This window comes from Rhinoderma darwinii, chromosome 3 (assembly GCF_050947455.1).
Source record: "Rhinoderma darwinii isolate aRhiDar2 chromosome 3, aRhiDar2.hap1, whole genome shotgun sequence".
Taxonomy (NCBI): Eukaryota; Metazoa; Chordata; class Amphibia; order Anura; family Rhinodermatidae; genus Rhinoderma; species Rhinoderma darwinii.
Genome location: NC_134689.1, coordinates 338976954 through 339049042, shown reverse-complemented (window position 1 = coordinate 339049042; position 72089 = coordinate 338976954). Strand labels below are relative to the sequence as shown.

General features: G+C 41.3%; 1 protein-coding gene across 2 annotated transcripts; it reads left to right on the top strand.

Annotated features, from left to right (window-relative positions):
- Positions 1–26914: 26914 nt before the first annotated feature.
- Positions 26915–67177, top strand: BLM (BLM RecQ like helicase). Of its 2 annotated transcripts, none has more exons than XM_075858431.1 (22): positions 26915–27014; positions 31384–31482; positions 37606–38195; positions 40713–40872; positions 40983–41071; positions 41165–41291; positions 41373–41971; positions 42948–43136; positions 44753–44871; positions 46116–46229; positions 46842–46940; positions 53530–53678; positions 55057–55163; positions 56111–56271; positions 56634–56829; positions 60430–60620; positions 62670–62805; positions 62899–63098; positions 64174–64369; positions 65449–65571; positions 65676–65883; positions 65995–67177. In XM_075858431.1, the coding sequence occupies exons 2-22, from the start codon at positions 31385–31387 to the stop codon at positions 66164–66166; spliced, it is 4023 nt and encodes a 1340-aa protein (XP_075714546.1). In that variant the 5' UTR covers positions 26915–27014; position 31384; the 3' UTR covers positions 66167–67177. The 2 variants fall into 2 exon arrangements, with proteins under 2 accessions (XP_075714546.1, XP_075714547.1); XM_075858432.1 differs by lacking the exon at positions 26915–27014 and adding an exon at positions 27321–27535.
- Positions 67178–72089: the final 4912 nt, after the last annotated feature.

The window sequence follows — 72089 nt, the reverse complement described above, 5'->3', positions numbered from 1 at the left end:
GGAAGGCACTTCAGTAGCCAAGGACGTATCTGAAACATCCTTGCTACCAACAGAACTGCGAACCAGGTTTTGTCTGGACGCTAAGATTCTATCAAACAAGACCTGTATCGCAGCTCTAGCTGTGATCTAGACGGGGCTAAAGCAGGTTGAAGTGAGAGTTCAAAATATATTTGAACCTCTCCCTGCAGCCGTGTAGAGGAGAATAGGGTGGCGTTCTAGCAGCATGCAGGGAAAGGAGGAGATGTGACCCTCTTCCTGTCCCTGAAGGGCTGTAGATGACCCCCTATGACATTTCTATCCCCCTATAACATTTCCATCAGTCAAAAAAAACATTTTCTTCCACTGAAAATCACCATAAACGATAGATAAATAAATCAACTACATTCACTTAAAAACTAAGCATTACTTAACACATTAGGTTGTCCAGTTTTGGGGCTGTTTTGTATACTGATGACCTATCCACAGGACAGGTCATCAATATATAATTGTTGGGGTTCCAATACCCGGACCCTACACCGATCAGCTGCTCCGGCTGCCTCCGGGCACCGGAAGCGATGCAGGGGTCGGTGCCGGCAGCAGAAGGCTCCAACAACTGTATAGTGGCCATGCTGGAGAACTGCAGCTCTGCTCCTATTGAAGTGAATAGGAGCAGAGCTATACTGTGGTTGGAGCCTTCTGCTGCCGAACTGACCCCTGCATAGCTTCCGGCGCTCAGAGACAGTCGGTACACCTGATCGGTGCAGGGTCCCGGAGTAGGACGCCCACTGATCATATACTGATGACCTATCCTGTGGATAGGTCATCAGTATAAAAAACAGCCCCCAAACTGGGCAACCCCTCTAAGTTTAGGGAATTGCAATTACTAGGGTTACCCTGGGTTCACACGTTGCGCAGAATTGAAGCTAAATTTAGTGATTTCGCGTTAAATGTATTATTTTTTTATTTTTTAAATCGCAGCACAAAAAAAACACGATTTGAGCACGGCCTTAGAGTTTGTAAAGGAGGATTGGAAATCATATACCTATATAATCCTCAATTTAAATTACATAAAAAAATTGGTTGGTGCATTCGTGCGGTTTTGGCATTTCGGCTATGTAAACCTTTAAAAGCTATTTTTTTTTTAATTAAAAGGTCAATCAATGTGTTTTGTGCAACTTTATAATTAGTTTTTATTAAAAATAAGTTTTACTTTTTGAGATACAGCTGCTCTGTATTGTGGATACAGAGCAGCTGTATCTTACGCTAAATCCTGAACATGTCAGGTCCGCGGGACTGACTGGTTCAGTGTCAGCGGGTCATGCGTGTCTCCTAGCTTAGATGTGATCGGTAACAGCTTGATCCTGTGTGTCAGAGACACGCAGAACACGCTGACACTGAACCTGTCGGCATCACGGACCTGATAAAATACGATCTTAGTGCAAGATACAGCTGCTGTTTCTACAGAATACAGAGCAGCTGTATCTCAGAGTGAAAAGAATTTTGAAAAACTAACTATAAAGTTACTTTCAAAGGTGTACATAGCCTTTAAAGGGTAACTAAACTTTCAACAAACTTCTAATATGTCATAGTGACATGTCAGAAGTTTTGATTGGTGGGGGTTCAAGCACAGAGAACCCCACGGATCGCTACTACGAAGCGGCAGAAGCGTGAGCGCTGAGCCACTTGGTTTCTTATTGGCTTTTCTCAGAAAGCAGATTTAACGGTGTACGGACTTAATAGAAAGTCTATGGGCCCGTACATCATTATATCAGCTTTACAAGTAGAGCCAATAAGAAACCAAGTGGCTCAGCGCACATGCTTCTGCCGCTTCGTAGTAGCAATCGGTGGGGGTCTCAGTACTCGGGCCCCCACTGATCAAAACTTCTGACATGTCACTATAACATAGTCTCGATTACCGCAGCACTCACAAGAAAGCAAGTAAATATATTGCAAGTTCAATAGATTATTTTTTTTTTTTACAAAGCTGTATATAATATATAATTTCATATATAATCAGCGTTTTTATATGAATATATGAGTTGAAGCGACTTAATATTATTAATTATATTTATTAAGTGGCTTCAACTCATATATACATATGAAATAATATATGATATACAGCTTTGCGAAGAAATAAATCTATTCAACTTACAATATATTTACTTGCGTTCTTCTGAGTGGTGGGGTAATGGAGAGTATATACATTGGGACTTCATTCCAACCCCTTTACACCAAACCGTCAACATAGGTGTGCATCCCATATATATTCTTTCTAGAATGTCACTATAACATGTCAGAAGTTTGTTGAAAGTTTAGTTACAATTTAAGACACGCACGTGTGAACTTAGACGTGGGGTATGTATCAACGCCTCACATCTTAATGTTCTTTGCAGAGTACATAATTTGGGGTCTGCTTATGTATGCATTTTAGTCAAAAATTTAATTTTGATGAAAGCTTGCGTGAAGATGGTTATGTGCAGAAATTTGCTATAAAATTATATTTTGTATACATGGTATGCTGTGTGCTCTAGAAATGTAGACTTTTTTTTTTTGGTAGCATAGAAGCTGTTTGCCGTGTGCAGTATATATTTTCAACACATTTGCAGAAGATGGACAAATAATACATGACCCCCCGTTCCAGCGTTTTTGAGAGCTCAAGCTCCTTATGTAGACACTTGTGATATATATATATATATATATATATCACATTTGTTTTTTTGTACCACTTGAGCTATTATTTTTACATTGATATTGTGTGTTAACCTCCACTTGTATGTGAATTTTAGTCGCAAATGTATGTTACAATGCATTATTTTAAAATAATTCCTGTTTATCACAAAGTTTGGGGAAGGTGGACATGGCTGCTAATAGCACGTCAAGACAGCTGCAATAGTCAGGTTATTTGCTTTCAGGCAATCTATAAAGTTCAGGGGGTGCACTCACTTTTTAAAATGTGTAATCCATGTATTAGGTTGTTCATTTGTTTTTAATCTCCAGCTGGTATGCATAAACTCTGCTCATATTGAACTTTTATTTTTAGGATATGTGGTGCATCTTATTTTCTGCTTGGGTCACGCTTTTAGCCACAAATATTAATTTTTATGCATTTTTATGAAACATTGCACTTTGACACAAAATTGCTTGATGGTGTCTGTGTATAAAGTGCTAAGTGGCATTTTGACAATGTGCCAGGTGTCGACTTTCAGAAAATATATCGTTATGGGAGTTTAGTAGGATTTTTGTAAGTGTGAAAATTGTCCAGGGGTGCAGAATGCCCAAAAACCCCTTGCAGTGAAATAATTAACCTCTTCGCACGCTGCGATGCAACTGTACGTCCTGGCGATGGGTTACTTCCTGCACCAGGACGTATAGTTACTGCGCGGTTCCCAGTGCACCCTGTCCCAGCGGACAGTGTCTGGAAACCAGGAGGTCAGCTTTCACCGACAGCTGACACTCCACTCTTGCCGAACAGTGGGCCATCGCCGCTGATTTCGGCAATTAACCCCTTAAATGCAGCAATCGATTGCGATCGCCGAATTAATTGTGTTTGTAGCACATCGGCAACCCCCACAATGCGATTGCGGGGTCTGCTGACGGTTGGTCCTCAAAGGCTTCCTGTCAGAATAACAGGAAGTCACTGAGTGGTTCTCCGACAGCTGACACTCCACTGTTGCCGGCCAGCGGTCCCCATCGCCGCTGATTTTGGCAATTAACCCCTTAAATGTGGCGATCTATTGTGATCGCCGCATTTAGGGGGTTTGTAGCAGATCGGCAACCAATGGTTGTCATAGCAACCGGAGGCCAGACAATGACTGCAAGGCTGCCTTGTACGGAAGCCTATGAAGACCAGCCTCTAGCTGGTCCTGATAGGCTTACTGGCAGTGTGACTGTCAACGTCACACTGACAGAATACATTACACTACCTATCTAGCAGCAATCAGTGCTGCAGGTCTTCAAGTCCCCTAGTGGGACAAAATTAAAAATAATAATTTTAAAAAGTTAATAAAAATGTTTTATAAAAGTGTAAAAATAAAAGTTATTTTAACAAGAACTGCTTTTTTTCCTATAATAAGTCTTTTATTATAGGAAAAAAAATTAACCGTTAAAAAAAGTACACATATTTGGTATCACCGCGTTCGGAACGACCCAAACTATAATGTTATTTTTGCCGCACGGTGAATACCGCAAAAATAAAAAACAATGCCAGAATCGCTATTTTTTGGTCAGCACCACTCCCAAAATATAGAATAAAAAGCGATCAAAAAGTTGCATGTACCCCAAAATAGTACCAATAAAAACTACAACCCGTCCCACAAAAAAACAAGCCCTTACACAGCCTTGTGAACGCAAAAATGTAAACGTTATGGCTCTCAAAATATGGCAACACAAAAAAAAAATTTTTTTTTAAAAAAGTGATTTTATTGTGCAAACGCTGCAAAACATAAAAAAAACTATATACATTTGGTATCGCTGTAATCGTATCGACCCACAAAATAAATGAAAATGTCATTTATAGTGCACGGTAAACACTGTAAAAAAATTAAGTAAAAAACATTGTCAGAATTGCTTGTTTTTGCTCAACTTGCTTGCCAAGAAATTAAATAAAAAGTAATCAAAAAAATCACATGTACCCTAAAATTGTACCACTGAAAACTATAGATTGTAACGCAACAAATAAGCCCCCACACAGCTCCGGTGGAGAAAAAATAAAAAAGTTCTGGCTCTCAGAATATAGCGACGCAAAATGTGCAGAGTTCCAAAAGCGGATAAGATCGGGCGCCATTTATCAGTGCAACACTGGACACACATCTGCGGATTATTATTTATTTACCGCATTATTATACCCTCTTATTATACCCTGATGTACTCCGCACAGCTCACATATACACTGATGTACTCTGCACAGTTTACATATGACCCCACATTATAAACTGAAGCACCAGTAAAACCCCAAATAGAACTACTACCAAGCAAAATCTGCACTCCAAAAGCCAAATGGCGACCCTCCCTTCTGAACCCTACAGCGTGCCCAAGCAGCAGTTTATGTCCACATTTATGGCATCACCATACCCGCTTAACATTTTATGAGTTATTTGTCTTCAGTGGCACAAACTGTGCACAACATATTGTGCACTAAAATGGCATATCGGTGGAAAACGGCAATTTTCACTTTGCACCATTCGCTGCGAATTAACCCATTCTCGCACTATGACTTAATAGCATGTCGTGTTGTGGGGGTTGGTGTATGGAGCCAGCTCACGTGCTGAGCCCGCTCCATACGTTGTGGGTGTCTCAGCTGACGCTCGGGACTAACGGACAGGAACAGCGATCGCGCGGTTACAGAAGCCTGTAAAAAATGACAATATACTGCAATACATTAGTATTGCAGTGTATTGTACCAGCGACCCAATGTTCGCTGGTTCAAGTCCCCTAGGGGACTAATAAAATGTGTAATAAAAAGTTAGTTATTAGTTGTGAAAAAAATATTTAAAGTTCAAAAGAAGCAACTTGCCCCAATTTACTTCTACGGTAATGTAAAAAAAAAATAAACAAAATTGGTATAGCTACGTCCGTAAAAGTCCGAACTATTGCAATATACAATTATTTAACTCGCACGGTGAGCGCCGTAAAAAATGAAGAATTTAAACTGCCAAAATCTTTGTTTTTTGGTCACCTTAGCTCTCAAAACAAAAATGGAATAAAGAGTGATCAAAAAGTTGTATGTACCAAATAATGGTACCAATAAAAACGACAGCTCGTCCCGCAAAAAGTAAGCCCTCACATCGCTCAATCGACCAAAAAATAAAAACGTTCTGGCTCTATTTTTTAACAAATAGTTTTTCCTTTGTAAAATGTAGAAAAAAAATAAATAGAAATTTGGTATCACCTTAATCTAATTGAGCTGCAGAATAAAGTTGTCCTTTTTACCGCCCGGTGAAAGCCATAAAAACAAAACCCAGAAAACAATGGAGGAATCGCAGTTTTTTCCAATTTCAGCCCGCAAAGAAAAAAAAATTCAGTTCCCCCGGTACATTATATGGTACTTTTAAATGGTGTCATTAGAAACTACAACTCCTCCGCGCAAAAATTAAGCCCTCACACCATTCTATTGACGGAAAAATAAAAAAAATCTATGGCTCTTGGAAGGCGAGGAGTGAAAAACAAAAATGAAAAAGCAAAAAAATGGATCAGTCCTTAAAGGGTTCATTCATTTCTAATGAAAAAAACATTTATGACCACATATAGTGTATTACCGTACTCTGGAGAAATTGCTTTACAAATGTTGGGGTGCTTTTTCTTCTTTATCCCTTGTGAAAATGAAAAAAGTCAACATTTTGGTGGAAAAAATTTTGATATTTATTTTCACTGCCTAATTCTAATACAGTTTGCAAAAGACCTAAATTCTCAATATACCCCTAGATAGATTTCCTAAGTGGTGTAGTTTCCTAAATGGGGTCACTTTTCGGGTGTTGCCACTGTTTTGGTCCCTCAGTGGCTTTGCAAATGCGACATGACGCCCGAAAACCAATCCAGCAAAACATGAGCTCCAAAAGCCAAATAGCGCTCCTTCCCTTCTAAGGCTGGGTTCACACGACCTATTTTCAGACGTATACGAGGCGTTTTTTGCCTCGTTTTACGTCTGAAAATACGTCTCAAATACGTTGTCAAACATCTGCCCATTACTTTCTATGGGTATAACGCTGTATTGTTCCCACGACGCGTAATTTTACGCGTCGTACGTAAATTACGACGCGTAAAATTACGCCTCGTAAAAAGAAGTGCAGGACACTTCTTTGGACGTTTTTGGAGCTGTTTTCTCATAGACTCCAATGAAAACAGCTCCAAAAACGGACGTAAAAAACGCTGCGAAAACGCCGCGGAAAATGCAGCGAAAAACGCGAGTTGCTCAAAAAACGTCTGAAAAGCAGGGGCTGTTTTCCCTTGAAAACAGCTCTGTATTTTCAGACGTTTTTGGTCACTACGTGTGCACATACCCTAAGCCCTGCCGTGGGTCCAAACAGCAGTTTATTACCACATATGAAGTATTGCCGTATTCGGAAGAAATTGCTTTACACATGTTGTGTTGCATTTTCTCCTTTATTACTTGAAAAAAAAAAAAAATTTCCTAAGTTTTTTTCCCCAAAAAAAAGGCGATTTTCATTTTCACGGCCTAATTTCACTAAATTCTGCAAAAAACAACTGTGGGGTTAAAATGCTAACTATAACACTTTAAAAATTCCTTGAGGGGTGTAGTTTCCAAAATGGGGTCACTTTTGGGGAGTTTCCATTGTTTTGGCACCACAAGATCTCAAACCTGATGTGGTGCCTAAAATATATTCTAAAAAAAAGGACATCCCAAAATCCACTAGGTGCTCCTTTGCTACTGAGGCCTGTGTTTCAGTTCATTACCGCACTAGGGCTACATGTGGGATATTTCTAAAAACTTCAGAATCTGGGAAATAAATATTGAGTTGCATTTCTCAGGTAAAATTATCTGTGGTACAAAAAAATATATATTACAAATAAATTTCGGCAAAAAAAATGAAATTTGTAAATTTCACCTCTACTTTGCTTTAATTCCTGTGAAACACCTAAAGGGTTAAAAAACTTTCTGAATGCTGTTTTAAATACTTTGAGGGGAGCAGTTTTTAAAATGGGGTGATTTATGGTGGTTTTCTAATATATAAGGCCCTCAAAGCCACCTCAGACTGAACTGGTCCCTGAAAAAATAGCCTTTTGAAATTTTCTTGAAAATGTGAGAAATTGCTGCTAAAGTTCTAAGCCTTGTAACGTCCTAGAAAAATAAAAGGACGTTTAAAAAACAATGCAAATATAAAGTAGACATATGGGAAATGTTAACTAGTAACTATTTTGTGTGGTATTACTATCTGTCTGACAAGCATATACATTTAAAATTAGAAAAATCAAAATTTTCGCAAATTTTCTCAAAATGTTGGTGTTTTTTACAAATAAATACTGAGTTTATCGACCAAATTTTTTCACTAACATAAAGTACAATATGTCATGAGAAAACAATTTCAGAAACGCTTGGATATGTAAAAGCATTCCCAAGTTATTACCACATAAATTAACACTTGTCAGATTTGAAAAAATCGGCTGTGTCCGGAAGGCCAAAACAGGCTCAGTCCTGAAGGGATTAAAGGGTTATTCCTATATCAGACATTTATGGCATAGCCACAATATATACTATAAATGTCTCATAGGTTTGGTATTCCAGAGAGGTGGACTATAACTACAATGGAGATAACTGCATGCATGTGCGGCCACCTGGTCTTCTCTTTTCTGAAGTGCAGGATACCCCCTATTCTCCAATACATGGAAGTCACAGAAGTGGAGCCCCCACATACACTGTCAATATGTCATAAATGCATTATATGGGAATACCCATGTGTCGGTATCCACGGCAAACCCCAGGTATTGAGGAGCTTGGACATTTCCTTCTTGCATTGTGGGTCCCCCAGGCAGTAGCTGAATGTCAGGCTTCTGGGATGCTGTCATCGGCCAGGTATCCACAATGTGATAAATCGAAACAAATGCAGCATTGGTGTGAGAACACAGTCCTGTTTTTCATTTCAGTTACCCTTTAGGGAATGTATGAGATATTTTGTTTTTGGTGATGTTTTTTCAAATTTTCCAGGTCATGTTCTACATAAAAAAACAAAAAACTGAAATCTTGCAGTTTCACACTGGCCATACAATCCAATAGGCTGACAATTCCTGTTATCTTCTCAGCAGTCATTTCATTATCATCACAGGCAGGATTACAATGCTAGGAAACACATACTGTATATATAGATTATTTAGGATCCACTATATGGGCACAGCTCCCCTCCTCCCCCTCCCTGTGCAATGACATCTGCACAGGTCACATTGACTGCCTAGAACACTCTCCCTTATATCTCAATAAGGCCCCATGCACACGACCGTGCCCGTAATCACGGTCCGTGATTACGGGAATGGCCGGCTGCGGACAGCCGTCTGCATTTGCGGGCTGTGCTCCCATTATAAAGTATGGGAGCACGGTCCGTAAAATAAAAAAATAGGACATGTCCTATTTTTTATGGAAGCTTTCTATGGCACGGACACCTTCCCGTAAATATACAGGAAGGTGTCCGTCGGCCATAGAAATGAATGGGTCCGTAATTACGGACGAAATCTACGGTCGTGTGCATGGGGTCTTAGTCATCTGTTTGTTCTTTTTTTTTTCTGGAGAATTAATCAAAAAATCATGGACATCCAACATTTTTTTATGGACAAATAGGAAAACCGTAATAAATTATAAAGATTTTAAGTAACAGATGTCTATGGCTTAGAATAGCCATATGAACACATTAGCAGCATGTACTGAGACCTCTAAAGTGATGGTAATTACAATACAAAAATCTGTACAAGCTCCTTCAACTTCTCCTTCAATCACGGATCCACACATTCTTTTTTATGGACACTGTAAAAAAAATCTTTTATTTTAACGGACTATCAAGGAATTTACAGACGGTTGGCAGGCATGATGTCCAGGCTTCAGCTTCCAAGTTCCATGTGGTTGCCGTAAAGCAAATCTCTGAACTGCTATTTACAGAGTAGTGTAGAAGCTCATGCAAGATGGCCAAATCTAGAATCATGTACAGAAAATAGAATAAAAAATATTCATCTATCTTAAATTGAAAACAGATTACAAAAAAAATGTTTCAGTATCTGCTTTTTATTTGTAAAAAAATATATATATAGGCGATACATTTTCTTCAAGGGGTTGTACCAGAATCAACTATTATTGCCTATCAACTGGATAGGTGATAATTGTGTGAACGCTGGGGGTCCGATCGCGAGAACGGGGTCCCGAACCCAAGTTTCTCCTCACTGGTTGACCTCAGTAAGGAGGACATTGAATGGAGTGGCGGTTGAGAATGCGAGCTGCCACTCCACTCAAATTCTATGGGAATGACTGAAACAGCCAATTATAGCACTCAGCTTTTTCCATCAGTCCCATAGACATTGAATAGAGTGGCGGTCGCATGCTTGACCACCGCTGTATTCAAGCTCCTCCTCACTGCGGGGGGTGCAGTGAGAAGGAATGTGGGTTTGGAAACCCTTGTTCTCGCAGCAGTGCGGGATCCCATCGTTTAGACAATTATTACCTATTCTGTGGATAAAGAGCGCAAGTGGGAACAGTTCAGAAAACCCTGGCTACAAGTAAAAGATTAAAATTGTACCACTGATTTAACTCATCAACTCATTCGATTAATTTTTATTTAAAGGAAGACTAAACCTAGAAATTAATGATGAGTGAAATAGGAGATAAACTTGAGCACACTGCCGGTCTGCAAGATCTTCTTCATGTTCCTGAAACAAATGGTCCTGTAGAAACCCTGCAGAGAACACATGGGTTCATCCTTGTGTCCTACTGCAGACAGGGCAGATCGAGGCTCCTCCTGCAGCCAGTTGTCACGGACAGACAAGATTTGCGAGGAGGGAGAAAATGGCTGATCTGGACACAAACAGAAGATTTCTTTATATATTTCTGTAAAGGATCTGCCAGGCACAGCTTCGGGGTTAACGCCCATAGCTAATCAGTCTGCACCTGCTTCTATGTCTGTGAGACTGACTCCATCTTCCACCACTCAGGGTGGCAGGCTTAGGAGTGGGAGAACCTATCACAGCCTGGCCAGACGGAGCTAGCTCCCGCCCTCTGTCTATTTATACCTGCCTTTCCTGTTCCTCCTTGCTTGTGATTTCTTCTCGTTTGGTTTCCTGGCCCTGCTGCAGCTTCTTGTACTATTGTCCTTTCTTCATATTGACCCCGGCTTGCTGACTACTCTCCTGCTCTGCGTTTGGCACCTCGTACTCTCCTGGTTTGACTCGGCTTGTTCACTTCTCTTGTTGCTCACGGTGTTGCCGTGGGCAACTGCCCCTTTCTCCCCCTAGCTCTGTGTACCCTTGTCTGTTTGTCTGTCGTGCACTTATTGAGCGTAGGGACCGTCGCCCAGTTGTACCCCATCGCCTAGGGCGGGTCGTTGCAAGTAGGCAGGGACTGAGTGGCGGGTAGATTAGGGCTCACTTGTCTATCTCCCCACCCCCGCCATTACAATTTCTAGGTATTGATTGCAATGTGAGAGAAAATAGGAGATAAAGGGAAGAATTTCTGGGATTTATTTGTTGTGCATTTTGTATGTTTAGTGTTATTTTAAAGATTACAAGCAGGAATAAATTTATAATAGCCCTGCGAAAGTGAAAATACCCAAATAATACCTCTGCGGTGCCCAAATAACAGTGCCCAATAATTACCTCCATGAAATGCCCAAATAACAAAGCTAAGACCCTGGGTTCCCAAGATTGTTGATACCCATGTATCAGCAGTAAAAGTGTTTTTTTTATGTTTGTTTTTTTACTGTTTTGACTACCTTCTGTTTCCACACTTCCTTCTTCCCATGATGGTGATGTCAGGTACACACGTCATGTGTTGTTCTTTCTGCAAAGTAACTCCCCAATCAATCAATCAATCAATCAATCAATGGCCATACATTAGACTGTTACTGATCTTTGCTACCGAGCTAGCGATGCTGTAGCTGCAGCGCATGCTCATTGAGCATCATAGTTCATCATGGGATATGTAGTATCAGCGTACAGCTAAAACTATTATGTGCTCCGCTCCTGGAAGTCAAGCAGCAAGACAACGGCATTTCTGCAAAGATAATGCATATTAATTATCACTCTCAATATACAGTAGATGTATGACATTTTTTTTTTTTAGCTCGGATAACCCATTTAATCCCTGCTGAGAAGTGTGGTGGTAATAATCTACCTTAACCTGTGGACATGCAGATATAACTAGATAGATCATGGAATGTTTGGCTCAGAGACCATCTTTGATCTGGTTCTATAAATTACATTCTTTGGAGATATATATATATAAATGAAGGTACAGCCATTGATTACTTTGTAGTTGTCGCCGTTTTTGACACTATACAACTGCTAAAAAAAATACCTCCATTTATTCTGCTCCCAGAACATTTTGTCCTCCAGATAATCTGACTCCAGCATTGTTGTTCTTGTGGAAGGACTGATGTTGGTAGCTTTTTATTTTAATAGTGAGCACTGTCAGAAACGAAACATTAGAAAAATTATGAGTACCACCATCTCGTAGGGAACTCATCGGTTTGACTGCTCTAACTACACATAGAGTGGTCAGAACATTTCATCACAATGAACTCCTTGATATTTACTAGCCTTTTAGGCTGGGTTCACACGACCTATTTTCAGGCTTAAACGAGGCGTATTATGCCTCGTTTTACGTCTGAAAATAGGGCTACAATACGTCGGCAAGCATCTGCCCATTCATTTGAATGGGTTTGCCGACGTACTGTGCAGAAAACCTGTCATTTACGCATCGTCGTTTGACGGCTGTCAAACGACGACGCGTGAAAATACAGCCTCTGCAAAAGAAGTGCAGGGCACTTCTTTCAGACGTAATTTGAGCCGTTCTTCATTGAACTCAATGAAGCACAGCTCAAAATTTACGGCTGTCAGAGAAGCCTCGCAAAATGCGAGGAGCATTTACGTCTGAAACGAGGCAGCTGTTTTCTCCTGAAAACAGTCTGTCTTTTCAGACGTAAAAGGTAGCTACCGTGTGCACATACCCTAAGGCTGGGTTCACACGAGCACATTAACGTCCGTAATGGACGGACGTATTTCGTCCGGAAGTCCCGGACCGAACTCAGTGCAGGGAGCCGGGCTCCTAGCATCGTAGTTATGTATGACGCTAGGAGTCCCTGCCTCTCCGTGGAACTACTGTCCCGTACTGAAAACATGATTATAGTACGGGACAGTTGTCCTGCAGAGAGGCAGGGACTCCTAGCATCGTACATAACTATGATGCTAGGAGCCCGGCTCCCTGCACTGAGTTCGGTCCGGGACTTCCGGCCGAAATACGTCCGTCCATTACGGACGTTAATGTGCTCGTGTGAACCCAGCCTTAGAGATAACTGCAGTTTTTACATGTTGTATTTGCCTTTTTATTCATCCCACTTTTGATAATAAATTAGCTGCTTCTGTGCTAAAGAAGGAATATGAATGTCCAGCATTAGCCCAGGTTCACACATGATTGATGGTGGTATGGTTGTGAACTGCATTTGTCACACTCACATAATATTCATGTGTGAACACATGCTAAAGTGCTCTTGGGAAAAGGAAGTAGACATTGCCATATTTAATACAGTAAAACCTCTCCAAAAGACCACCTCTTTGAGAAGACCCTCCATAACCTAGACCAGATTTTTCTGTGATTTACTGTACTTTCAATTCCCTTATATCCTATATGTATATTGGCCCTCTTCTTTGAGAGGACTACCCCTCTAGAAGACCATTTTCACAGCAATTTTGAAAAATTTGAAAATCTCCTGAATGCCCCTTATCTCAATGTACACTACTGTTCAAAAGTTTAGGGTCACTTAGAAATTTCCTTATTTTTGAAAGCACAGTTTTTTTCAATGAAGATAACATTAAATTAAACAGAAATACACTCTATACATTGTTAATATGCTAAATGACTATTCTAGCTGCAAACGTCTGGTTTTTAATGCAATATCTACATAGGTGTATAGAGGCCCATTTCCAGCAACCATCACTACAGTGTTCTAATGGTACATTGTGTTTGCTAACTGTGTTAGAAGGCTAATGGATGATTAGAAAACACTTGAAAACCCTTGTGCAATTATGTTAGCACCGCTGTAAACAGTTTTGCTGTTTAGAGGAGCAATAAAACTGACCTTCCTTTGAGCTAGTTGAGAATCTGGAGCATTACATTTGTGGGTTCGATTAAACTCTCACAATGGCTAGAAAAAGAGAGCTTTCATGTGAAACTCGACAATCTATTCTTGTTCTTAGAAATTAAGGCTATTCCATGCCAAGAAACGGAAGCTTTCCTACAACGGTGTGTACTACTCCCTTCAGAGGACAGCACAAACAGGCTCTAACCAGAGTACAAAGAGAAGTGGGAGGCCCCGCTGCACAACTGAGCAACAAGTACATTAGAGTTTCTAGTTTGAGAAATAGACGCCTCACAGGTCCTCAACTGGCAGCTTCATTAAATAGTACCCGCAAAACGCCAGTGTCAACGTCTACAGTGAAGAGGCGACTCCGGGATGCTGGCCTTCAGGGCAGAATGGCAAAGAAAAAGCCATATCTGAGACTGGCTAATAAAAGGAAAAGATTAATATGGGCAAAAGCACACAAACATTGGACAGAGGAAGATTGGAAAAAAGTGTTATGGACAGACAAATCGAAGTTTGAGGTGTTTGGATCACACAGAAGAACATTTGTGAGACGCAGAACAACTGAAAAGATGCTGGAAGAGTGCCTGACGCCATCTGTCAAGCATGGTGGAGGTAATGTGATGGTCTGGGGTTGCTTTGGTGCTGGTAAAGTGGGAGATTTGTACAAGGTAAAAGGGATTTTGAATAAGGAAGGCTATCACTCCATTTTGCAACGCCATACCATACCCTGTGGACAGCGCTTGATTGGAGCCAATTTCATCCTACAACAGGACAATGACCCAAAGCACACCTCCAAATTATGCAAGAACTATTTAGGGAAGCAGCAGGCAGCTGGTATTCTATCTGTAATGGAGTGGCCAGCGCAGTCACCAGATCTCAACCCCATAGAGCTGTTGTGGGAGCAGCTTGACCGTATGGTACGCAAGAAGTGCCCATCAAGCCAATCCAACTTGTGGGAGGGGCTTCTGGAAGCATGGAGTGAAATTTCTCCCGATTACCTCAGCAAATTAACAGCTAGAATGCCAAAGGTCTGCAATGCTGTAATTGCTGCAAATGGAGCATTCTTTGACGAAAGCAAAGTTTGAAGGAGAAAATTATTATTTGAAATAAAAATCATTATTTCTAACTTTGTCAATGTCTTGACTATATTTTCTAGTCATTTTGCAGCTCATTTGATAAATATAAGTGTGAGTTTTCATGGAAAACACAAAATTGTCTGGGTGACCCCAAACTTTTGAACGGTAGTGTATGTGCTCATCTGTCACGCCTCTGTGGTATGTGGACACACTAGGCCGCTCCGCCCTAGAGGTGTAGCAGCTGGCCAAGACAACAGTCAGTAACACATACAAAATAAATAGGAATTTATTCACCCAAAATCCTATTTATTTTGGATGTGCTGCCTTGTCTTCTGAATTGTGCAGTTTCTACTTTTGGGACCTTGGATCAGGTTCCTGTAAGGCTTGCACCCATTATATTACACCTTATTCTGAATCTCCGGTGCTGTGATTACTCTTTTTTCTAACAGTCAGTAACAGTTTCTGGGGTTGAGTACCTGGGAAGATGATCTGGCAGATACTCGGAGAAGCAGGCACGTGGTGTAGTAGACACTTGGCACAGATGATGCTTGGCATGGTAGATGACACTGGACGTGGCAGATGACACTGGACGTGGCAGATGACAACACGACTCCAACACTACATACAGCTCAGGAACAAGCACAGTTACGGGATTCAGGAAGTAGGATACATGAACACTGGGAGCAGGATACAACTAAGGGACCATTTGCTAGACTAACATGGGAATACAGCAACAATGCTCAGGCAAGGAGTGGAGGGGCAGAGCCCTTTATATAATCCAGGATGAAAGGGGATAGGTTAGGGAACACACTAGAGGCAGAGAACACAACAAGCCCTCAAAGTCCCGCGGTCGCGGCTGCCGGTAAGTACAGCATGCCGGCGGTCAGCGACCGCGGAGACATCTCTCAGATTGGCATATCAAATAGTAGATAATCAGCAGCACAACCAGCCTGTGTGTAAATTTCCAGTTGTAGGGAGATTCACACTGCAAAACATTCCTTGGTCCAAAGGAAATCAAAGATCAGTAACAAAAGAGAAAAACTGTAGCACTCCAATGAAAAAAGTATTTCTTGTTTATTCACCAGGCATGACCGTGCAACGTTTCAACCCTGTCAGGGTGTTTCTCAAGAGTAAATACAAAGACCAAGTGCACAGCTTATTTAACAGACATCTCATGACATCATATCCTGTGAGTTAGTTAGTATACAAAATTTATAAAAACCCATTTACATATAAAATATACACATGTGACCATTTAGTATTAGTGACATATATAAAATAAATAGATACATATACATCTTCACAAATATATATTACAGCCATACATTTTATACACATGCTCCAGTGTGAGTAGTAACACACAGCGTATATCCAGATGGGAGCGGCAATCAAAGAGAAGCGTCCTTGGTTACCCTATGAGAGTCCTCTACGTCACTAGACCTATCAAACTAGTGCTCCTGGGCATCACGCCCAGTACTTCTATCGCGCATGTCCGGCGCGCTCATACGACACTTTGCACATGTCCGGTTGCTGTAGCAACATAGGAAGCTAGAGCGCAGTCTATCTAGAATGATTCAAACTGTGCATGCGTAGTTATGTCCGCTTATAGAAGAGGTAAGTAAGGGCGATTTCATACACTTGTATTACATTGGGTACGTGGACCCACTGGTCCGTACCGCCTTGACGGTATGGCAGCTGGCCAACAGGACACAGGTCACAGTCTATAGTTCGTATAGGTGTACCTGTGGTAGCTCAGACAGTAGCAAGACAGGCTCGGTTGGGACTAGGCAGCAGGTGGACACCAGGCGTGGTGAATCAGGACAGGCGTGGTACTCAGCGCAGCACGACTACAACTCAACGGCACTTGTCCAGGATAGCACGGGATACAGGTTATAGATAGCAGGAACGGGAAACACTGGGAACTGGAAAACACTTAGGAGACCATTTGCATAGACAGACTAGGGTAATGACAACAAAGCTCAGGCAAGGCAGGAAGGGGCTGGGCCCCTCTTATAGTCCAGGGTGCTATGGGCTAATTTGGCACTTTAACTCAGGTGCGCACGCTGGCCCTTTAAGAGCGGGCACGAGCGTGCGTGCGCACCCTACGGGACCCAGCCGGGAGAAGCGGAAGTGAGCGCTGGCGTCTCCTGAGGAGATGGGGACCAGCGCTCACAGAACCATGGCTGCGGCCATCAGGAGGTGAGTGAGCCTGATGGCCCACGGCCATGACAACTTGTAGTAGAGGGAAGCAGGGGCAATTCCATCCACTTGTAGAGGGAAGCAGTGGCAATTACATCCACTTGTAGAGGGAAGCAGAGGCAATTACATCCACTTGTAGAGGGAAGCAGGTGCAATTACATCCACTTGTAGAGGGAAGCAGAGTCAATTACATCCACTTGTAGAGGGAAGCAGGTGCAATTACATCCACTTGTAGAGGGAAGCAGGTGCAATTACATCCACTTGTAGAGGGAAGCAGTGGCAATTACATCCACTTGTAGAGGGAAGCAGTGCCAATTACATCCACTTGTAGAGGGAAGCAGTGGCAATAACATCCACTTGTAGAGGGAAGCAGAGGCAATTACATCCACTTGTAGAGGGAAGCAGTGGCAATTACATCCACTTGTAGAGGGAAGCAGTGGCAATTACATCCACTTGTAGAGGGAAGCAGTGGCAATTACATCCACTTGTAGAGGGAAGCAGTGGCAATTACATGCACTTGTAGAGGGAAGCAGGTGCAATTACATCCACTTGTAGAGGGAAGCAGAGTCAATTACATCCACTTGTAGAGGGAAGCAGAGGCAATTACATCCACTTGTAGAGGGAAGCAGTGGCAATTACATCCACTTGTAGAGGGAAGCAGGTGCAATTACATCCACTTGTAGAGGGAAGCAGGTGCAATTACATCCACTTGTAGAGGGAAGCAGAGTCAATTACATCCACTTGTAGAGGGAAGCAGAGGCAATTACATCCACTTGTAGAGGGAAGCAGTGGCAATTCCATCCACTTGTAGAGGGAAGCAGTGGCAATTACATCCACTTGTAGATACTGATATACAGATAAAAAATGAGTCTCCAAGGCGCTGCTGCACGGGGAAGCAATGAGCATAAACGAAGTGTCAGGTATAGGTGATTTATTAGAAACAGGGCTACGCGTTTCAATGCCGCACCGGCATCTTCATCAGGCCATAAAAGAAACATAACATCTGCACAGTTTAAATACACACTGAACAATTAAAAAACCCGCCAATGTGACTGGGGTCAAAGTTCTCAGATGACGTCACGAATGAAAAGAAATGTTACAATTCACACGAGGCAATAGATGGTAAAACAGCGGTCAGGACCATGGACAGCAGCAATGTCAAACATACGCAACTGTATAGAAGGAAAACACATAGCCGACAAGACAATAATGGTACATAGGGTATAAAAATGCGAAATTGCAAAAGGGATAATTTATGATAAAATACACATAATGTTGGATTAAAAAATATATATGACATAATAAAAGAAAAACGAAGAAAGATCCAAATCTACAGTAAAACTTATATAAATATATGTGCCGCAATAAGATTACTTAGAAGAGAAAGCATCCAAATGGATGTTTAAATGATAGCATCCAAATGGATGTTGAAAAGCTTATGAATAATTTAGAAAGAGAGAAGGATGTTAACAGAATGATGTAGAAAAAGCTGAAAATATTACCATCCAAAAGAATGTTAAAAAAGACAGCGCATTTGTAGATAGAAAGACGGGCATAGAAAACTGTAATGGGAAAATGATAAACATAGTGATACAATAAGATACCATTAGAAACTGATGTTATGATGAGATACTATACAATTATGAGATACAATTATGTAATGATATACAGTTATGGAATCCAATAATGTAGATGCAATACAATAAATAAATCAACGGATAATAGACATTAAAAAACGGGATAAAAGGGAAAAGGATGTATAAACACAAATGTATAGATATATCATCAGGGGGCTGGGTACGGAGAAAATAGAACCTAAATATAAGGGAGTAATAGGAAAAATAGGGTATCACGAAAATGAAGAGCAGGAAGGGAATAACCCTAATAATCTTTATTTACTTGCAAAAAAATGCCGCTGCATAGAAATGACCTAAAATTATGAGGCAAACGAATTTGAAGGAGTACATGGAGCTAGGAAGTGCAAAACACTCGCAAATGTGAGGAAAAAACGGACCCAAATGAACGGGCAGAGAAATTAATGTTGAATGGATGGACAAACTGTTAATAAACTGTTAAACTGTTATCCCGTTTTTTTATGTCTATTATCCGTTGATTTATTTATTGTATTGCATCTACATTATTGGATTCCATAACTGTATATCATTACATAATTGTATCTCATAATTGTATAGTATCTCATCATAACATCAGTTTCTAATGGTATCTTATTGTATCACTATGTTTATCATTTTCCCATTACAGTTTTCTATGCCCGTCTTTCTATCTACAAATGCGCTGTCTTTTTTAACATTCTTTTGGATGGTATTATTTTCAGCTTTTTCTACATCATTCTGTTAACATCCTTCTCTCTTTCTAAATTATTCATAAGCTTTTCAACATCCATTTGGATGCTATCATTTAAACATCCATTTGGATGCTTTCTCTTCTAAGTAATCTTATTGCGGCACATATATTTATATAAGTTTTACTGTAGATTTGGATCTTTCTTCGTTTTTCTTTTATTATGTCATATATATTTTTTAATCCAACATTATGTGTATTTTATCATAAATTATCCCTTTTGCAATTTCGCATTTTTATACCCTATGTACCATTATTGTCTTGTCGGCTATGTGTTTTCCTTCTATACAGTTGCGTATGTTTGACATTGCTGCTGTCCATGGTCCTGACCGCTGTTTTACCATCTATTGCCTCGTGTGAATTGTAACATTTCTTTTCATTCGTGACGTCATCTGAGAACTTTGACCCCAGTCACATTGGCGGGTTTTTTAATTGTTCAGTGTGTATTTAAACTGTGCAGATGTTATGTTTCTTTTATGGCCTGATGAAGATGCCGGTGCGGCATTGAAACGCGTAGCCCTGTTTCTAATAAATCACCTATACCTGACACTTCGTTTATGCTCATTGCTTCCCCGTGCAGCAGCGCCTTGGAGACTCATTTTTTATCTGTATATCAGTATATCCTTTGCGGTTTTCCGTGGAACACCGGCACCGAGTCCTGGCAGCAGCAGCAACCATTCTCTCCACTGTTCGTTGTCCTTTGATTCTAGGTGAGCACCTAATTGGACTTCTGGATTTTGCATCTTCTTACCTTTGGTAATCTACACTATGTGGCGCTGTGTTTTGTGTCTCTTATCATCCACTTGTAGAGGGAAGCAGTGGCAATAACATCCACTTGTAGAGGGAAGCAGAGGCAATTACATCCACTTGTAGAGGGAAGCAGTGGCAATTACATCCACTTGTAGAGGGAAGCAGTGGCAATTACATCCACTTGTAGAGGGAAGCAGGTGCAATTACATCCACTTGTAGAGGGAAGCAGAGGCAATTACATCCACTTGTAGAGGGAAGCAGAGGTAATTACATCCACTTGTAGAGGGAAGCAGTGGCAATTCCATCCACTTGTAGAGGGAAGCAGTGGCAATTACATCCACTTGTAGAGGGAAGCAGTGGCAATTCCATCCACTTGTAGAGGGAAGCAGTGGCAATTCCATCCACTTGTAGAGGGAAGCAGTGGCAATTCCATCCACTTGTAGAGGGAAGCAGTGGCAATTCCATCCACTTGTAGAGGGAAGCAGTGGCAATTACATCCACTTGTAGAGGGAAGCAGTGGCAATTCCATCCACTTGTAGAGGGAAGCAGTGGCAATTACATCCACTTGTAGAGGGAAGCAGTGGCAATTACATCCACTTGTAGAGGGAAGCAGAGGCAATTACATCCACTTGTAGAGGGAAGCAGAGGCAATTACATCCACTTGTAGAGGGAAGCAGATGCAATTAACCTTACGAAGAAGGGAATGTTCCAAGTAATTTAACCACGCCAAGAACTATATCTTTCAATACTCTCTATATTATAATAATTGCTCTTTATATTATATTGTACATATCTCCATTATGAAACATAGGGCATATATTGTGGAAAACCACATTTTATCATAACAGACATAGTTACATAGTTACATAGTTAGTACGGCTGAAAAAAGACACATGTCCATCAAGTTCAACCAAGGGAAGGGAAAAGGGAAGGAAAAATGTCTACACATAGGAGCTAATATTTTTTTGTTCTAGGAAATTATCTAACCCTTTTTTAAAGCCATCTACTGTCCCTGCTGTGACAGCTCCTGCGGTGACTATTCCATAGATTCACAGTTCTCACTGTAAAGAAGCCTTGTCGCCTCTGCAGCTTGAACCTTTTTTTCTCCAGACGGAGGGAGTGCCCCCTTTTTTTTTTTGAGGGGGTTTTACAAGGAACAGGATTTCACCATATTTTTTGTATGTGCCATTAATATATTTATATAAGTTAATCATGTCCCCCCTTAGTCGTCTTTTTTCAAGGCTAAATAGGTTTAATTCTTTCAATCTTTCCTCATAACTTAAATTCTCCATGCCCCTAATTAGCTTCGTTGTTCTTCTTTGTATTTTTTCCAACTCCAGGGCATCCTTTCTATGAACTGGAGCCCAGAACTGAACTGCATATTCTAGATGAGGCCTCACTAATGCTTTGTAAAGTGGTAATATTACATCCCTGTCCCGCGAGTCCATGCCTCTTTTAATACACGACAATATCCTGCTGGCCTTTGAAGCAGCTGATTGACACTGCATGCTGTTATTGAGTTTATGATTTACAAGTACACCCAGATCCTTCTCAACAAGTTAATCCGCCAGTGTAGCGCCCCCTAGGACATATGATACATGCAGGTTGTTGGTACCCAGATGCATAACTTTACATTTATCTACATTAAACCTCATTTGCCAAGTGGACGCCCAAACACTTAGTTTGTTTAAATCTGCTTGCAATTCATGAACATCTTCCATAGTCTGAACTATATTACATAGCTTGGTGTCATCTGCAAAAATAGAAATAGTGCTATTAATCCCATCCTCTATATCATTAATAAATAAGTTGAATAATAGTGGTCCCAGCACTGAACCCTGGGGTACACCACTTATTACCGGGGACCATTCAGAGAAGGAATCATTGACCACAACCCTCTGGATACGGTCCTTGAGCCAATTCTCAATCCAATTACAAACTATATTTTCTAAACCTATAGTCCTTAATTTACCCATTAGGCGTCTATGGGGGACAGTGTCAAATGCCTTTGCAAAGTCCAAAAACACTAAATCCACAGCGGCCCCTCTGTCTAGACTTCTGCTCACCTCTTCATAAAAACAGATCAGGTTAGTTTGACATAGAACTACATAATATCCCCATCTTCCCTGACAGGGTTGAAACTTTGAAAGGCCATGCTTGGTGAATAAACAAGAAACACTTTTTTCATTGGAGTGCTGAAATTTTTCTCTTCTGTTTCAGATTGGCATACCTTCATGACATCACAATACTAAGACTGTTGACATGACAGTAATTTTTTACAGCTTCTCTGATGCATTTTACAATGAGTTGTGTGAACGGTGACAAGATGTCTCAGGCTTGCCATGTTTCGTCAATGAATATCGTAACCATTGTAACCATCATAACCACCTCTGGCAGTGGCTTATCTCCCCATTGTATACACATGAACGCTCTGCCGAGTGCGCATGCTGGAGTAAGGAGGAATAGATGTCAGTGAAACGAGCATTCGCCCAACATTTAATTTAAGTGGACGGGCAGCTTTAGACTGAGCCTCAACTTTAAACATCTTGAGGGTGACATAAAGGACTTATTATATGAAGAAGAGACTTTAGCCCACATGATGACCCAGCTTTATTAGAAACTAGCAAGTGTCCTCCAAAGAATCCATAGCTTAAATCAAAAACTCATGAGAGATGTTGGTGAAAACTCCTTTCGAAAATGTCTGCAGGATCCATGCAGCCATATGTACTATAGAGCAGGGCCACCATCAGAAATTTCTAGATTCCATACAGTCAATGCGTCTGGGCCCTCTCTCCATTAATGGGGGGTGGCAACAGAAAGTGGTGGGAGGGGGGTAGGGGTGAGACGCAAACTGGCTACTTCTTTTTACGAGGCGTTTTTTAAAATCAGCAGCGTAAAAAATAAGCCTCATGTGAACAGCACAGTGTACTTCTCATTAAAATCATTAAAATCAATGGGAAGCTGTTTGTAGGTATTTTGCTAGGCGTATTTTAAGGTATTTACGCTCAGAAATCCGCCTAAAAAAACTATGTGTTAACATACCCTAAAGCATACCTCCCAACTTTTGAATTCGGAAAAGAGGGACATTTTAAGCCACACCCCCTAACCACGCCCAATATCCGGCATAAACACATCAAATCACAGCCAGATCCTTCTGCAAAAAACGCGCGCACATTCTCACTGCGAATCTCTGGACTGTCTGGTTATCACAGATATTATATTTCAGGTTATGTCGTCTTTGTGTTACTTTTCCTATCTTGGGTATAACATTTGCTCATCACGGCAGCAGCAGCTGCAGGACAAACCAAAAGGCTGAGAACAATGAAAGTCAAGAGGGAGACCCTGTGGTGGATGACTTTTCAATTGACAGGTAGCAGAGTTACATGATGGGGATTTTTTTTTTCCAGTTGTGTAACTCTGCTACCGGTCAATGGAAAAATCATCCACCAGAGCCCCCCTGTAGATTGCTCCACACACAGCCCCCCTGTACATAGAGACAGACACAGCCCCCCTGTACATAGCGCCAGACACAGCCCCCCTGTAGATAGCTACAGATACAGCCCCCTGTAGATAGTGCCACACACAGCCCCCTGTAGATAGCTCCACACACAGCCCCCCTGTAGATAGCGCCAGACATAGCCCCCCTGTAGATAGCACCAGACACAGCCCCACTGTAGAGAGCTCCACACACAGCCCCCTGTAGATAGCTCCACACACAGCCCCCTGTAGATAGCATCAGATACAGCCCCCCTTTAGATAGATCCAGATACAGCCCCCTGTAGATAGTGCCACACTCAGCCCCCCTGTAGATAGCTCCACACACAGCCCCCCTGTAGATAGCGCCAGACATAGCCCCCCTGTAGATAGCACCAGACACAGCCCCACTGTAGAGAGCTCCACACACAGCCCCCTGTAGATAGCTCCACACACAGCCCCCTGTAGATAGCATCAGATACAGCCCCCCTGTAGATAGATCCAGATACAGCCCCCCCTGTAGATAGCGCCACACACAGCCCCCCTGTAGATAGCTCCAGATACAGCCCCCCTGTAGATATTGCCACACACAGCCCCCCCTGTAGATAGCTCCACACACAGCCCCCCTGTAGATAGCTTTACACACAGCACCCCTGTAGATAGCGCCACACAGCCCCCTGTACATAGCTCCACACACAGCCCCCTGTAGATAGCTCTACACACAGCCCCCCTGTAGATAGCTCCACACACAGCCCCCTGTAGATAGCTCCAGATACAGCCCCCCTGTAGATAGCGCCAGATACAGCCCCCCTGTAGATAGCGCCAGATACAGCCCCCTGTAGATAGCGCCAGATACAGCCCCCTGTAGATAGCGCCAGATACAGCCCCCTGTAGATAGCGCCAGATACAGCCCCCCTGTAGATAGCTCGTCACACCCCCCCTGTAGATAGTGCAACACACAGCCCCCCTGTAGATAGCTCCACACACAGTCCCCCAGTACATAGTGCCACACACAGCCCCCTGTAGATAGCTCGTTACAGCCCCCCTGTAGATAGCTCCAGTTACAGCCCCCCTGTACATAGCACCAGATACAGCCCCCTGTAGATAGCTCCAGACACAGCCCCCTGTAGATAGCTCCAGACACAGCCCCCTGTACATAGCGCCAGATACAGCCCCCTGTAGATAGCTCCAGATACAGTCCCCCTGTAGATAGCGCCAGATACAGCCCCCCTGTAGATAGCGCCAGAAACAGCCCCCCTGTAGATAGCGCCAGACACAGCACCCCTGTAGATAGCTCGACACAGCCCCCCTATACATAGCGCCAGATACAGCCCCCCTGTAGGTAGCGCAACACACAGCCCTTTGTGTGGAGAGCGCTAGAGGTAGCCGGTCCTACTGCTGCCACTCTCCGCTCTGCTTTCACTCACCTTCAGAAGAAGGCAGGAGTCTTGCGGCGGCGTTCTCACTGGTGTCGATGCCGGCCCGGGAGTGAACCAGTACAGTCACCTGACTGGTGAGGTCAGGTGACAGGTCAGGTTACTGGACAGGTCCACTCCCAGGCCGGCATCGACCCCAGTGAGAACACCGCCGCAAGACTCCTGCCTTCTTCTGATCGCTGCTGCAGTCAGCAGCGATCAGCTGTTTTGATGCAGCGCCCAGCGGGACATTCTGAAGACCGGCCGGGACGGCCGGACAGCGTTGAGAAATCGGGACTGTCCCGCCGGAATCGGGACGGCTGGGAGGTATGCCTTAAGCAGTGATCCCCAACCACCGGGTCGCGGATCATTTGGTATAGGCGAAAAATCTGCACCAAACTATGGTGCTGTTTTTCCACCCCCAATGTCCGCTGCGGAAAACTGCTGAGCATTTAGCCGGACTCGTCCCAGGATGACGTTTCATCCCAGGAGACCGCTGCAGCGGCGGTCACATGGGATGAAGCGTCATCCCAGAAGGACGGCCCTCTAACGTCACCCAGGCCGGCCTCTTGGGATGATATTTCATCCCATGTGACCGCCGCTGCAGCGGTCTCCTGGGATGAAACGTCATCCCAAGGGGGTGCCTGGAGGATGTACAGACTTCTGGGTAAGTATACTCTTTGATGGCGGAATAACTGCTATTTGTTGTGGGTGTTACCTCCCAATTGAATTCAATGGGGAAAATGCAAAACAAATAAGCAGCCTTTATGCAAATATAATTGCTGCTGAATAAAACTCTGCACCGCATGTCAATTTCTGAGCGGTTTCTTTCGCTCACTATTTACGCAGCTTGTGGATAAGATTTTTTCTATCTCATCTACTTTGCTGCTACTGTATTAGGGCTTTTCCACACGTAACGGAATTGCTGCAGTGTGAACAAGCCCTTATGCTGCGGATTTTCCGCAACGAATTCCGTTGTCGAAAATCCGCAGTATTTACGTAATGTGCAAAATGATCCTAACCCCCCAACGGAAATGCCAGAAATTTGACAATAGAAACTGCTTTAGGTGGCCACACAAGGATTAGCGCCAATGAATAGGGCTAATCAGAGTGTGGATCCGTGGCACAGAAATCCGCTTTCCCCGTATAGAGATCTAAACACGGAGTTTTTTGACGAGTTTTTTGGGGCAGAAACCGCGCCAAAAAACTCCTCAAAAACCGCCCGAAAATGCCTCCCATTGATTTCAATGGGAGGCAGACGAGTTTTTTTACCACGAGTAAAAAAAACTCGTCGTGGTAAAAAGAAGCAACATGACCCATCTTGAGGCGGTTTCCGCCTCCAAAACCTAGCAAAAAAAAACTGCTACGTCCTCAGCATGTTTCTAGCAAATCAGTAGTTTGTTGTCTTATTCTAAGGAGCAACGGAAGGACTCACTACTTTATAATTACAACGGGCTACAAACATGTCCACGGGTATCGGGCTCTGTGCGCAACTTTTTTTGATTGCGTTTTCCATGGAAATAATGGTGTATACTGCGTGCTGGTGATTTATATTTGCAGCAAAACAAAATCCTATTTGCCATAGTTATTTTAAACATAGTTATAAAACGCAACCTTTAAAAAAGTCGCAAAAAAAAAAAAGTCACATATGGCCAGGTCCTAAAAAAAACATATGAGAAAGGGAGCGGGGTTGTGCCATAAGAAAGATTTACCCTTCTAACTAACACCGGTAATGGCAGCCGGCCGTACCGTCTAATGTCAACAGCCAGGTTTATTGAGGTTATATGGCATAGGATAAAGACATCTATACGGCAGTCAGTGACGCAGTTGTTCAGCGACGTTTTCATGCGGCGTTAGTATGGACAGAGTCGCAGTTTGATGACGTCAGAGCAAATGGAATCAGCGCGAAAACAGAGGGAGCCTGGAAATCGGTGACTGGATCTGGGATGTGATAGGACCGGGTTCTTGCAGAGGTACCGATATGGGGGGCTGTCAATAAGAAGCGCTACTTCTAGCATCCCCTGCAGTGTGTTTATGTACCCTGCTTGCCTTCCTGGATATGTATTTAGCGTTATTGTACTTCCTTACAATGTTCTACTCCCAGGCTTTAAATTCGATGTTTTTTTTTTAGTTGTCTGTCATTTAAAGGGGGTTGTCTTATTATATTTTGGGTTTACGTTTGCCATGTATCAAGAGGTGCGTTGTTACCCTGGAGACCACGTGACACAGCGCTGCTTGTTGATTGGCTAGATTGTCATGCAGGCACTCTGAGGTAAAAATCTCAAGGAACCAGTCATCGTTTCAATCACAGGTCATATGTGAATAAATACATTATATATATAATAATCTCTCTCATAAACACTCATGGAACTATTTACAAAGCTTGTCCTTTCTCCCCTATAACTTCTATTGCAGCACATCTGCCTGTTCTCTTCTGTTTTGTGCATTTACAAAGCCTCAGTGAGTTTGCATCTATCGTTTTTATCCAATGCAGGTAAACAATGAAGGTTCTTATTGAATGACAGCAAGTAGAAATCTTGAAAAATTCGAAGAATTGATACACAAAATATATTAGAGTTGCACAACTTTTAGTTGTAGAAAACGTAAGCGACGACTTAGGCCTCATGCACACGACCGTGCTTTTGTGGCTCAACCTGCAGAGGCGACAAGTCTTCTTTACTGTGAATCTATGGAATAGTCACCGCAGCAGCCGTCACAGCAGGGACAGTAGATGGCTTTACAAAAGGCTTAGATAATTTGCTAGAAGAAAAAATAGGAGGGGTTTGAATCTTCAAACCTCCTACACTGTGTGCCGCCATTTTCTGAGCGACTGCACCGTGTAGGAGGATTAGATACGGGGCTCAGCAGACAGTATCACACGAACATAATACACACATCACATACATGAACATAAATTACCTGCTCCTGCCGCCGCCTCCGCTACTATGCCTTGCGCCTTCGCTTCGTTGAACATATGGCCGGAAGCCGCAGCCGGAAGTCGTCATCTTACTGTTCAGCAGCGGCTTCCGGACCACAAGAAAATGGCGCTGGATTTCGCTCTGCAAACGAGCTTAGTTTTGGTCTGTGTGGGAGCGGCGCATGCGCCTTTCCCACACAGACGGCGTACAGCATAGTGAATAGAACGGCTCCCGTTCGCATTCTCTATGGGGTTCTATGTGCCGTATTCCATCTCTGTATGTGTCATTAATCGACACATACAGAGATGAAAAAAAAAATGGCAGCCTCCATAGAGAAGTAAAAGAAAGTAGAACACAAATAAATAACATTTATTTTAATATCATACTAAAAGCAATATTATAAAAAAAAAATGTCATGACGCCTTCCCTTTAAAGACCAGGCCAATTTGAGTTTTTTAATTTTCCTTTATTCCACCCCGCCTTCCAAAAGCCATAACTTTTTCTACTTCTTCGTTGATATAGCCATATGAGGGCTTGTGTTTTGCGGGACAAGTTGTAGTTTTTATGGCACCATTTATTGTACCACATAATTTACTGGGAATCTGAAAAAAATCTGGGTTTTGTTTTTCTGGCGTCCATCAGGCGGTAAAAACAACATATTCACCTTATTCTGCAGGTTGATACGATTACGGCGATACCAAATTTATATGTTTTGTTTTATGTTTTACCACTTTTAAAAAAATTAAAACTATTTGCTAAAAAAAAAATATGTTTTGTGTTGCCATATTCTGGGAGCTAGAACTTTTTAATTTTTCCATCAATTTAGAGGTGTGAGCGCTTACATTTTGTGGGGCGAGCTGTAGTTTTCACAGATACCATTTTGGGGTACATGCGACTTTGAGCTAAAATTACACAAAAAAAGCAATTTGCATGTTTTATATATTATTATTTTATTTTTTTACGTCGTTCACTGAGAGGGTTAAATAACGCTATATTGTGATAGTTCGGACTTTTACGGACATGGCGATAGCAGTTATGTTAACTTTTTTTTTGTAACATTGCTTTAGGGGAAAAATGGGAAAAGGGTTTTTCGAACTCTTAATATTTTATTTGTTATAAAAATCTTTATTTAAATGTTTTTCAATTTTTTTTATTAGTTCCACCCCCCCCCCCCCCCCTTCACCGTTAGATCGCTTGCATGATATACTGTAATACTAATGTATTGCAGCATATCGTGATTCTGACAGTCACAAAGGAGTACAAAGATGGCGGACCTGGGGGCCTTTTTTAAACCCTCACGTTAATAGTAATTAACCCCATCATGTACCTCACACGTTAACCCAATGTTGTCCATTATGACTTTGAGAAACATCTTGGGGTTAATTACCATTTTTTGGACTATTAGATGCAGTTTTTAGCAAGAATAAATCTTGCTAAAAAGTCCCTGCGTCTTATAGTCGGCAGTCAATGGGCCGGGCCCCCTGACCGCTTCTTACTTAAACACTTCCCGCCCCATGAAGGGGAGGGGATGATGTGCGGAGCGGCCTGTGTTTTACAGCTGACACGCAGCTCTAACGGCCAGGAACAGCGATCACACTGTTCCTGGCCGTTTAACTAGTTAAATTCCGCGGTCAATAGCGACTGCAGCATTTATGAGGGTCTTCCCATGAAGTACATTTATGACATATCCACAGGATAGGTCATAAATGTTAGACAGATGCGGGTCCCACCTCTGGGACCCGCACCTCTCTCTAGAACGGGGCCCCCTAAACCCCGTTCTAGCTTACTCGGCTCTGCTGTCTCCAGGCCATCTGCTGGTTAGGTGGTCGGGAGTTACGTAAACAGCCGAGTGCTCGCAAAGCTACGCTGTTTCCGTAACTATCGTAGAATTACGAAACCGCGTAGCTCAGCGAGTTACGCTGTTTCTGTAAGGGGCGGATTTACACGAACGTGATATACGTCCATGCAACGAGCGCGATTTGCACGCGCCTCGCACGGACCTATGTTAGTCTATGGGGCCGTGCAGACAGTCCGTGATTTTCACGCAGCGTATGTCCACTGCGTGAAACGCACGACATGTCCTATATTTGTGCGTTTCTTGTGCATCACGCACCCATTGAAGTCAATGGGTGCGTGAAAATCACGCGCAGCACACGGAAGCACTTCTGTGTGACGCGCATGATTCGCGCAACAGCAGTAAAAAGTATGAATGAAAACAGAAAAGCACCACGTGCTTTTCTGTTTACAAACATACATACAGAGTGTCATAATGATGGCGGCTGCACGAAAATCACGCATCATATGGTGATGACACACGGAGCTGTTAAGTGCCTTTTGCGCGTGCAAAACGCCACGTTTTTTTGCGCACGCAAAACGCACACGCTCGTGTAAATCCTCCCTAACTCATCCATGTATTGCAGTGTATTGTATCGCTGGTTCAAGTCCCCTAGTGGAACTAATAAAATGTGTAAAAAAAAAAAAAAAAAAAGTTAGATACATTTTCAGGAGTGTAAAAAAAAAAACCCTTTTCACATATTTCCCCAAGTACAATGTAAAAAAATAAATTAAAAAATATTGGTATCTCTGCGTCCGTAAAATTCCAAACTATTAAAATATAGCATTATTTGACTCACACGGTGAACGGTGTAAAAACACCAGAATCGTTGTTTTTAGCGATTGTAAAGAACAAAATAAAAAGTGATAAAAAAAATTGTATGTGCCAATAAAAACTACAGCTCGTCCTACAAAAAATAAGCCCTCACAAAAATCTAAAAGTTACGGCTCTCTTAATGTGGTGACCACAGAAAAAACATTTTTTTTAACAAATAGTTTTTTTTCTTTGTAAATATGACATTTTTTCCTATTTTCTGTTGTCTAGAATATGCACCCACGTTTTAGTCAGGTGCGTCTTATAGTCCAAAAAATACGTTACTCATAATGTGAGGCACATGGAGGTTCAAAATTCATCACACCACGTGCCTCACATCAGAAAATGGAAGAACTTTAAAAAAAAAAAAATAATAATTTTATTCTTGGCAAAGTATCGTTTTGGTATCGAGAATTGCAATACTACACAAAGTATCCGTATCAAAGTCTAAATTCTGGTATCGTGACAACCCTAATGTGATTTAGTTACTTGTAGTTCTAATCATTCAATCCTTTCTGTAATAGACATCAGTACTTTGTGAGCTGATGGTTAGACACTGCAATCAATCAGAACAGGCAGAGCTGCAGTGTAAAGCATGGGGTCACTGCAGAACAGTCGCCTGAACCTCAGATGAGACAAGAGGTGGATATCAGACTACTGCAAAGCCTCACTAGACATTGCAGCTAAGCTGCCGTCACTGATTCTAGTTATGTGGAGCGTTATTGATTATTGCGTGTTTTATTCATCTTCGCTCACGTGGTTTCATCCTCATTACAGCATGGCTGATTTACCACAAAACAACCTTCAGAAGCAGTTGGAAAAATTCTATTCCAAGGTTCCTGGAAATAAGCTTTCTCTGCAGAAAACTAAACCTGGGTGAGTATATAAATATATGTGTATATATATATATATATGATTCATGTCCCAAACCGAGCAGGTGATTCTTTTTTTTATCTGTGTAATTACCCTCAGAAATGCAGATAGGAATACGTGAAATAAAAGGAAGGGGGTGGTTAACCCGACAGTCACAGGGGAGAATTTATTATCTTAAAGGCTATGTAAAGCTCGGACGTACATTTTTTTTAAATAAAACTATATATTATGTGATTTTATGCAACTTTTAAATAGGTTTTTATTTTTAAAAAAAACAACACTTTTTGAGATACAGCATCTATATATCCTGTATACATAGAAGCTGTATCTTGCCATCAAAGCCGAATCCATCAGGTTAGCCGGACTGACCGCTTCGGTGGATGCCGGCCCAGCATACCTCAGAGGCACAGAATCCAGCTGTTATCAATCACATATCAGTTCATGAACTTAGATGTGATCAATAACAGCTGGATGTGAACAAAGTCTAAGGGTATGTTCACACGCCGAGTCAAAAACGTCTCAAAATACAGAGCTGTTTTCAAGGGAAAACAGCCCCTGATTTTCAGCCGTTTTTTGAGCAACTCGCGTTTTTCGCAGCGTTTTTTTAGCTGTTTTCAATAGAGTCTGAGAAAACAACTCCAAAAACGTCCCAAGAAGTGTCCTGCACTTCTTTTGACGAGCCGTCATTTTACGCGCCGTATTTTGACAGCGACGCGTAAAATTACAGCTCGTCTGCACAGAACATCGTAAGACCCATTGCAAGCAATGGGCAGATGTTTGCTGACGTATTGGAGCCGTCTTATCAGGCGTAAAACGCCTCCATTACACCTGAAAAGTGGTTGTGTGAACATACCCTCACACTGCTCATTACATAATGTCCTCCATGCTCCTGCTGTGCTTCTATGTGCCTGTGAGGGGAGAGAGATTTATTTTCCCTGTGCTGCGCATGGGAGACATCATAGCAGCTAGTCTCTGCCCCCTCTGGAGCGGAGTTCTGTGAAAAATGACAATTAGGCTACGTCCACACATACCGGATTTGCTGCTAGAAATTTCCACAGCAAATCCGAAGAAAGCAGCAGGGAAATCTGAAGCAGCAAATCAGCATCAAATCGTGCAGATTTGAAAAATAAAAAATGTATATACTCATCTTCCCGATTTTCTGCCACTCCGCTGGTAATGCTACCCTGGTCTCTGCATCCTGGCATCCAGCAATCATGTGTTGACACATGACCGCTGCAGTCTTTGATTGGCTTCAGCAGTCACATATGCCGACACATCACTAAAGGCCAGGATACAGAGACCATTGGGAGAACGACAGAGGATTGAGGTTTGTTTGGTTTTTTTTTTTTGGTTCTTTTTTTCTCGTTTCAAACTTTTTTTTTTACAATTGTTCATACCTGCAGATTCAGGTGCAAATCCGCGAAAAATCCGTCCCCAATTCGCATCAGAAATAGACATGCTGCAGTTTTAAAAGTCTGTACTGCAGGTTAGTTTTTGCATGGAAAATGTTCTTAGCGGGTGTATGAGATTTGTTATAATCTCATCCACTTTGCTGGTACTGTAATGCAGTGCAAAAGTCTCCTGAAACGGCAGGTATGCTATAAGGACTTCATATGCCGTGCTGTATAAATAATATTCTACAGGTCATATGTATGTCTTTTTATGGTGAACTATTTTTAAAAAATAAAACATTTTATGAAAGAAAGGGTTTATTTTTTGGAGGAGTTGGGGAGACTTGAAGCTGCGATCATTTGATTGCTTACATAATGCTTTGAAATACAGACATGACCTATTAGGCAGATGCTTATAGCAGACCTGGGGGAGTTCTCTCCAATCCAGGCAGGACTGTTTACATCTGTCACAGAGCGGTAAGCAGCACTCTCTCTGTTACTGATTTAACACATTAACTACTCCGTGCAAGCTGGCCCCCTTAACGGATCATCACATGGCATGTGACGCTTCCTCCTCTGTCTGAACTCGCCCTGAAAGAAACGTCACAGGTCATGTGCCACTTTTTAAGTATGTATTTATGCAATATGTGGCTTATTTTTACATTTCATGAAGGTGGATAACCCCTATAAAGCGGAATCAATTCTACACCTAAGCCGATATTCAGTCACCGCGCTAAATCAAATTATATGAAATCAGGGCTTCTATGTATTCTGCTGTGCTGAACATTATACTCACATTTTATCCTTTAACTTTTTCACTGCCGACAATTTTCACACTTTTGACATACACAAATAAAACCAGCGTTATAATATTTTAAAAAATCATATTCAGTACCAATACCTATATATTTTAGGAAAGTAGACACCTGGCACATTGTAAATGCCTCCCAGAACTTTACACTCATGGACGCCTTTATACAATTTTGTGTAAAAAATGCATAAAATGTTTGTGGCATATGTTACCGGGTGCCGAGTACCACATGTTACCGTCTGGAATATAATAATACAATGGTATGTTTATTGTCTTTATTGATATACGTATTGTATTATATTGTGCGTTACAAAAAGAAATACGTTTTGTGTCTAAAAGTTTGACCGGAGCAAAGCCTGAGATGCTCAATACCTCCTAAAAATATAAGTTGAAGATGTACAGAGTGCATACCTTCCACCTTTTCCTCTGTCTACATGCATATCTCTTTACATATTCACCAGAAATAAAAAGATCAAAGATATTCGCAATCCAGATGCCGGTAAACATGCAAGTCACAGAGCTGACAAATGGTCTGATTATGCTCAGGGGATGTTTAGATATGTACCTGCTCATCTTCTCATCCCTGTAGTAGAAAAATAAAAAGACCCCTTCCCCTAAATATGACAGACCGCATATTATCTCTCATTAGTAAGGGGTATAACAGGAAGTAAAGGTGTTATCCGCGGATGAAAAATTGCATTGCAGTAATATTTTTATGTAAAAAGAGGTCACTTACTAATGTACTTGAACCCCTTGATGCATTATCACATACATTTACGTGATAAGCGTCATACGGAAGTATGGAACGCGCTCACCGGCTCCGCACGCTCCATACGCTGCGGGTGTCAGCCGTGTTTTACAGCTGACACTGGGGACTTACGGCCGGGAACAGCGATTGCGCTCTTCCTGGCCATTAAACCCCTGAAATGCTGCGGTGAATTGTGACTGCAGCGTCTGAATAGTTGGAAAGAGGGTGGCGGCCCCTTCCGACAGCTCATTGGCACCCCCACACCGCGATCGGGGCACGCCGGTGATTGTCATGGCAACCCAAGGCCTAATGAAGGCCCCCATGTCTGCCTTTTGTCTGCCTCAGTTAAACCGTGTCTCTGGCACGGCTTAACAGAAGCCTGTGAAAATGACGATATACTGCAATACATTATTATTGCAGTATATTGTACTAGGGATCTAATGATCGCTGGTTCAAGTTCCGTAGGGGGACCAGTAAAAGGTGCAAAGAAAAAGTTAAATAAAGCTATTAGTAGTGAAAAAGTAATGTAAAAAATAAACATAATTGGTATTGCTGTGTCCTTAAAAGTTTGAACTATTACAATATACCGTTATTTAACTCGCACGGTGAACGCTGTAAAAAACAAAAATGTAAAACGACAAAATCGTTGTGTTTTTTTTGGTCACCTTCGCTCTAAAAAAAAAAAGTGATCAAAAAGTTTTACGTACCATATGGTACCAATAAAAACTGCAGCTCGTCCCACAAAAAATAAGCCCTCGCACCGCTAAATCCACGGAAAAATAAAAAAGTTATGTCTCTCAGAATGTGATGAAACAAAACAGTTTTATTTTTAACAAAATGTTTTTTTTAGTTTTAAAGTAATAAAACGTGAAAAAACCTATACGTAATCGTATTGAGCCGCACAATAAAGTTAAGTTGTTGTTTTTACCACACAGTGAAAGTCGTAAAAACGAAAACCAAAAAACAATGTAGGAATCACAGGTTTTTTTTTCCAATTTCAGCCTGCAAAGAATTTAGTTTGTTTCCCAGTACATTATATGGTACTTTAAATGGTGCCATTAGAAACTACAACTCGTCCCGCAAACAATAAGCCCTCACACAACTCTATTGACGGAAAAATAAAAAAGTTATGGCTCTTGGATTGCGGGGAGTGAAAAATGGCTCGGTCCTTAAGGGGTTAATTTGAAATTCGGTACTAAATCGTGCAGTTCAAACCCGGTGAATTGTTCCCGGAAGTCCTGTAGCTTTTCTAATATTGATGACGCGTGTTATCAATCACATGACCACAAGGGGCTCTCAAATTGCCTGTTGCTGGAGTCCCTGAGCAAAGCATCAGCTAGCGCTTTGCTCAGGACTCCAGCACTGCTCCCGACATTTGTTCAGTGACTTCAGGGGTTTCTTATCGCTGGTGTTCCCGAGCAGAGCATCAGCTAATGAAGGGACCTGTCCGGTCCTGAAATGCGTAGTCCTGAATTACAATAAATAATACCAAATGAAAAAGACATCGTTTTGAATACTTACCTGCAAGGCGCCTTGATCAGAATGCTGCACAATTTTTCTGCCTTCTCCTGAATGACTGTCCATATATGGACTGTGATGTTGGCAGCAGTGCTGAAGTCCCCGGGCAGAGTATCAGCTGATGCTCTGCTCGGGAACTCCAGCGATAGGAAACCCCTGAAGTCACTGACCAAATGTTGGGAGCAGTGCAGGAATCCCTATCAAAGCACTAGCTGATGCTCTGCTCGGGGGACTCCAGCAATAGGCAATGTGACTTGCCCTTGCGGTCATGCGATTGATAACACGCCGACACGAACAGCACAGGAAGCAAGTCCTCAGTCACGTGGAGCCGTGTCGGCGCGTCATCAATATTAGAAAAACTACAGGACTTCCAGGAACAATTCACCGGGTTTGAACTGCACAATTTAGTACCGAATTTTAAATTAAAATATATTAGTAAGTTACTTATTTTTACATAAAAATATTAATGCAATGCAATTCTTGATCCCCGGATAACCCTGTATCACCCCTCTGGTCTCTCTGGAGGCTGTACAGGGGGAGATATGACCGTAACAGGCTGTGATCTTTCTCCCTTCTCTCATTTGCAGCTTCCCCTCATTCGTCCTTAGGGATAGTCCACGCGTTGCGTAAATACTTCAGATTTTCCGCAACGGAATTATTTGCGGAAAATCCACAGCATGATACAGTAGCAGCAAAGTAGATGAGCGATAACAAATCTCATCCACAAGCTGCGTAAATACTGAGCGGAAAAACCGCTCAGAAATTGACATGAGGTGCGAAATTTTATTCCGCAGCATGTCAATTCTATTTGTGTAAACGCTGCTTATTTGTTGCAGGTTTTCCCCATTGAATTCAATGGGGAGGTAGATTTAAAACCCGCACCAAATAGCAGTTGTTGTGTTTTTTGTGGCAGAATCGCAGTGATTGCGCAACAAAAAACGCAACTAAGGAAAAAAAAAATCTCATACTACCCAGAAGTGTGTGCTTCTTCCTCCTGGGATGACGTGCCATCCCTTGTGACGGTTGCTGCAGCTAATCACAGGCTGCAAGCAGTCTCTTGGAATGAAACGTTAATGCTGCAGGTTTCACAGTGGACATTCCGGGCAAAAAAACGCATCACAGTTTGGTGCGGTTTTTCGCCCGAAATTCCCTGTGGCACACAGGGAGTATACGCTGTGTTCTTTTACGCAGCGTATCCGCCCCGTTTGAACTCCGCCTTACACGGACACAAAACCAGGAAGTAAAAACGTTTCTATTCTGCTCCCCGATTTCAAACAAAAATTGCTGTGATCTAAAACTTGCTCTCATTTGAAAGCTAAAATTCTGGGATTTAATATGATACCAAGCTTCTTCGAGCAAGTTATTTAAGTTGTGTCGTATCGCATAACTTTTTGGCAGTGAGAGGTTTAATGGTAATATTGTTTGGGGGGTCAGGGGGTGCTGCGTAACATGTATTCAAAGAACACCAAAAGAGAGAATCCCTGTCATTCGGAGCCCCCTGAGGTTCATTACTATGCATAACAGTGTTTACGGTTTTTTTCTAGCAGTGTTTAACATTTTTCAGATCTCATAGCCGCTATATGTAAATCTAATCTAACTTGTATTGTCCACTACTTTACACATGATGTTTAACTGGTTTTTCTTTCTCTCTTCTACAGTGGTTTTACCTTTAAAAAAAAAAATTCTCCTGAAGGATCCACATCAGCTGGTGTCATTCAGGCAAAGCAGGAAGTGCCACTAAGGGATAAAAAAGTGTATGTTACAGTAGATGACCAATCAAAAAAACACTTGCCGGTTTCACACTCCAATGGAAGTGGTAAAATCAATGGATACTTCATTCCCAGTTGCCCAAAACTTTCTGAGTCTTCTCCACAGCCGACCTCTTCTGAATGTGTCCAGCAAAATACAGACAAAAAGAATGACAATGTTCCTCAAGAAAACGCTTGTGCAAAGACTAAAACAGAGTGCAATACTTCTCTCAGCTCTGTTCCCAGTCTAGATGATTGGGAAGATATAAATGATTTTGACACATCTATATCTCCCCCAATACGTCATACAAGGAAATTAGGAAAGACACCACAGAAATGCAGTAAAACGCAGTCTGTTACATCTTCCAAACTGCTGTCTATTGAAGTGGAACCCTCTACAAGTAAAGAAATGAAGAAATCTGGTCCTTATCAGTTTGTGGTTGCTAAGAAGGCTGACAGCGTATCTGCTCCAGTTTGCATAGAAGCCGTGATCTGTGCAGGTTAGTTCATGGACAGTATAGAGTAAAGCTGGCCAGACATATTACAATGTGTCCCTGATCTTACCCGTGCCCCAGCACTTTTCACTTTTTGGACGCTGTTTGTTACAGGGGCATACATTGCAAGATATCTGTAACAATAGGGATGTTGGCTCAACATGGAAAATATTTCCTGCTCTTGAAAATATAGTTTATGTGCGCGCAATTCAAGGGTTATTAAACTTTTAACCCCAGCTCCGTGTGAAACGCCAGGTTCTGGGAAATGTGTCTGATGGGCTTCTCCCCACTGCTCTCCCCTGCCCTGCTCCATGTGATGCCTGGGGCATACGGCTAGCGGCACTTTTTAAATGTGCTCGCCAATTCGAATGGCTGAACATGTTACTAAGCTAGCCTGAGAAGACCTAAAGCTTCTGTGTTCTGGTGACATCATGACAACACGTCCTGTTCTGAATTGAGATGTGGTGGTTATTTTCACAGGAACATTATTTGCATGCAGATAAAAATTTACATCATTCTTAACCCCTTACTGTTCAACCCATGTAAATTATCGGATTAATGACACGATCCCTGTTCCCGAAACCTGTTAATTTATGTGCTTTCTTTGATGGCACTGAGTCCTCCTGCACGCAGTGACATTGGCAGTATTGGGCTATCGCACAGACTGCCCGATTCTATACTCAGAAAGGGAACTGAAATAACCAGTTTCCGGTCACTAAAATCCTCTGAACAGGGCTTATGTTGAGCGCTGTGTTCCCAAATGCAGAAGCCGCCACTTATGCATTAGGGCTTTTGCTAGGATACCCATAAAATCATTAATGATGTCACAGTGATTCCCTTGCAGAGGGGGCTCGGAGGCATGCGGACGTCTTCTCTATTTGTTTGTGTATACAGATCACTAGTAACCGTAATATAATGGGCTGTTACCATTAGACCATTGTTATATGTGACCTGTATATAAGTACAGCAGGAAACTAGATTGTGTTCCCTGCTAACCTGTGCCCCATAGTAACAAAATTAAATATAGGAAAAATAAATAAAATGAGGTAAAAAAAATATATAATAACACTATTAAAAAAAGGAAAACATTTTTGGGGTAAATATTATTAATTGAAAAGTTACATGAAAAGATTTAGAACAAATTTTTTTCCTGTTTCTGACCACTTTTTCCTGAATAAGACCTACAAAGTTAACGGACATCCGCTTCAATTTGAAATAATAAGAAATCCATATGTGTCCCACACAAAAGAAAGTTTTTGAATGTAAGGGTATGTTCACACGCTAGACTAAAAGCGTCTGAAAATACGGAGCTGTTTTCAGGTGAAAACAACTCCTGATTTTCAGACGTTTTTGTAGCAACTCGCGTTTTTCACGACCATTTTTGGAGCTGTTTTTCAATGGAGTCAATGAAAAACGCCTCCAAAAAGGTCCCAAGAAGTGTCCTGCACTTCTTTTGACGAGCCGTTATTTTACGCGCCGTATTTTGACAGCGACGCGTAAAATAAAGGCTCGTGGGAACAGAACATCGTAAATTCCATTGCAAGCAGTGGGCAGATGTTTGTAGGCGTATTAGGGCCGTTATTTCAGGCGTAATTAGAGGCGTAAAACGCCCAAATTACATCGGAAAACACTGCGTGTGAACATACCCTAAGGCCTTATTCAGACGAACAATGTAAAACTCGCCAGTGTTTCATCAGGAAAAACTGAGGATTTTACATGCGTTACATGAGAGTTCAATGAGGATTGTATCCGAGTGCGTTCAGAGTGTCTGTTTTTTCCTGTCCGTGTAGCATCGGTGAGAGTCCGTGAAAAAATGATGCCGCTCTGGCAGTTCTTTCTGCCTTTTTTCAGCATCTGCTAGCAACCATCAGCGAAATACTGACTGCGCTTGGATGGCATCAAATATATGTGGACTTGTAATGTAGATAGTGGGATAGGGCATATGGAGGTCATAGAGGGACCGTCTCCCGCTGGGGTCCCCTTCTCTATATGAGACAGACCTGACTCTTTCATGCTTTACATGGACGGCCATTCATTTGAATGGATGCTGCAATTCCCCTGCTGCTGCTGGTGATAACCGCTGATCGACAAAGGCTAGAGAAGCCAGCTTTATTTTACATAAGGGTTGTTTTGGGTAGACAACACCTTTTACACTTCTCTGGGCAGAAATCATAAAAGGAACTATTGTCATGAAGATCTAGAAGTGCAATTGTATTCTTTAGACCTGTAACTTTAGCCACTTGACAACATTGCTAAGAAGGAAGCATAGAATTGTTTTGTCTTAAATATTACATCTAATTTCTATCTGAATAATTTTTGCAGTTCTTTCCATTGTCGTGTGTTGCTGGTGTCCCATTATCCAATAGAATTGTTAGCACAGGAGAAATGTGGACCGTTTTCATTCCGCTTTTATATTTGGTATAATGTTGCTCATGGCAGAAGGTGAATCTTACAATATTATCATTATTACATCATATGTTTTGATAATAATTCTAGTTTTTTTGTGCTATTTTTTTTAATCAGATGAAGGGATAAAAGACACCGTGGATGTCATTTGTCATGACAAGATTTATCCGGAAGCCCTGGCTGAGGTGAAACCTGAGGATGAGTGTGATGAGGATTTTATTCCTCCATCCCCAACATATAGTAGTGTGTCCTCTCCACCAGTGCTCAGGGGTATCTGGTACGTATCACAGGGTAACGTGTGGATGCCGTGATCATAGTTGTGATGTCAAAATTGCATTTTACGTGTCCCTGACCTACAAGACTTTTCAACTTCTATTATCTTTTTAGTTCCCTGCGGAAGTCAACAGTCACGTCTGGAACTGTGGAGGAGGATACTACAGAACGTTTTCCAAAGGACTGTGTTTCCTCAACACATGGTAGGTAGCGCGCTTTTCTGGTGCCATCACAGAATGTTTTCATTTGACAGATCTAACTTGATAGTTCTTTGTGTTTTTGTTTTTTAACGCTAGGACATACAGTATCACCTCAACTCTGCGCTGTAATGCTTGATATTTGCAAGATAGTAGATAGGATTCCCACAAATGAGCTGCAGCTCCTATCTTGTGGAACAGAACTACAAAAGCAGAGGGACATTTGGTATGTAAATAAGACGTGCTTTATGATTTATCCAAATGTTTTTGTTTGTATCTATTTTATATATATATATATATTTGGCAGGAAAAGGCTCTTGTCAGATGACTCTGTACGGAAATTATCACCTGCTGAAGCTCCTGCGTTATCCAGTGGTCCAAAACCATTGTCTTCCAAAACAGATGACTTAATACAAGACTCGCCACGACCATTAGGGAATGTTTTTAGATTTAACTCACTTGCTGCTGACAAGCCAAAAGCAAAGCACTTTTCTGTGGATTGTGACCCGAAGAGTCAACCTTCGATAGAAAGCAAAACATCTTTTTCCTTTAAGGCAGCTAATTCTACAATGAAAGACTCTTCTAGTCTCCAGGACTCTGTTTTTATTGTCAGTCGTTTCAATACTCCATATAGTGAAAAACCACTCATTTCTAGTACGTGTGCCAAGCCATCTATAAATCAACCAACCACCTCAGACATTGATGACATGTACTTTGATATTGACAATTTTGACATTGATGACTTTGCTGATGAAATGCAATGCATAGACAGCCCAGCAGCACCTCCTGCTTACAAACCTTTGCCATCACCGTACCCCACAATATGGGAAGCACCAGCCATTAAAAAGAACAACAGAGTTTCTTTGCCATCTTCTATTAACACCTCTAATTCCTCTGTGACATCAGGTAAATACTAAATAATATGCAAAAAAACATTAATGAGCATCTTATCCTAGAAACCTCTTTTTTGAAATTAAGCTGATCATTGGAGTCCATTACTCCTGGGGGAAGTTGCAGCCAATTCTTTACTAAGCTGATTCATGTTTTTTTTAAGGGGGTGACTCCCCCCCCCCCCCCCTCTCCCACTCTATGACATCCTAATAGGAAATATGGAAAGGGATAGTTTTAGGGAGCCAACCTCTTTAAGTATTTGCGCCAGATTGCATTGTCTAAAAAGCCCCTAAAGCTGCATATGAAGGGGCATCATTGCCTTGAGACAAGAAACAATGCTAATTCAGCAATATAAAATGACAACCGTTGATTTTCCATTGCACTTCTTTGTGTATAATTAACTTCCTGATCTGTGTAAAGTGAATCAAAAGTTGTCCTTTCTCCACTCAGTGCTGCTGAATTCTCTTAAGATCTTGCACTGCCATGACTCCAGGCACTGCAGCCCCACAATTCACACCTTGGGTTTGAGCATTTTTTGGGAACCACATAAATAAATAAATTTGGGGCATCTACTTTTAGAAGGGTGCTGCAAGTGATTGTGTTGTCTTCAACACTCCTGGTGAGAATGCACTGGGACATTTTAGTTAGCAGGGGATTTTTTACTACTTGCTGTAATAAGATCTGTGGTAGATATGGTCAGCCATTTAGTGTGTGATTTTTTTTTTGTAGAGTAAGGGGCACAGGAATGAGCAGGCATTATCCAAATGGTTACAATAACCCACCATCCACTTGAAGCCAGGCCAGAAATAAAATCTACCAAATAATTTTACCAATCTTTAATGAAATATTTTTCCAGCGTTTTGGTTTTTTAGGGGTTTTTTTTTCATTTAGATATTTTTCTTGATTTTAGATCTGTTTGACACATTTGCTGATCTTCATTTTTAGATTTATTTCACATCTGGAAATTGATCTGATCTCATTTCTTATATAGATTCTTTTATAAAACCACCAATAGAGAACCCGGCGCATGAGCGATTCCGGGGCTTCAACTTTTCTCACTCAAAAGAAATGATGAAGATCTTCCACAAGAAATTTGGGTTGCACCGCTTTCGTACTAACCAGCTTGAAGCCATCAATGCCTCCTTATGTGGAGAGGATTGCTTCATTCTAATGCCAACAGGTAAAGCCTACCTTTCCTCTACTTTTTGTGGGAGCTGTCTTCATATATTTTCAGCTGGTTGTATCTACCTACTAATTGTATCCTCAAGCCTATCCTTGAGCAATTCTAGCTGTTGAATAAAAAGAAAAGCTAAGAAAGCTAAAACGAGTTACAAGACTTTTAATAGGTTCCAAAAGATAATGCCGAAATAGATGATTTAAAAAAACAGGAATTTGAAGGTGTATTTTGGAGCGTAAAATGTATTGGGCTCCAAAATACACTTGAAATACACCTGCAAACTGATTCCCATTGCTTTCAATCGGCAATACACTGTGTAGTTCATATGAGGCGTATTTCCATGTTGCTGAATTAAAAAAACGCCTCTTAAAAAGAAGTGACATGTCATTTCTTAAGATGTTTTTGTAGCGGATATTCAATGAACACTACAAAATACGCTTTGAATATCCGCTACAAAAACGCCTAGATTCAGAGGCTGTTTTCTCTTGACATCAGCCTTGTATTTTTCAATACGTGTGAACATATCCTGACATTGTAAAGCAACACTAGTTTAAAGAGGCTCTGTCACAGATTATAAGTGCCCTATCTCCTACATAATCTGATCGGCGGTGTAATGTAGAGAACAGCAGTGGTTTTTATTTTGAAAAACGATCATTTTTGAGCAAGTTATGAGCAATTTTAGATTTATGCTAATTCGTTTCTTAATAGACAACTGGGCGTGTTTTACTTTTGACCAAGTGGGTGTTGTAAAGAAGAGTGTATGACGCTGACCAATCAGTGACCAATCAGCGTCATACACTTCTCATTGTTTCAGCCCAGCTTCTTTCACTGCACAATCACACTGTAACAATGAGAAGTGTATGATGCCGATTGGTCAGCCTCATACACTTCTCTTCACAACGCCCAGTTGGTCAAAAGTAAAAACACGCCCAGTTGTCTATTAAGAAACTAATTAGCATAAATCTAAACTAGCTCATAACTTGCTCAAAAATGATAGTTTTTCAAAATAAAAACCACTGTTGTTATCTACATTGCAGCGCAGATCAGATTATGTAGGAGATAGGGCACTTATAATCTGGTGACAGAGCCTCTTTAAGCCCCAAAATAATTTGAAATGAAGTTTGTCAAGTTATTAAGCAGCATATACTGTATTTATTGCAGTTTTTCTATATTTTGTGAGATTACTCACTGGGGAGAATATCAGGTAGTTTCTATATAAATTTCCACTCCATTATCTGTTTTGTATATTGAAGCCTTCAAAAGCATCCATATACAGATCTATACCAGGCAGTCATTTGATGAGATTTCCGTTATCTGTACTGCCCACATTCCATAGATATGATTTAAGAAGACCTGTTTAAAGTGTAGACCAATTAGAAGAAGCAGCGTCTGGTATGTATAAAATTATTCCAAAATATTTTTTTCTATGCCTAGATTACTTCCAAAATAAGATGAAGGACATTTAGTTTCCTTTTATACGCTTATAACACATAGAATCTGTGCTTTTTAATCTTTTGTTAAGCATATACAAATATAGCTGAAGAACACAATAGAAAGTTATTGACAATGTTTCATGAATAATTGTTTCAAATTGATGACCTAATCTAAATAATTTTCAGGTGGTGGGAAGAGTTTGTGTTACCAGCTGCCAGGCTGCGTGTCCCCTGGTGTTACTATTGTGATCTCTCCCCTGCGTTCGTTGATAGTTGACCAGGTTCAGAAGCTTACCACTCTAGATGTAAGAATTTCGTATTTTTAGTATCATCTTTATCATTGTCTAATTAAAATATTATATGAGGCCTAATATAGTAAGGAGTTAAGTGTGATGCGTTAATACATGTATACTAGTGGGTACAATTATATTGACTAAACAGGAAGGGGTTTAAAAAAAATTGGCTATTTTCGCATTGCACTGATGTTCTAAGAAAATCTGAAAGTTTAATTGTGCAAATTCCAAGTTTGCAGATGTAAACATCTATTTTAGCCATGAGTTGCAGTATAGTGGAAGTATATGTGTCCTGGTTTTAGTGTCCTTTTTAAGGCTCAAACTCCACAACGATTTTACATACTGCAATTACCTCACTTTCTGATTACGGTGGATGACAATGAATGTTAACCTCCGGAGGTGCCTAAATACATGCCTGCACGTGTTTCATGCGCCCACGATTTCACAGTTACATATAATTCAACAATGTCACGTGCACTTTCATAGTTAATATTAAAGTAATAATTTGCAATATAGCTCTGAAATCTACCATAATTGCAAAGTATGATAATCACGCCACGTAAAATCACAGTGTGCCGAAATCATGCCCTAGGCAGCAGAATATTCTAAAGCTGGCTACAGGCATTCATATTTAAACAGAAGGATCTGCTTATGTTTGTGGGGCATGTGGACAGCCTAACATCTGGCATTGCAGGAAAGAAGTGTCTAACTTTTGGATCTGAAAACCCTTTTACACTGGCCAATTATTGGCAAATAATTGCCCTGTGTAAACTGTGCAGCGATCAGCGTTTGCTCGTTCATCTGCTGATCGAATCGTTTTAAAAGTGCAAAATATTCTCATTGTCGGCAGCACATCTCCCTGTGAAAGCAGGATACCAACGTATGGGACGAAGAATTGGAGGTAACGACCGCTTGTCCCCATACTAGATCCTTGTGAAAGGAGCAAATGAGGCCAATCAACGGTCTCGTTGATCGGCGCTCGTTGCACCGGCCAAAACGTGCCGCTGTAAAAGTACCTTTAGTCTGTCGGCTTCTTTTTCACAGATAAGTTGTGCCAAGCTGTCAGCCGCAAATCACTCTATATTGTAATCAATTACATCTCTGGTCATTTAGCCAACAGCTATCTAATGTCTATAAATTACTTTACACAGGACAATTCAACGTCTCTGGATTTGAAACTGCACAATCACAAATGCACATGACATGGATATGGTATTTATTCATGTCAAATGAACTCTTTTGTTTGTCCTATCTAGATTCCAGCCACGGATCTCACTGGAAATAAGTCAGATGCTGATGCTTCCATTATTTACTTGCAACTCTCTAAAAAAGATCCAATTATAAAGCTGCTATATGTCACTCCTGAGAAGGTAAATATGTGTCAGTAAAAGAACTGCAGATCAGTAAGTTGTTCTGAAAGGATTTTTTTTAGGATTTCTGAATGTTACAGGTAAACCGAATTATGCCCCCTTCAAATCACATTTTCTTGTGTCAGAGGTATATCGGGAAGACTTCCAACATATACCTCCAACAAAAACTGCAACGTATCCCACTGTGTAGGCATATAGTGGGATACGTCACCCGAACCCTCTTAATTACCTGATGCTCTGTGCCCAGGAAAGCTCCTGACGTCACTTTCAATATATGGATAGTGATGTCAGAAGCTTTACAATGCTGCAGTCCCATTATTTAAAGTTTAATGGTGCTCATAGAGTGTACGTTCTCATGAAGATAACCCATTTAGGGCATATGGACATCATAGAGGGAGTCCCCAGCATTAGACCCCTGTTAGAGCCAGAACGAAAAAAAACAAAGAGAAGCACTAGGTCTTGCAAACCTGGCCCATCCATGAATTAGGGGCTGTTCACACCTGTATTGAAGGCTCTGTTACGGGCCTCTGTCACAGATACACCATCAAAAAAGCCTGAATCCTGTATTATTGCTTTACACAAATCAAACCACTTTTTTTGTCTTTTTAAAAGGTCTGTGCAAGCCCCAGACTTATCACCACAATGGAAAATTTGTATGAACGTCAACTGCTGGCACGGTTTGTCATTGATGAGGCTCACTGTGTAAGCCAGGTAAGATGTCCTGCGCTTTATCATGACTAAGTCCATTCTGTTTGGAGAAAAACAAAAAGGGAGACGGCGCTCCTCTAAGGTGATAACGTATGCACTGTTGGTATTGATGTACAGAGGAGTATAGATGGACTCACCTGATTTTGTTGTGCAGGATCGTCCACACAACTTGACTTTGTTTCTCGTCAGCTGTGGTTTCTGGTACACTGTGCTAGCCTCTGGAGCAGACCCACGATAGATGGCTCCAATGCTGGAGGTTCTTCAGCGTGGTCATTCGAAATCAGGACACTGGGGAAAAAATGCTCCTGGTGTCGGGCGCTCTTGTGTAGCTGGTAGGATGGTTATGATGAACCCATCGAATCGATTTTTAAAACAATTTATTGGAGAACATAAAACAATACGTTTCGACCTCGTACTGAGGTCTTCTGACGTGTTTTGTTGCTGGATCTTGTCACTTCACTATTGATTTGGCTTGGCGTTCTGCAGCCGCCGGCCATCATTAGCACTGTGTACCATATACTACATAGGCATTGTCCTATGGTACTTCTCCTCCAGCAGCTTGCATGTTTATTTTTAAACATATATGTGGTTTCTTCTTTTTGCTCATGTAGCTTAATAAAGTTAATAATAATCATTTCGTGGTAGTTGGGAAATCGGGTTCTTTGCCGGTGGCAACTTTGTATATATGATTCTCCCCAAAGTTGGTGCCTCCCAGAGAAGAAGAGCATCTCACCACATTTGAACCTCACTCTGCTGAAATAAAAGTAAAAACTGTGTCCTGTAAGGCTATGTTCACACAGAGTTTTTTTGCGGAAACCGCGCCGCAAAACTCGTCAAAAACGGCCCTAAAATGCCTCCCATTGACTTCAATGGAAGACGGAGGCGTCTTTTTCCCGCGAGACGGAGAAAGAAGGGACATGCCCTATCTTCGGGCGTTTACGCCTCTGACCTCCCATTGACTTCAAAGGGAGGCAGAGAAAGCGTATTTCGTGGCGTTTTATGCCCATGGCACTCAATGGCCGCGGGCGGAAAACGCTGCGAAAATCGGCGTGCAGGGAGAGGAAAATCTGCCTCAAATTTCCAAACTGAATTTTGAGGCAGAAATTTCGCCTGCAAAAAAACTCTGTGTGAACAGGGCCTTATACTGAGGGAAGTCATTCAAAATAATTATTAGTTTAGTCTACTTTCATTTATTGTGTTTTTCTCAGAACCGATAGGTCCTCATAAAACTCTAAGCAAACTTGCAACTTTATCCTGGCTAAATTTAACAAAAAACTTCTGAAAATACGGAGCTGATTTCAGAGAAAACAGCCTCTGATTTTCAGGCGTTTTTGAAGCTGAAAATGAAGCTTCTTTTAATTTGGAGCTTCTTTTCAGGCGTTTTTTGAGGCATTTTTCATAGCGTTCAATGGAAAATCGGCTCCAAAAAACGCCTCAAGAAGTGACATGCTACTTCTTTTACAGAGCATCTTTTTACGCTCTGTTTTTTAAAACCGAGGCGTAAAAAGACGCACCGTATGAACTAAATGCTGTTTTTCCCATTGATTTCAATGGGCAGATGTTTGTAGGCATTCAGCTTCCGTTTTTCGAGGCGTAAACGCCCCGAAATTCGCCTGAAAACACTGCGTGTGAACATACCCTAAAGAGGATATGTCACTAGTTTATTAACCCTTTGAAGACCGAGCTCATTTTGACCTTCAGGACCAGCCCCATTTTCTCAAATCTGACATGTATCAATTTATGAGTTAATAACTCTGGAATGCTTTTGCCTATCCAAGAGATTCTGAGATTGTTTTCTCGTGACATATTGTACTTTATGTTAGTGGAAAAATTTGGTCAATAAGTTCATTGCTTATTTGTGAAAAACACCAAAATTGAGAGAAAATTTGCAAAAATTATGATTTTTCTCATTTTAAATGTATCTGCTTGTAAAACAGATAGTAATACCACACAAAATAGTTACTATTTTACATATTCCATATGTCTACTTTATATTTGCCCTGGAGTAAGCAAAACAGTGGAAACCCCCAAAACTGACCCCATTTTGAAGACTACACCCCTCAAGGAATTGTTCTAGGGGTATAGTTAGCATTTTGACCCCACAGTTTTTTTGCTGAATTTAGTGGAATTAGGCCGTGAAAATTCAAATCTAAAATGTTTAATTTTTACAATGAATAAAGTAGAAAAATCACCCCAAAATTTGTAAAGCATTTTGTCCTGATTACAGCAATACGCCATATGTGGTAATAAACTGCTGTTTGGACCCACGGCAGGACTCAGGAGGGAAGGAACAATATTTGGCTTTTGGAGCTCAAATTTAGCTGGAATGGTTTTCGGGTGTCATGTCGCATATGCAAAGCCCCTTAGGTACCAAAACAGTGGAAACCTCCCAAAAGTCCCTTTAGGGGACTGGAACGAGTGATCATTAGGTCGCTGGTACAATACACTGCAATACTAATGTATTGCAGTATAATGTCATTTTACAGGCTCCTGTAACAGCGCGATCGCTGTTCCTGTCCGTTAGTCCCGGGTGTCAGCTGTAATACACAGCGGACACCTGCAGAATATGGAGCAGGCGCAGCGCGTGAACCCGCTCCATATATAACCCCTCGCACCACGACATGCTATTAAGTCGTGGTGCGCCAAGGCGTTAATGCGCAGCGGATGGTGCAAAGTGAAAATTAAAATTTTCCACTGATATGCCATTTTAATGCACAATACGTTGTGCCCAGTTTGTGCCACTGAAGACAAATACCTCATACAATGTTGAGCGGGTTCTCCCGGATATAAAATATCATATATGTGGACGTAAGCTGGTGTTTGGGCACGCTGTGGGGCTCAGAAGGGAGGGAACGCCATTTGGCTTTTGGAGCGCAGATTTTGCTTGGTAACTGTTCTGTTTGGGGTTTTGCTGGTATTTAAGTTTATAATGTGGGGGTATGTGTAATCTGTGCGGAGTACATCAGGGCATAATAAGAGGGTATAATAATGGGGTACATAAATAATAATCCGCAGATATGTGGCCAGTGTCGCACTGATAAATGGCGCCCGATCTTATCCGCTTTTGGAACATTTTGCATCGCCATATTCTGAGAGCCAGAACTTTTTTATTTTTTCTCCAACGGAGCCGTGTGAGGGCTTATTTGTTGCGGGACAATCTGTACTTTTCATTAGTACCATTTTAGGGTACATGTGATTTTTTTTTTTTATCACTTTTTATTAGATTTTGTTGGAAGCAAAGTGACAAAGAAACATAAATTCTGACGATGTTTTTTGTATTTTTTTTTTTTTTACAGTGTTCACCGTGTGGTATAAATGACATTTTACTTTATTCTGCGGGTCGGTACGATTACGGCGATACCATATGTATATAGGTTTTTTATGTTTTGTGGCGATTGCGCAATAAAATTACTTTTCGATAAAATTATTTATTTTTTGTGTCACCATATTCTGAGAGCCATAATTTTTTTATTTTTCCGTCAAAAAAGCTGTGTAAGGGCTTGTTTTTTGCGGGACGGGTTGTAGTTTTTATTGGTACTATTTTGGGGTACATGCGACTTTTTGATCACTTTTTATTCTATATTTTGGGAGGGGTGGTGACCAAAAAAACAGATTCTGACATTATTTTTTTTGCGGTGTTCACCGTGCAGGAAAAATAATATTATCGTTTGGGTCGTTATGAACGCGGTGATACCAAATATGTGTATTTTTTTAACATTTTAATTTTTTTCCTATAATAAAATACTACTTATAGGAAAAAAAGCATTTTTTGTTTTTGTAACTTTTATAACTTGTTTTTACACTTTTATAAAACTTTTTTATTACTTTATTTTTTACTTCTTTTACTTGAACACCTGCAGCACTGATCGCTGCTATAATACATTACACTACCTAGGTAGTGTAATGTATTATAAACTGTCAGGGTATGTGCACACACACTAATTACGTCCGTAATTGACGGACGTATTTCGGCCGCAAGTCCCGGACCGAACACAGTGCAGGGAGCCGGGCTCCTAGCATCATACTTATGTACGATGCTAGAAGTCCCTGCCTCGCTGCAGGACAACTGTCCTGTACTGTAAACATGATTATACTACGGGACAGTTGTCCTGCAGCGAGGCAGGGACTTCTAGCATCGTACATAAGTATGATGCTAGGAGCCCGGCTCCCTGCACTGTGTTCGGTCCGGGACTTGCGGCCGAAATACGTCCGTCAAATACGGACGTAATTAGTGTGTGTGCACATACCCTCAGTGTGACGCTGAGTGTCACACTGACAGGAAGCTTATGAGGACCTGCCTCCGGCTGGTTCTCATAGGCTGCTGTGCATGGCAGACCCGGGGGCTGTTATATGGCCCCCGGTTCTGCCTTATAACCGACTGCAGCACCAGCAATCGGTCCCCGGGAAAGTTTGTTGTAGCAACAAACTTTCCAGTTTGTTATAGCAACAAACTTTCCAGTTCGTTGCTACAACACACTTTCCCTGCGATCATATCTCCGGGACCAGAGGCAGGTGATAACAGTGCGATCCGGGTGTCAGCGCTACTCTGAGACACCCGGATCGCGCTTTTAACACCCACCGTGAATTCACATCGGCACTGCACAGAGCCCAGCAAGTGCCGACGTGAATATACAGTGGGCGGTCGGGAAGCGGTTAATTCCATATCTCCTAACTAATCTAATAGGCGCTATGATGCTGTTAACTACAGTGTCATTTTTTGTTTTTTTATTATTTGCAAACCCATGAGCATCTTTCTATATATGCTAATTAGGCTATACTTGCCAAATGGGAGGTGACTCTTTCTTTTCACTCTAGGCGATGTAATGTTTTCTGTATGACGCTGTCCAATCAGCATACAGCTTCTCCCCTTTCCCTGCCCAGCAACACAGCCTGATCATATAGTATATAGATTGTAAGCTCTTGCGAGCAGGGTCCTCACTCCCCAGGTTTGAATTGTAAATGAACTTTGTCACTATGTAATGTCTGATATTGTTTGTTTCATGTCCCCTCTAAATTGTAAAGTGCTGCAGAATATGTTGGCGCTATATAAATAAAGATTATTATTATTATTATTATACAGCTTCCATTCCCGGCTGAGTATTCAACTGTTGATATCTCCGGTTGTTTCACAACTAGAACTGCGATCCTGGTGTCATATGAAAGATTAGAATCTCATCTTTCATATGCTGCCAGAACCACAGCCGGAGATATGGCTATTTGAAGTGATCCCCCTTCCCTCCAGCGAAGCAGCTTCATGCTGATCGGACAGCGTCAGAGGCAGTGATGTAGCTACTCCTTAGGAGAATCGCTGGTGTTACCTGCCAGTTGTCTAATAAAGGCTCATTTGCATATTTAGAAAAAAAGCTCACATATTGGGACACCATTTTCACATGCATTATCAGTGTGACTGCGCCTATAAGATACGCCATTAGTAAACTAGTGACAGAACCTCTTTAACCCCCTGTACGTGATAAGGGTTAAGCAGAAGTATGGAGCGAGTTCACGGGCTGAGCTCGCTCCATACACAGCGGGTGACACCTCACTGCCACGGGCGGAATCAAAGTTCACTTTGATTCTGCGCGTTTAACACCTTAAATGCTGCGGTCAATCACGACTGCGGCATTTAAAGTGTTCGAATCAGGGGGGCACCCCCTCAAACAAGCCATAGCGCCCTCCCACTGCACGATTGGTTGGTAACCGGTTGTTATGGCAGCTTGGGGGCCTAAAAAATTTTTTCCCAGCGTCCCAGTATAATAAATGGTGCCATGAAAAACTACAACTTGTCACGCAAAAAAACAAGCCCCATATGGCTATATAGACGGAAAAATAATACAAATTAGAGCGTTTGGAAGGTGGGGGAGGAAATAACAAAAGTGAAAATCCGAAAAATGTCTGGAGGGAAGGGCGTTAAAGGAATTTCTACCCAAACATAGTGCGCAGGACTGAACAACTCGCAAGCTGCCACAACTCTGCACCCACAGGGGAGCAGCCCAGCAGCTCCTGTGACGCCAGGTTGAGCCCACGAGCTGTTCCCCTGGCAGGCACAGCAGTAACCAAGCCCACCGGCACCCTGCATTTATTTTGAGATGTAGTAGAGACTACTGTCTATTATTATACAAAAAATATAAATGCATCTAAAATATTATACGCCAGTCAATGACCAATGATTAAATACTAGTTTTATATCCATTATATATGTATTATATATGCTAAAACAATGAAAAAAAAGGAGTAAACAGTCAGGAAAGTGAGGTCATTTATACCTTGGATTTAGTATGTTTTAATTAGTGAACATCAAGAGACGCTGATACAGAAAGGCTGAGTTCACACTGTGCATCTTTGTTGCGTTTTAGCATGCGTTTCTTTGTTTTGGTAGAGAACTCCTATGACTCTCAATTGAGCTCATCATTTAAAATAAATATAACGTATGTTAAAAATGCAACAAAAATGCACAGTGTGGACCCAGCCAAATTTAAAAACCAATTGCCAGCTGTTCATTTTCTAAAACTTCTATCGCTGCTGTTTATTCAAGTACAAGGTGTTTTGTTTTTCTTATGTATTTTTATACATGTTGCATGTTTTCGTCTTACAGTGGGGCCATGATTTCCGTCCAGACTATAAAAGGCTCAACATGCTGCGTCAAAAATTTCCTTCTGTACCAATGATGGCTCTTACAGCAACAGCAAATCCTCGGGTCCAGAAAGACATTCTCAACCAGCTTAAGATGATCAAACCTCAGATGTAAGTCTGGCATGAACAAAGAATCGGATAGTCTATGAAAAGAGAGATGTCCCAACCCCCGCCCCCTTTTTATTATTTGGAGTGCACCAGTTGATTTCAGGGTATTCTACTATTTATTGTAGTAGTATTAAGGCCCTTTTACATGGGCAAACGAGCGTTCTCAGAACATTCGTTCCCGATCATTGCCCTGTATAAACAGGGCAACGATCAGCAGATAAACAAGGAAATGCTCATTTATCGGCTGATTGTATCGTTTATGCAGCTTAAAATATTATCATTGTTGGCAGCACATCTCCCTGTGTAAACAGGGAGACGTGTTGCCGACATGATAGAAATGTATGGGGACGAGCGATCGTAGTACAGCGCGCTTGTCCCCATACACAGCTCCTTGGGAAAGAGCAAGTGAGCACCGATCAACGAGCAGTCTCGTTGATCGGTGCTTGTTTACACGGCCCACATCGGGCCGTGTAGGAGGACCCTTAGTTTCTGAAATTCTATACTTCCCAATTATCAGCTGACCATACACTATTAGGTAATGTTAGTCAAATCCCTTCTGGGTAATAGTGACGCTCGACAACCAGTTACTGTCTCTTGGGTAAGCTGTGGCTATGCGTACATGACTATTACATGTGTAATTTTGCCTGGGTAAGCTGTTACTATGCATATACTGTGTGATCATTACATATGTACTTGTATTGGGGTAAGCTGCTATTATACATATATGATTACTACATAATGTATCTTTGCTTGTGAAAGCTGCTACTATGCATATACGGTATAACTATTATATTAATATTCTTGCAGGATAATAGCCAGTTGATCTGACTATTTGCATTATATCAGCATTACCTTCTGTCATAATAACCTTGTTGATCTGACAGGATTATTATGTTTACCCCTTGATATATCAAGTATAGATTTTTTAATAAATCTATATTTGCTCATATTTTCCTCTGTCTATCTTCCATCTATCACACTGTGGCAATCATCTTTGATTTTAGGATGTTTTTGTAGTGTTGGTATGTTATAGACTCCATTTTTAGGGTATTATTTCACGTGTGATATCATGTAGCATTGGGCTTATATGTGCCCTCACCCCATATATGATATATGACACATGATATCTATATTAGATTATGACGAAGAGGGGGATCTTGGTTGTTCTCCATATTGGTATAGAACGTTGTGCAAAGCCAAGAAATGTCTGCGCATATTGCCATCTAAGCAGGGAATGTAGGAAAGTCTCTGCCAGGAATTCAGAACAACTAATAAGCATTCGACCATAGGCATGGAGGCTATTTCAGATTTGCAAGTAAGTTATTTTTTGTAAAATCTATTGAACCAGTAGCCGTATACATTGATGTGATATTTATTTCAGATTTTCAATGAGCTTCAACAGAGACAATCTGAAGTTTGAGGTTTTACCCAAAAAACCCAAGAAGGTGGCATTCGACTGTGTGGAGTGGATAAAGAAAAATCATCCCAGTGAGTGCCTCTAGTCTTATGCTCCTGTTTTATGTTTGTCCTTGTTATGTACGGCTGAACAGGTAAGGCTAAGTTCACATTTGCGTTGTATAATCCGTTACTCTGATCCGTTTTTAGATCAGAATAATGTATAATAACGGATCCGATAAAAATCAATGGGATTTTTAATTGCATTCGTTCGCATCCGTCCACGTCAGTTATGTTAGTCATCCGTTTTTTTGACTGAGATATAAGTGCAGATTAGGGCCGGTTCACATCAGCGTTCGCTTTCCGTTCAGGGGTTCCGTCGTCGGAGGTTCCGTTTGCATCACCATTTATATCAATGGTGACGGAAACATTGCTAATGGTTTCTGTTTGTCACCGTTCTGGCAGGTTTCCGTTTTTTCAATGGAATCCATAGCGCAGCTGACTGACGGAACCCCTGAACGGAAAGCCAACGCTGATGTGAACCGGCCCTTACAGGACTTTTACTCTGTTCAAAAAAACGGATGGGTTTTTTTTTTCATTGTTGTAAATGTAAATGTGATCCGTTTGCATCCGTTATTTTGATTTCAATGGGATTTTTAACTGATCTAAAAACGGATCAGAGTAACGGATTACACAACGCAAGTGTGAACTTAGCCTTAGGAGATGGGGAACTAATTGTAGTTAGAATTAAGCATAAGTTTCTGTGGGAAAGGAGGAGATTAAAATATTATTTTAAAGATAAAACCGTAAAATATTTATAAAAAAGCGAATGGAAAAAATATATTTAATCACCACAGCTGCAGCCAATCTGTTACTGTAATTCTGGAGATGTTTAAGGTTGCTGCAGCACCTTTACAAGCAGAAATAATGGCATTTTCATTGGAAAAGTTGCTCATGTTTTTTAGTATTCTTTAGATTTGTTTATGTTAAAATACAGTGTTTAAGGTGTTTGCGTTTTGATGCCTAATTTTATTTTCCAGATGAATCTGGGATAATTTACTGTCTGTCACGACATGAGTGTGACACTATGGCTGAAATCCTGCAAAAGGAGGGTCTGGTGGCTCTGGCCTATCATGCGGGGCTCAATGACTCTAACAGAGATTACGTACAACATAAATGGATCAATCAAGATGACTGTCAAGTAAGTGTTCTCTCCCACAGCCCTTCATGTGCCATGTAAACGAGCGCCGATCAATGAGACCGCTCATTGATCAGCACTCGATTGCTCCTTTTACAAGGAGCAATGCATGGGGGACAAGCACTCATTACTACGATTGCTCGTCCCCATACATTTCTATAATGTCGGCAGCACATCTCCCTGTTTACACAGGGAGATGTGCTGCCAACAACTATAATATTTTCAGCAGCATAAACAATATAATCAGCCGATGGACGAGCGTTTGGTTGTTCATCGGCTGTTCGTTGCCCTTTTTATTGTAGGCAATCCGATTCCTACAATACTTTTTGTTTTATCATCCTTATTTATTTGTCGCCTGGTTGCAGGTGATATGTGCTACTATAGCTTTTGGAATGGGCATTGATAAGCCAGATGTGAGATACGTTATACATGCCTCTCTGCCAAAATCTGTGGAGGGATATTACCAGGAGTCTGGAAGAGCTGGACGAGACGGAGAAATGTCTAACTGTCTGCTGTTTTATAGCTACAGTGATGTAACGAGAATCCGTCGTCTGATTCAAAGTAAGTAACTTTGTTATTGTCTAAAAATAACAATCTTTTATCTCTCTTCCCTGTTCTCGACTAGTTAGCAAGTCTTACCTTTACATAATTAAGGCAGACTTTAATCAAGACCGGATATATTTAAGTATAGGCCATGAAAATGTTTATTGCGTGCATCTAGTATTCACACCTATGTAGAATTGCCGTTGCCAGCTAGTTTTTAAGCAGGCTGGACAAGGTTACTCCAGGCTCGATAGTCTTACAAACCAAGGTTGGTCAAAGACCTAAGATTTTTTAAACTCCACTATTAATATAATTTGTATTTATATAGCACCAACATATTCCGCAGCACTTTACAATTCAGGGGGTACATTGTACAGACCATATCAGACATTATATATTGACAAAACGAATTAACAATTCAAACAAAAGGAGTGAGGACCCTGCTCGCAAGAGCTTACAGTCTATGAGGAAATAAGGGAGACACAAAATGTAAAAAGTGCTTGTTAAAGAGGCTCTGTCACCAGATGATCAAATCCCTATCTCCTATTCAATGTGATCGGCGCTGCAATGTAGATAACAGCAAAGTTTTTTTGTTTTTTTTTATACGATCTTTTTTGCCCAAGTTATGAGCAGTTTTAGATTTATGCAAATTAGCTTTTCAATAGACAACTGGGCGTGTTTTCTCGTTTTACCAACTGGCCGTGTATTGTGTTTTTACCAATTATCTAAAATTGCTCATAACTTGGGCAAAAATGATCGTTTTTAAAAAACAAACAAAAAACTTTGCTGTTATCTACATTGCAGCGGTTGGTCAGAAAGATGAGCCTGGCTGCTGCATTCAGGCTAGATTGGAGAGGGGAAGAGAGATTAGTAATAAGTTACAGTAGTTAAGACGAGAGTCAATCTGAGCGACAATGAGAGTTTTAGTTTCCACCGTAAGAAAAGGGCGGATTCTGAAGAGGTTTTTGAGTTGAAAGTGATAGGAGAGTGTAAGTGATTGAATGTGTGAAGTAAAGGAAAGATCTGAGTCAAAAATAACCCAGAGACATTGGGCGTGCTGCCTAGGAGTTATGGTAGTGCCACACACTGAGATGGAGACATCAGGCTTAGGTAGGTTAGTAGATGGTGGGAACACAAGGAGTTCAGTTTTAGAAAGTTTAGAAACATAGAGAGAGGACATGATGTTAGAGACAGCGGACAGACAATCACTATTAAAGTGTAATTCCAAGGATGTCTGAGATCTTTGCTCTGGAAAGGGGGACGCGTCAGGGATGCCCGTTATCCCCGTTGTTATTTGCTTTAGCAATTGAGCCCTTAGCGAATGTTGTGAGGCAGCATCCGGATATTGAAGGATTTCGATATGGGGACTTAGAGGAACGTATAGCCTTGTATACGGATGATGTTTTGTTGTTTTTAAGGGGACTAGATCGGTCGTTGTCGGCAGTTATGAATGTGCTGGAAAGCTTTGGTAAATTCTCGGGGTTGAGAATCAACTGGAATAAGTCAGTGCTATTGCCGCTTACCCCTCCGTGTCTGCCGGTGGTGGTGAGAGGGGTGAATATACCCTGTGTGAAGGAATTTAAGTACCTGGGGATTACAGTTTCGGCAAAGGTGCAGGACTTTGTTGCCCTAAACGTGAAACCCTTATTGGAGAAAATCCGAGATAGATCAAAAATTTGGTTGAAGTTACCGCTCTCAGCACTGGGACGGGCGAATTTAATTAAAATGATTTTAGTGCCCCAGATCCTTTATGTGGTGCATAACGCTCCAGTGTGGTTGCCTAAATATTGGTTCAGGAGGATTCATAACCTGTTCAGGGACTTGGTGTGGAAAAGGGGGATTCCTCGAATTAAAATGGAAAAATTGCAGTTACCAAAGGAGCAAGGTGGGTTGGCTATCCCAAATGCGTGGGTATATTACTTGGCGGCGCAGTTGCAGCACTTTGCAGGATGGAAAGATAGAGAGGATTGGGATTCCAGGGGGAAGCTGCTATTCTACCTGGGGCAGCACATGAGTATGCTAGAGGCCTTGGAATCCCATAAATTGAAGAGGGAGGCGAGAGGAAAACCTACCTTGTTATTGCTTCATAAGGTTTGGTGGGAATGTAAGGCCTTACTGGGAGTTACGGGGTGTTCTAATTACATGCCCATCTGGAACAATCCATACCTTTGGGAGTTTAGCACACTGGAGGGATTTCAGGAGTGGGAGCAAAATGGAGTTCGAATGGTGAGTCAGCTATATGATGAGGGAATTTTTAAACCTTTCTCACAGCTTCAGGAAGAGTTTGGCCTCCCCCATAGGTTATTTTATCAATACCTTCAACTGCGGCATGCGGCACAAGCACAGGCAAGGGTGCTGGATATGGGTTGTTCCAGTATGGGAGTGGTGGAACAGATACTGGGGGCAAGAGACACAAAAGGGCTTATATCTTTAATATATGGCACGCTGCTTCTCAAATTTCTAGGAGATCCAATGGCAGAAGTTAAAACAAAATGGGAAAGAGATGTGGGGACATTGACAGAGGACGAGTGGGGGGAAATATTAGAGTCACCGAAAGTCCTCTCCCTTAGTGTGGCGCATAGGAGGTCGCAACTTTTTCTCCTACACAGAGTATATAGAACACCTAAGGTCCTCTGGCAAATGCGGCTTAGATCTACAATGGAATGTCAAAGATGTTTATTGGATGGGGCGGATCTGAAACACATGTTCTGGAGTTGTCCAAGGTTGCACAGATACTGGGGAGAGATTAAAGAAATGGTGTCTCGGATATATGGCAGGGAATTCCCACTGGATCCTAAGATATACCTGCTGGGCTGCATGGGAGGGGTGGAAGAAGATAGGGCTGAACTGTTATCCATTAAAAAGGTACTATATCACGCAAGAAAATTGATTGCTAAATACTGGCTACAGGGGGATCCCCCGGAGGTGTCTGAATTAGTGAGTTATGTTACTTGTACGGTGGCCTTGGAGCGAAGAATATATATGAAACGTGGAGCGATTCATAAATATGATAAGCAATGGGGTAAATGGGCACAATACTATGGATTGGGAGGTCAATAAAAGTGGAGTGAGATATACCAAGGGATAGAGACATGGACGCGCAGGGGGGGAAGGGGTGTGGAAGGGAGTTAAGGTTGGGGGGTGGGGATGTTATTAAAGAACCATATGGGAAATATGTAATGTATACACAGAATTTATACGAAAAGATGATATGTGAAATGTAAATTTTATTTTGCTGCTAAATGTGGATTTATAGCAGATGACAGATGTATATTGTGTATTTTCAATAAACTGTTGTTTGATTTAAAAAAAAAGTGTAATTCCAATTCAAGTACAATAAACGTATGATAGACTGTAATTCTAGTCTATGGCTCATCTGCACCTATCCTTCATAAAGCTGGTAGAAGCTTAAAGGTTTTTTTGGGGACATTGATGTTAATGGCCTATCCTTAGGGTAGTCCATCAATATCAAATCGTGGTGGTCCGACTCCCGACACCACATTAATCCGCTGACTGTGGGGACCGCGGTGCTCTTCATATCTATTTGATGCATTCAGTCGTTTTAATAATCTCTTCATACATTGTTAATTAATATTAGTCGTTCTTCTTTTCTATCAGTGGAAAAGGACGGAAACAGTCAGACAAAACAGACACACTTTAATAACTTATACAGCATGGTGCATTACTGTGAAAATGTGCTAGAGTGCCGTCGGATGCAGCTTCTTTCTTATTTTGGCGAGAATACGTTTAACCCGAAGTTTTGTAAGGAGAACACAAGAGTTGCATGTGACAACTGTTGCAGAACAACGGTGAGAACTTCAGTTTTATTAGTTTCTGACACATGGAGAGAAATCAGCAGAGGCTGCTCTGAGATACATACCTAAGATCATGCACATAAGAATGCTGTCTTCTAATTGTTAAACTGACGGCTATATTACTTGACTCCCCAATAACAGGGCTCATTGGGAATCAACTGAGCATTAGTGGAATTATACATCTTCGTGAGGGAGGTAAAAACGTTTTTGAATCTAGTCATGTGTAACCAAGAAAACCTGACTCAAAGCTTTGTTTCTCGTCTGTTTTAGTAGAGGAGAGAGAAAACCTTGGGTATAGTTGCTGCCACTAGGGGGTGGACACTTACTGAAAAGTGTTGGCTCCTCCGACCCTCTATAGAACTCCTGCAGCCACTGAGCTCAGACAGTTTTTAACTTCGTGTCTGTAGGAAGCAGACATACTTTCTTAGTAGCTACATCTTTTATTTTTTGCTTTCCCTTTTATATAGGGTAGACTGATCTCCCTGTTACCCCACCAGAGTAGGGAGAACAGTGAGGATTTAACTCCACTGTTGTCTGCCCTACCTACATGAAGAAAAGGAAGCACAGCAGAGCGCCAACTCCACTGGGATCCGCGAACCATAGGGTCACTCATCTTCAGCTTCCTATCTCCCAGCATCTCCTCCCTTACAAATGGGACGCACGCACGGCAAAGGGGTGACACTGCTGGACTTTGAGAATATATATTTTTTACCTAGGCTCGCTAGTTCTAGGCTCCCGCTAGTTCCAGGATCTCTCCAGCTTCTTTTCCTCCTTATGGCCCCAACCTTGCTCACTACATGGGGTATCCCTTGCCTCACTGCATCCGCTCCTCCGTGTCTCCCATCGCCGTTGTGCCATTTCTCATGCCGCATTCACCATATTAGGGAAGGGTACGCTCTGAAATCTCCTCTAAAGAGGAAGACCGATCTCTGACTTGGATTCAGCAGGAGCAGTCATCTAAACTCCTCTTTAGTTGACAGCTTTATTAAGGCTGTTCGAGAGACTCTTAATGTCAAGGATCAGGAACCTGCCTCCTCCCAAGATGGGTTTTCCTTCAGGCGCCCTCTTACCGTTCGCCAATTTCCTAATGGCCACGCATTGTCGCGGGTAAAAAGGCTTTTTAACTGCAAAATCGTCACCCATTAAGGGTTTGTTTATTAATGGCCACACAATCTTTGCAGGTAACCAGCCCATTTTAACCTCCATAACATGTGGCCATTATAGATTAATTTGACAACCGCGCCAAACAGAGTGCAGTCACGGCTGTTAATGCCATTCCGTGTGCCCTTTATTGTCTGCCTCCTAGTGGCAGAAGCTATACCCAAGGTCTTCTGTGTCCCCCAATAAACGTGCTGAGAAAGGGATTACAAATTTAATATTTTATTTGTCCTAAATACAAATTTTCAGCTCTACATATGTATTACAGCTATCTAAACGCAGCTTTTATTTTCTATAAGTAACCACCCCAAAGTAAGAACTTCTGGTATCACAAAGCTGTTCCTTATTCACATGGTGCAGTTTTTTAAGGCTTTTTTATTTTTTTAAACTTCACTTAGGGTCCACTACTGGATTTGGCAAAAACAAAAGCATTTAATGCCAAACTGCAGGCTATATCAAAAGAGCTGTGGGGCAGAGCTCAGGAAGACCCAACAATCACAGGGAGGAACTCAACAAGAGTATTGTCTAGGAAATCACGAGTTCAGTTGCCAAAACAGATGATATGACAAAGGTTTAGATTGCGTTAAAGGGGTTGTCCACGAAAGGACAACTGATGACCTATCCACAAGATAGGTCATCAGTATATGATTGGTGGGAGTCAGACACCCGGACCTCGCACCGATCAGCTGCTCCGGATGTTATGAAGGGTATGCAGTATTCAGAGCCAGAAGCAGCTTACTCCGACTACCGTGCCTCAGAACTGCAACTCTGCTCTCATTCACCTGACCGGAGCCATCTGCTTCCGGCATGGACATCAGGTGCCCGGAGGCAGCCGGAGCAGCTGTTTAACTTTGCACAATATTTTGTTTGATTCTTGCATTTCAGGAATACAAATCCAGAGATGTGACAGATGAGGTGAAGAATATTGTAAGATTTGTCCAGGAGCACTGCACTTCTCAAGGAAAAGGGAAGGGTGCCAAAAATCGCTTGACTCTCAACATGATGGTGGAAATATATTTGGGTAAGTATCCAGGAGATGACCTACTGTCAGTGTTTGAAGTGGAATTTCATAGGGGGAAGGTTTCATTTCATGTATTTTTCTTCATCGTACCAGGGAGTAAATCTGCAAAGGTCCAGACAGGCATATTTGGAAAGGGAGCAGCATATTCACGCCACAATGCCGAACGATTATTCAGGAAACTAATTCTAGAAAGGATTCTGGATGAGGAACTATATATTACAATCAATGACCAGGCTGTAGCATATATTAAACTTGGAGAGCGGTCTCAGGCTGTGCTGAATGGGTTCTTAAAGGTATGTAGACACTTAAAAAGATACAAATATCACTGGACAGAGAGTTCTATCCAGCTCCTGCTTTGTGGACAAAAAATTATACAATAAAATGTAAAGATAGACTTAAAGCTTTACATTAGAGCAGCTTCTCGCATTTGGAGCCCACACAGTAGTGCAGTTTTAGATTGTGGTCAGTCTCGCCACTCTACATGGTTAATGTCCTGCAGCATCATGCTTATAATTGCCCGTTTCAGTATTCCTTCAGAACGCTTGTTTCTCTCTGCTGCTGGGTCTACGGATGCCTCTGAGGATCAAAGCCTCACAGACCAGTTTGTCCCTTTTTCCGCACAAATTATCAGCTCACTGATGGGTTTCGGCTAACAGCGGCGTTCTACAGCTTCTATGTACAGTGAATATATAGAAGCTGCAGAACAGAAACAACTATATACTTTTATTAAAAATGTGTAAGAAAAGTCAGGCACGGTAGAAAGAAGTTGGCACTACTAGTCGATTTCTAAGGCAGGGAATGGATGTGCAAGAAATTCGGAACAGGAAATCTTATAATTACTTTGGATGGTGCTCAGTAACAAAAACTAGAAGCAAAATCTTGTACAACAAGTAGTGAGGAATGTAAAAAAAACAGCACTCACCCATATAGCAATAGTTCTTTCTTTTATTGTGGCATCCCGCAAAAAATTAAGTGTTCAAGGAAGGACATAGCAGATAGCATGGCAGGCTATCTGCTATGTCCTCTTATGAACGCTTTACATTTTTCGCTGGATGCCGCAAAAAAAAAAAAAAAAAGAACTATTGCTATATGGGTGAGTGCTGTTTTTTCACATTCCTCACTACTTGTTATATAAGAAAAGTGCTTATTTTCACTAAATATAGACATTCCTTAAAAAAAATGGCTTCAAAGGTTTTCATAGCCTTTAACTTCTGTTTTACTAGAATTTGGTAATATTTATATTAAGGGAAATAATTCTCTTTTAGCCAAAAGAAAATGGGATTGAGAAATCACTTCTGAATATGAGCATTGTCAATTTAAGATCTGGTCTGTAAGGAAAACTAAGATCTGATTTTGTACCACTGATAGGTTCAGTTCCAGGACACTGAAAATGCCAGTAGCCTCCGGAAACAGAAGGCATCTGTTATGGCAACTACATCCAAGAGGGAGGAAATGGTCAAGAAATGCCAGGCTGAGGTCACTGAGCTCTGTAAACGCCTGGGAAAAATATTTGGTGTGCACTACTTCAATATCTTCAATACAGCAACCATACGTAGAATCGCAGGTATGTGTGGTATACAGCCATGATGCTCACAGGTCATTATTTAAAAAAAATGACTTACAATGTTCATGAATCACAAAGCTGATACAGAAGAAAGGTTCAGTGGCAGCAGTCAGGATTTGGCAACTTGAGTTGTTTCTTTAGAAATGCATGAACTTTCTTTCATATACCGGCCACTGATCGCTGGTATAATTACAACATGTTGTAAATCTCCCGTGGGTGATTATGAATGCTTCTGCTCATTACCAGTTCCCAGGCTTATTCTTCAGATTGGACAGCTAAAATAAGGCCATATATGGCAACTTAAACGTACATAACCTTTTTAGGTGACCTTTTCAAAATAAACTGTCAAATGTGTGTACATAACAGTATATCTGGCCATTATATATTATATCCATCATATTTTAGTAGTTTTTCCCTCGGAAGACTCTTATCACTAATTATCAGGCTCCTCCCACTAGCTCAGAAAAAAACTAACTGCTATCATGTCTTCTATACACTGCACACACAGAAAAGAGGAGAATCCTGCTCTCCTATCTCTAACACATATATTGAAGCAGCAGAATGGAGTCGATTAATCCGCAGTGTAGCTGAGAATCCAGCACTGGAGTGAGATATAACATTTACTACGAAGCTGCTGCAGCAGCATCTCTCTCTCTCTTTCTCTTTCTCTCTCCCCTCTTCATAGGCTTTTATGGGCAGCTGTAACCTATCCCTCAGTGAGCTGTCAGTCTGTCTGGTCTTGAGGAAACCGAAATAGCAGTAAATTCAGTGTATTAACACTTAGGGGTGTTCTGAAAGGAGCTTGATAAGCAGACAAAGAGGCATTTTTCTCTTAATAAGATATATTACAAAGTATCTTATATTCACTTGTACTTTTAATTTATGCAAAGTTTGTTGAAAAGTTAGTGATCATTTAAGGGCATCTTCATACCAGTAGTGTAAAGTGAACCTGTCAGGGATTGAATCATTTAATAGTCATGTATGTTATAGACATAATAGAAATGGTTGGGAGATGTAGTGTTCTTTCCAAAAGCAACATCACACCCTGAGGGTTTCTCTGTCTGATTTGTGCATTTCAGAATCCCTGTCTCCAGAACCTGATGTTTTATTACAGATTGATGGAGTCACAGAAGATAAGCTGGAGAAATATGGTGCAGAGCTTATAGATGTTCTCCAGAAATACTCTGAATGGACGCTTCCAGGTGTGGCCCTTATTCTAATGCATACATTGGGCAAATGCTTGCATTGGCATTGCATTTCCGTACTGTTTTAATATATTTGTTTTTATCTGTTTCCATGATTATAGCTGAGGAAATTTCACAAAAGTCCAGTGGGTCAACAAACCAACCTGTCAGGACTTATGACAGCGGGGAGGATGAGGAAGGTAGAAACACAACTTCCTCTTATTTTAATTCATCACGAAAAAAAGGCACAAAGAGGAAAAATACCTCGTATTTTAATAAATCCAAGAAAAGGAAGACTGGGGGAGATGGTCAGCATTACCGTTCCAAAAGGTAACGTGCACAGTGCTGTCAGAGACCCATAACTGTTATGTACAATATAAGTGAAATGTTTTCTGCTGAGGTTTATTGTTCATTATGTTTTTGTTGGTTTGTTTTTTTCAGCAATTCTTCATACAGCAGGAATAACTCTGCTTCTGCTAAAACAAGCAAGCGACAAAATGTCGATTACAGCAGTGGATCTAGACCAGGAGCGGTAAACAAACCCGGCTTCATGGCAGTTCCAATGCCCCAAAACAACCGCCGTTTCATGAAACCTTCCTACAGTTTTCTTTGATATGGACAGTATTTGTGAATAAATGTTTATTATTGTTTTTTGTAATAAAGCCTTGTAATTTTTTTTAAAATTTTTTTTTTTAAATCCAAATCTGTAATATGTTTAAACATGATAAATAATATTTTGTGTATTTTCAAAAGTACAAATATATATGTCGTTTTGTACGGAGTTGTAATAGGGTTTCCATAGAGGTTCATGAGGCCTTTAATGTACCTCCATATGCCTCCAATTTCATACAGAGGTCTATTTCTGTGGCAAGTTGCATTTGATGCCATATTTACAGAGGTAATCTCCCCTAGAAGCAATGCCTCTTGGTGAGAATATATCCGTACTTACGGCAGCCGGATGAGGCCTCCTGTACATGATAGTGTATATTACACACCGCAATACTTAAAGGCTATGTAAACCTTTTGAAATGCAATTATTTTTTTTTTTATAAAGAGGTCAGTCCGTGTGATTAGTGCAACTTTCTAAATAGTTTTTATTAAAAATAATTGTAACTTTTTTGAGATACAGCTGCTCTGTATACATAGCAGCTTTATCGTTCATTATGACCTGAATCTGTCAATCCCGCGGACCTGATGGGTTCAGTGACTGCAGGTCCTGCGTGTTTCTAACAGCCATGAGCCACCTGTAATCTATCACATCTAAGAACTTAGATGTGATGGATCACAGGTGGATCCTGCGTGTTAGACACACAGGACCCACTGTCACTGAACACGTCAGTCCCGCGGACCTGACGGGAGAAGGATTTAGCGAAAGACACAGCTGCTTTGTATAGAGAATACAGAGCAGCTCTATCTCAAAAAGTAAAAAGCATTTTTAATAAATTGATTGTCCTTTTATTAAAAAGAATAATAATTGCCTTTTCAAAGGTTTACATAGTCTTTAACTGCATTGTGCTTAATATTGTGCTATTTATGACCGTGGATAATACTTTCGATATATATGCATCAATGGAGCTTGCTGTGATATATTTCATATGAATAAAAATGAACATTGTAGACCATAGGAATGCGTTACAACCATTTTTGGGATTTGTATCACATATAAATTAATTTGCATGAGCCATATCAACGCCTATGATTGTTTAAACTGAGTATCCCTGACGTCCTCCAGTGCCAAGAAATGCACTGGAAATGCCATACCCCTTAGGCCTTATTCACACAAATGTATTTCACGTCCTTGTGCTCTCTGTTTAAATAACTGACAGCACACTTCCCAATAAAATTCAATGGGGTCATTCACACGAATCTGTGTTTTTTCCCGGATTGTGTGTCCGCTACGTGAAACTCACCGCATGTCATGTTCTTCTCCATTTTTGGAGATCAGACTCGCCCATTGAAATCTAGGGGGGGTGAGAAACACGGACAGCACATGGGCTGCGGTATTGATTCCGTCAAAAAAACAAACCTTACTGAACGGAGACAAATTGAAACCACTTGCTACGGAAACATTACCATTTAAGTCAATGGTAAGGCAAACTGAAGCTATGAATTCCGTTTTGTTTGAATTCATGGGTTCCCCTGACGGAAGCCATCAACAAAATCCCGACGCAGATGTGAACGCACCCTTACTGTATCAATAATGCAGTCAATTCAGAAGGCGAAAAACGTTGTTAGGGGTTAATGGGTGGGATATTGAGAGCACAGAATTTATTTATTTTTTCTTTAACCCCTTCACGACCACCCCACGTAGATTAACGGGTTGCAAAGCTGGTCGTTGTGCCTGCAGCCCGTTAATCCACGTGTGCTCCTAACAGAGCACACAGACGCTCCCCGCAGCCCGGCATCTCCCAGTACAGGCTGCTACTAGCAGCCTTAGTACTGGGGGAAAACATCGGGTCGGATCACAGCGGTGATCCGAACCGATTAACCCCTTAATTGCGGCAGTCAATAGTGACCGCCGCATTTAAGTTCTTATAGCAACATCGGCACCCCGCTACGCGATTGCGGGGGCCGATTGTTGCGGGGGGGGGGGGCGATTGCTATGGCAAATGGAAGCCTAACAAAGGCTTCCTATCTGCCATTACGTTTGCCGATTAGGCCCCGCCCGGAGGCGGAGCCTGATCGGCTTGCTGTCAGTGAACAACTGACAGTTCTAATACATTGCACTACATGGGTAGTACAATGTATTAGAACATCAAACAAACAGTTGGACCTTCAAGTCCCATAGTGGGACTAAAGAAAAGTGTAAAAAGAGTAAAAATAAAAGTTGTAAAAATACAATAAAAGTTTCAAAAAATAACACAAAACACAATCGCCCTTTTTCCTTTATCAAGTCATTTATTATTGAAAAAAATAATAAAGCCATACATATTTGGTATCGCTGCGACCGTAACTATAAAAATATAATGTTATTTATTCCGCACAGTGAACGCCGTAAAAAAAAAAAAAAATAAATACTGACATAATTGCTATTTTTTGGTCACTTTGTCTTGATCAAAAAGTCGCATGTACCCAAAAATGGTACCTATAAAAACTATAACTCGTCTCGCTAAAAATAAGCCCTCATACAGCTCCGTCAACGAAAAAATTAAAACCGTTATGGCTCTCACAACTTGGCGACAGAAAAAATCCATTCTCTTTACAAAGGTTATTTTATTGTGCAAAAAGTTGTAAAACATAAAAAAGTTCTATAAATTAGGTATCACCGGAATCGGACTGACCTGCAGAATAAAGGTAACGTGTAATTTATAACGCGTGGTGAACGCTGCATAAAAAGAATTAAAAAAATAATGTCAGAATTGCTGTTTTTTGGTCACCTTGCCTCTCAAAAAAAAAAGGATAACGTGATCAAAAAGTTGCATGTACCCCAAAATGGTACCAATAAAAGCTACAGCTCGTCCCGCAAAAAAAACAGCCCTCATACCACTACGTCTATGAAAATATAAAATTAGTTAAGGCTCCAATAAGCCAGGAAATAAAAATATGCAGTTGTGCCGGCCCGAGGGAAACATTTCTTCTGTTTCAAGTGGCGAATTCTCAAGGCCCCTAAAATTAGGGAACCAGGAAGGGGAGGGCCCAAACATATCTGCTGAAAGCGAGGGTGCCCGTATTATACCAGGACAACACTTTCCCAGCAAAATTCCCCAAACTGTAAAGGTGCGGAGTGTGGACCAAAAGGGGGATAAGAAAGGACACAGTTTATCAGTGCGACACCGGCCTGTGCAGAAAGGATTGTGTCACAGCGTAACACATCTATGGATCATTTTATTGTTTTTGTTTACCCCATTATTATACCACCTGACTATGCCCCTTATATACTCCGCCCGGCTTACATGTACCCCCACATTATAAACGGAAACACCAGTAAGACTCAATACAAGACTACTACAAGCAAAATCCACACTCCAAAAGCCAAATGGCGCTACCTCCCTTCTGAACCCTACAGTGTGCCCAAACAGCAGTTTACTTCCACATATATGGCATCGCCATACCCGGGAGAACCCTTTTAACAATTTTTGGGGTGTGGGTCTCCAGTGGCACAAGCTGGGCGCCACATATTGGCATATCTATAGAAAAAAATCCCATTTTCACTCTGCAACATCGAGTGCACACCAATTTCTGCCAATCACCTGTGGTGTTAATATGCTCACTACACCCCTAAGTGAATACCTTGAGGGGTGTAGTTTCCAAAATGGGGTCACTTCTGGGGGGGATCCACTGTTTTGGTCCCACAGGGACTTTGCAAATGCGACATAGCGCCCAGAAACCAATCCAGCAAAATCTGTACTCCAAAAGCCAAATGGCGCTCCTTCCCTTCTGAGCCCTACTGTGTGCCCAAACAGCAGTTTATGACCACATATGTGGTATTGCCGTACACAGGAGAAGTTGCTTTACAAGTGTTGTGGTGCTTTTTTTCATTTATTTGTTTAGAAAATGAAACATTTTCAGCTAAAACTACGTCTTAGGGTATGTGCACACACACTAATTACGTCCGTAATTGACGGACGTATTTCGGCCGCAAGTCCCGGACCGAACTCAGTGCAGCGAGGCAGGGACTCCTAGCATCGTACATAAGTATGATGCTAGGAGCCCGGCTCCCTGCACTGTGTTCGGTCCGGTACTTGCGGCCGAAATACGTCCGTCAATTACGGACGTAATTAGTGTGTGTGCACATACCCTTATTGAAGAAAAAGGATTTTTTTTAATTTTCACTGCCCAATTCTAATAAAATCTATGAAACACCTGTGGGGTCAAAATGCTCACTACACCCCTAGATGAATTCCTCAAGGGGTGTAGTTTTGTGAATGGAATCACTTTTGGGGAGTTTCCACTGTACTGACACCTTAGGAGCTTTGCAATAGTGACATGGTGTCAAGAAACCAATCCAGCAAAATCTGTGCTCCAAAAGCCAAATGGCGCTCCTTCTCTTCAGATCCTTGCCGTGTGCCCAAACAGCAGTTTATGACCACAAGTGGGGTATTGCCGTACTCCAGAGAAGTTGCTTTACAAATGTTTTTTTTTTTTTATTCCTTTATTTGTTGAGAAAATGAAAAATTTTGAGCTAAAGCTACGTCTTATTGGAAAAAAATGTATTTTTTTTATCTTCACTGCCCAATTCTAATAAAATCTATGAAACCCCTGTGGGTTCAAAATGCTGACTACACCCCTAGATGGATTCTTCAAGGGGTGTAGTTTCCTAAATGGAGTCACTTTTTTGGTGTTTTCACTGTTTTGGTCCCTTAGGGGCTTTGCAAATGCGACGTGGTCTCCGCAAACCATTCCTGCTAAATTTGAGCTGCAAAAACCAAATGTCGCTCTTTCCCTTCTAAGCCCTGCCGTGTGTCCAAACAACCGTTTATTACCACATGTGGGGTACTGTTTTACTTGGGAGAAATTGCTTTACAAATGTAGTGGTGCATTTTCTCCTTTTAGCCCTTGTGGAAATTAGAAAAAATTTGCTAAACCTACATTTTCTTTGAAAGAATGTAGATTTTCATTTTCACGGCCTACTTCCAATAATTTCTCCAAAAAACCTGCGGGGTCAAAATGCTCACTATACCCCTAGATAATTTCCTCAAGGGGTATAGTTTCCGAAATGGGGTCACTTTTGGGGGATTTCCACTGTTTTGGTGCGGCAAGAGCCTTTCAGACCCGACATGGTGCCTAAAATATTTTCTAATAAAAAAGGAGGCCCCAAAATCCTCTAGGTGCTCCTTTGCTTCTGAGGCTGGTGCTGCAGTCAATAAGTGCACTAGGGCCACATGTGGGGTATTTCTAAAAACTGCAGAATCTGGGCAATAGATATTGAGTTGCGTTTCTCTAGTAAAACTTTCTGTGTTACAAAAAAAATAGATGAAAAATTAATCTCTGCAAAAAAAAAAAGAAATTTGAAAATTTCACATCTACTTTGCCTTAATTCCTGTGAAACATCTAAAGGGTTAAGAAACTTTCTAAATGCTGTTTTGAATACTTTGAGGGGTGAAGTTTTTAAAATGGGGTGACTTATCGAGGGTTTCTAATATATAAGGCCCTAAAATCCACTTCACAACTGAACTGGCCCCTGTAAAAATAGCCTTTTGAAATTTTCTTGAAAATGTGAGAAATTGCTGCTAAAGTTCTATGCCTTGTGATGACATAGAAAAATAAAAGGATGTTCAAAAAACAATGCCAATCTAAAGTAGACATGTGGGGGATGTTAATTAGCAACAATTTTGTGTGGTATTACCATCTGTCTTACAAGCAGATACATATAAATTTAGAAAAATGCTAATTTTTGCAATTTTTCGCTAAATTTTGGTGTTTTTCACAATTAAATACTTAATGTATCGAGCAAATTTTGCCAGTAACATAAAGTCCAATGTCTCACGAGAAAACAATCTCAGAATCGCTTGGATAGGTAAAAGCATTCCGAAGTTATTACCACATAAAGTGAAACATGTCAGATTTGAAAAAATTGGCTGCGTCCTGAAGGCCAA

Excerpts from the sequence above, each read along its gene's own strand:
- BLM (XM_075858431.1), top strand. The coding sequence starts at position 31,385 with ATGGCTGATTTACCACAAAACAACCTTCAGAAGCAGTTGGAAAAATTC. Across the intron at positions 53,679-55,056 it reads AAGATGATCAAACCTCAGAT|ATTTTCAATGAGCTTCAACA; the intron begins GTAAGTCTGGCA and ends TATTTATTTCAG. Across the intron at positions 62,806-62,898 it reads GATGGTGGAAATATATTTGG|GGAGTAAATCTGCAAAGGTC; the intron begins GTAAGTATCCAG and ends TCATCGTACCAG.